Source organism: Phascolarctos cinereus, unplaced genomic scaffold (assembly GCF_003287225.1).
Source record: "Phascolarctos cinereus isolate Bilbo 61053 unplaced genomic scaffold, phaCin_HiC Scaffold_4;HRSCAF=312, whole genome shotgun sequence".
In the NCBI taxonomy this organism is placed as follows: Eukaryota; Metazoa; Chordata; class Mammalia; order Diprotodontia; family Phascolarctidae; genus Phascolarctos; species Phascolarctos cinereus.
This window is the reverse complement of record NW_027555847.1, coordinates 650,006,642-650,078,079: the sequence shown is the minus strand read 5'-3', so window position 1 is coordinate 650,078,079 and position 71,438 is coordinate 650,006,642. Positions and strand designations below refer to the sequence as shown.

Genomic DNA, 71,438 nt, shown 5'->3' with positions numbered 1-71,438 from the left:
AGTGAAGGGGTGGGAGGGTGGGCCTCTTCAGAGGCCTTCCTTCTGGGCTGTTGCCAGAGTGGCTTGCCTTGACCTGTGGTCCTGAACCTTTTAGCATCTGAGAGAAGTGTTACCGACCCACCTTCCACTCTCTCTCTGATGCTTGAGGGGACAGGACCCAGGAAAGGCTTTGAGGACTGAGGTTAGGATCTTTGGGGTCTAGACAAAGCCCCAAATGTATCTTTGTTGCTTGGTACTGGTGCACTGGAATTCGGCTTCTGATCAAAGTCTGGATTCCTCTTGAGTGAATCCAGCACAGATGTGTTTGTTTTGGTCCACAAGTCAAAGTAAGACAGCTGCTCCACCGGCTCTTTTGCAGCTGTCTGCAGGTGGTTTTCCCACAGCAGGCTGCCTTGACCTCTGGTCTCCTGACCCTTCAGGAGGAGGTGGCCCTGCTTATAGTTCCTGCCCATCTGGACTCACTTCAAGGTCTGCTTGTACTGTAGCAGCCTCCTTTCTGCCTCAGTTTCCCGTCCCTGAGGCCAAGTGACACCAGTTTGGGTAATTTCTGATGTGTCTGTCTCCTCTCTCTCTCTCTCTCTCTCTCTCTCTCTCTCTCTCTCTCTCTCTCTCTCTTCTCCCCTTCCATTGCTCCCTCTCCCTCCCTTTCTTTTCCTTTCTCCTTCTTTCCCTCTTCACCCCTTCCTCTTTCCTCCCACTCTGCCTTTTCCTCTCTCTATCTTTCCTACCTCTATGTTCCCTTTACATTCCCTCCTATCTCTCTTCCTCCCTTTATAGCTCTTCCCTCCTTCCCTCTTCTTCTCTCTCTCTCTGGCACATCAACTCAAGTTATTGAAAGACTACCCTGATAGGTGCCACAATAGGGGTGCAACAATAGGGTTTCCCCTTGGGTACTTGGGTCAGTCTGTAGTTGTTTATGTGCTCAACAGGCAGTGCTCCTGCAATCATCAGCTTCTGGAGCAACCTTGCCCAATGGAGCACAAAGTTAGAAGCTGCATTTCCCTCCTCTTGGAGGGAACTGAGGGACTGGACATCGAGTTCCTGTGAATTCTCTGCACCTCCAAATTATCCACACTCTGCAAGCACCACAAATCATAACCTTGGAACTCTGCATTTTGGGGGAGTGTAATTTAAAACAACAACAACAACTCACATTCACAACTCTACAGTCTATACAACCTGGTGGAAAGCTGGTTCCCTAATACAACAGTACAGGCAGGTTGACAACCTGCATTCCACAGAATTATTGCCACTGGGTTGGGGGCTGCTGAGGATGGAGTTTCCCTCCTCTGGAGAGTTTCTCTATGACTCTCAGACTCCCCTCTCACCATGTTGGCTTTATCCTTGTTCACTATTTCCCAGAGGGGAGGGGGGGAGGTAATAACTAATTCCAAAGTAACCCCAATAACACTTGTCTTTTTATTGATATTGGAATTTCCCAGTTTCAGGAAGTTCATGATAAAAGTTATCCCTTCTCCATTCCAATAAACCTTAGCCAGGACTCAACAACCCCTCCAAGTGCCCTAGGCAGGCTGTAAAGTCTTTGCAATACAATCACAATTATCCAAATAAGTACCCCCCAAAAAAAACCAAAAAAAAAATAACAAAAAAATAACAAAAAACAAAAACAATAGTCCTCGAACTGTCCAGTCCTGTTATGTGTCGGATTTTGAACACCTGAATAGCCCTGGTGACTGACTATTCAGCTCTGTTCTTCAGGTGTGTAATGTATGATGACAATTCAAAACTTAACTCACATCCACAACTCTACAGTCTACACAACCCGGTTCTACAATGTCACTACAACAACACACAATAAACAATAACTCCGGAAAAAAAAAGTTGTAGAGTGGTTATTTGGTTCAATTTATCTCTCATAATAAGTTATACTGAAACTCTTTGCTGTTAAATTTCAACCAAGAAAAAGGGAGGTACCTGCAAAATAGACAAGAATGGTGAGGAGGCTGCAAATGGAAGTTCTGTATACCTTGAGAGATCAGTTCCCAAGATGTGGGTATGCTAGGACAAGTAATAAGAACAGGGCACCCCCATCAGTCTAGGCAAGGACATTAAAGGCCTCAGGCCTCTTTATCCACCCAGTTGATAGCATGCCTTCCCTTGATCATGGCCAGAGAAGGAAAGAGAGCTGAGCCGTCTCCACTGGAGTCATGTGCACATCTAGCTCTGGCACAGAAGACTATGAAAAAGGCATTCCAAGTTGTTGGAATATCTGCATATTCTCTGAAGTCAGGAAAGTGGAGAGACGCTTTCCCTTACAGTCATCATGCTTTCAAGAACAAGATCACCAAGCTTGCCCTTGGGCAATCTAAACAAAGAATCTATATTCCCCACCCAAGCCTGAGAGAAGGGAGTTTCACCTTAGATTAGAAATCTGATCTAGTAGTAATACCCAGAATGAGGAAAAGGTTAATTCTATGTTCCATCAGCCCTGTCCTTGAGAGACTGAACAAGGAAATATGACAGGGAAAAAAACTTGGGTCTCCCCAATGTTAATAATTGGCTATTAATATGAGAAAGAAATAATCATTTCTCTCAATTTGAACTCAGGTCTTCCTGACTCCAGGCTCAGCGCTCTATCTACTAGCTGCCTCCTAATTGCACAACCTAGTTGCCCAGGTCTTCTGATTCCCAAAGAAGCCCTCTTTCCACTGCCTCCCTCAGTCTCGCATGTTTTTCTTCTGAGTTTCTGTGAGATAACCCAACCTACTATGTGTAAGGTATTGTGCTAGGCACTGAGAATTCAAAGAGAAAAATGAAAACAGCCCCTGCCTTCACATCTTCTTTTAGGGGAACAGGAGGGAAGATCCAGTGCATCCCCAGATAAGGAAATACAAAGTAGACCCTATGGGATTCCAGAAATGGGGAGAAGACTAATGATAGAAGGATCAGGAGGTAGAGCCTGAGCTAAGCCTTGAAGGGAAGGAGGGATCGAGGAGGAAGTGCATACCAGGAATTTGGGGATGTGCAATGCAAAGGTAGGGCATGCAATATTGTGTGCTGGGAAGGGTAGATAGTCCCATCTGGCTGGGAAAATGCACATGAGGGAGTTATGTGAAATGCATCTGGAAAAATAGACTGGAACCAGAGTGTGAAGGATTTGAAATAACAGAGAAGTTTGTGTTTTGTCCTAGGGAGCTAATGAAGATGTTCAAGCTCAAGAGAGTAATACATTCTGAGCTCTGCTTTAGGAATATCTGCTTGGCAGATGTAAAAAGTAAGGATTGGAGAGAGAAGAGATGTGAAACCAAGAGGTAGATTAAAAGGCCATTGAAACAGTCCAAGTGAGATGTGGTGAGGGCCTGAATTAGGGTCCATGGTCCTCTGAGTGAAAGTGACAGTGTGGATTTGACAAATGTGGAAATGGAATTTATAAGACCTAGAAATTGATTATATATGGTAAATGAGGAAGAGTGAATAGCCAAGGATAATTTCTAGATTGTAATCTATGTAATTAGAAGAATGGTAGTACCTTCAACAGAAATTGGGAAGTGAGGAGGAGTGGTGAGTTAGAAGGGAATGATAAAGCAATCCATTTTGGATGTATTAAGAAATGCCTATTAGACACACAGGTGGAGATAACCAGCAAGTGGTTGGTGATGCAGGATAGGAGAAAGATAAGGGACATATGTGGCTTGGGAAGTTACCCACATAGAGTTACTAATTGCACACTTGGAAACTGATGAGATCACTGAGAGAATGTAGAAAGAAAAGAGGACTGGGCCCAAGAAAGAGCTGTGGGGTACAACCCTACCCTACCTGGTTAATTATTATTTCTCCAACAATTCTAAGTACATAGATTTAGAAGTCATCTAGTCCCATCATATCATTTTACAGATAGGTAAACTGAGGCCCAAACAGGTGAAATGATTTATAGGGTCATAGTATCCTCAAAGGTCATCTCGTCCAACCCTCTGATTTTACAGATCAGAAAACTGAGGCTTAAAGAGATGAACACAGCTAGGAAGAGATAGAGCTGGGATTTGAATTCAGGTCCTCAGACTCTAAATCCAGATTTAGCCTTCTTTTCACTGTTTCACTCTCTTTAAGCTCATCTTCTGTCTTCCTTCTTAATCAGTTTTCTGAGCAGTGAATAAGTGGAAGACTAGCCCTGTTTCCAGACAGCAATCTAACATAATGATCCACCAATGAAGGTCACTTGAGCACTAAGTCATGGCTTGGTTCATGCACCCTGATATCACTGCACTGTCACTCATCTGAAGCACCATGGCTACCTTCTCTGTGTATCCAGAAACCTTTACCCGTGTTCTCAGGTGGTTCAGAATTCAGCATGAAGGTTCTCAGCACTGTCCATATGCCCAGAGTGATTACCCTGAGCCCTCCAGCATTCAGACACTTGCAGCAGATGGGTCTCCTATTTTTAGCACACACATCACCTCAAATCCAGGCCCCCAGAGGCTCTCAAGCAGCCATCATATCTGTATCATGCTTTTCTGTATCTAACAATCTTTACTCTCATCACATCTCAGTAGCATGCAGCAGCCGTGGTTTAGATTTCTCCTCTCCTTCTAGGGTGGGGCTTCTTAACTTGAGGTCCTTGCATCTGCAAATAGATTTCAGAGGATCTGTGAACTTGCTACCCTCTGGTTTCCTTTGCAAGGTTAAGTGACTTGCCCAAGGTCACAGTTAGTGAATATCTGAGGCCAAATTTGAACTTGGGTCTTCCTGACTCCAGGCCCAGCACTCTATCCACTGAGCCACCTAGCTGCCTCAGCCATCTTCCTCATCCTCCTTATCTTCCTTCCACTGGAACCTTGGACTTTGTTGCTAGATACTAGGTTCTAGGAAATCAGCTTTTTGCCTTATTCTGCCTAGAATAAGACCTCCATATAACTTCAGCTATTTCTAAACCATGTTGCCATGTGCTTACCTCTCCCCTCCTCCTGGTTCCCTCCTTTTAGCTCCCCTTATTATCTTCCCCCACTACAATTTAAGCTGCTTAAAGACAAGGATGATTTTGCTATTTTTACTCTCAGAACTTAGCATGATACCTGGCACATGTCAAGCACTTAATAAACGTTTTATCACTCATTCATTCACTTATTCATTCATTTATTCAACCATACTAGGTTACACAAAGTTTAGAAGAAAGCAGCTTGAGAGAGAGAGAGAGAGAGAGAGAGAGAGAGAGAGAGAGAGAGAGAGAGATGAAAAGTAAGGTATATGGTTTGTTCAGCAGGAAGGCCAAGTCTTTACTCCTGTAAAGCAAGAGTTTGAAGGAGAAGAAATTGGGGTTTGGGATGGAGATTGGGAGCAGAAAGAGATGAGACAGACAACTCCACAAAGTCTTTGGCAGGTTTCTGGAAGGGCACCTTAAAAATACGTGCTGACTGGGGACAGTTTAGCAGGAAATTGTAGGGATTTTCTGAACCTCTCAAACAATCATCATCTGGCAGAAACCTTGCTTGGTGTCCAGAAAATAGAACTTGAAACAAAACAAAGCAAAACAAAACACATTTGAGCCTGAAGATACTCATTAGCTCTCTTGTGTCTGAAAAGTTTGGTACCTAGGGCTGGAAATCCCCTTCTAGAAGGAAATGCCCATTTTAGCCAAGACTCAAGGAAACATACAGATCACTTTATGAGATAAAGCCACAGAGCAGTGATGTTGTTTTTGTTGTTGTTTCCCTAGTCTAATGAGTTGGTGTATTAAGACTTTGGACTCTCCTAAAAGAACCAAAGGAAGAAAAAAAACTAACTAAACTTCTGAACTTTAAAAAAAAAATTGGGCGAGGCCATTCTTCCTCCTATGAGAAAGAGGTGGTACCTCTCCTAAGGACTCTAGCTGAAATCACATAATGAGAGTAGAAAGAAGAACCCCAATGTCCTACTTCATGAAATTGTGCTTGGAAAGGACCATTGTAGTATGGGTTGCCCCTTCACTTAGATAGCATGGCTATATATGGTTTCCTATGTACATGCTTCTCCATTCATGTTCCCTCTTCCCTCTGAGAGTGTATGAATTTGTGGGAGAGTGTGTCCCAGGTTTATAGGGAAAATTATTTATTGCCACTTTTTTTTTAATAAAGCAATATTAGTTCATTAAAGGCCATGGCTTTGAATTGTGTCCTTTGACTGGTTAATGTGGGAGCTGGTGAGCTCCCCAAAACCCTAGTTTTGAGTGGATGTGTACCTACAAAGTAAATTCATCTTGGGGTAGCCTTGCTACCCCAAGTTGGTGAGGGTCCAAAGATACTTCCTAAAATACGTAGCAAATTACTCAAGAAAAAGTAAAATCATGACATTAACATAACCATAAATCTTATAACTTTACATAAAAAAAGTTTAATGTATGCCTTATTCTGCTACAATCACTTCTTTAATATGATTTGTCCTTGAGTTTGAAAATTTCAATATACATTCCTTAATTCTTCACCATGAAATCATACTGTCATCACTTTGGCTATTAAGCATACCTTTAACAAATAATTTACTTTCTCCAAGTCTAACCTCAATGATAACCCATGGCATGAATTCAATGAGTTTTCAGGCCAATGAAGCAAGTTTATCTCTATCTTTCAGATAAATTTCTTAATCTTCTGTGACATGTAGCATGCTGTGAGATCATGTTGCAGTATTCCATCTCCATGTGGGAATTTCTATCATTCTGGAATGAATCTACTTTTTGTTATATCAATATATTTATCAAAGTTTATCATTCCTTTAATGGAGACAAAACTTTCAGGACCATATGAAGCAAAAAAAAATTTTCCAAAAGACTGTCTTGAGTGGATGTTTTACAACCTAATAAGATCCTATAGTCTCACTTAGGTTTGCTTTTTTTTTTTAGCAAGAATTCTGGTATAACCTTCAATGAAAAAGTGAGTTTTATCAGTAAAAATTGCCTTTGTTTCAATCTCCAGTCTTTCCATTGTCTTGCCCATGGAGACTTTTTTTTTTCCGTCTTCATAGACATGTTTAGCAGCTGGGTTGTTTGGTTTGCTTTTGTACTAGTCTTCTCATTTTTCTTTTGACTTTAAGAAGCCTATGCTACATTGTGAAGAATCAATAGCAACCCTCCCAACTCCCAGGTCCCTCTGAAGGTCTATGCTTGTTTTCTATAGATAAATTAGGCTGTTATACTGCAATAGTTTGCCAGTTCTTGGTATTTTTGTTTATTTTCAACCACACTTTCCTTTGCACAATGGTGCAACTGATCCCAAGTTATTGAGGGTTTGAATGAAACACTTGACTTCTCCACACCAACAGTATCTGCAATATGCTAGTTCAATGAGATATGTTTTTAAAAACTACAACTTTCGTACATTTCTTTGGCATAATATCTGTTCTTTAAAGACACAGATTTAGAAACACAGCCAAGAAAGCAATGAAATGCATATGTTTGAATTAAATCCATCACTCAATTGACAGAGAACTAATTAAAGTGGGGAAACCAGTTCAATCTAATTTCATCTGGTCATGGTCAGATAGTCTGAATCATCCTAGTGCCTTTGGGAACACAGACTCATGCCACTGCTGTCACAAAATGAAATCATATCAAAATCATTTCTTGTCCAAAGTAATTCTCATACTACTGTAAATAAGGCCTGACCCTAGAGTTTAAAGTCTCATAGAGAAATCAGATTAAAACATTGACTACAAATGTGTGGAGGGGCAGCCAGGTGGCGCAGTGGATAGAGTGCCAGCCCTGAAGTCAGGAGGACCTGGGTTCAAATCCGGCTTCAGACCAAACACTTGACATTTACTAGCTGTGTGACCCTGGGCAAGTCACTTAACCCCAATTGTCTAAAACCAAAAAACAAAGAAACAAAAAAAAATGTGTGGAACATCAATGGTGTGCACAACACAGTGTTAGGTCCTAGGTAAGATACAACATTCAGGTAAACTATGTTCCCCCATATAAGCAGAGCAGTAATATATTATGTTTGTGCATATTTGTCACAAGGTTTTTGTTTTGTTCTTTTTTCTTTCAAGTGGGGAGGGTGGATGGAGAGAAGAGAGAGAAAATAGATGTGTAAGTTCATTGAAAAATGTAATATAATAAAAAAAAATTTAAGTATTCCCCAGTTCACAGAGCTCAAAGTTAGCTTTATGGTCCATTCAGACTAGAATTTTGCCCAGGGGCTTTTGAAGACCTACCCAAGAACTTCTCAAGAGACATACATATCATCAGTTTGTCCAAGGCAAAAGGCTAGGATTCCCCACTGTAGTTCTCCTCAGAGTTAATGAACTATATAAGCAAGTTCCTATGTACAAACAAAAAAAGATTCACTACTGGTACAGTAAAAGAAATCAAGGCTGACCCAGTGAAGAAGGTCAAGAGGCCCAGATTCAAATACTGACTCTGTGCCTAACCTGTCTTTTTTGCTCCTTGAAACAACACTGTGAGGTAGATAATACTCATTTTACAGGTTGGGAAACTAAGTCAGATGACTTAGTGCCCAAGGTCATAGGACTGATAAGCATTGGAGCTAGAATTCAAATCTAAATTTTCTGAATATGACTCCAAGATTGTTTCCTCTATATCAAAACTGCTTATAAAAATGGAGAAACTTGTGCAACCTACGAGCTAGATAGCACAGTAGATACAAGTCTGGGCTTGGAGTCAGGAAGACTTGAGTTCATAGTCAGCCTCAAACACTTACTAGCTGTGTGACCCTAGGCAAGTCACTTAACCTTTGATTGCATCAGTTTCCTCAACTGTAAAACAGGGATAATAACAATACCTACCTTGCAGGGTTGCCATGAGGATCAAATGAGATAATATTTATAAAGCTCTTGGTATAATGCCTGGTGTGTAGTAGGCACTCTATAAATGCTTATTCTCCCTTCCCCTACCTCATGGGGTTATTTTTAAGTAAGGATTAAATGAGATATCACATGTGAGAGTGTTGTGTGACCACAACATGCCATAAGGGGGAAAAATGAGTTGTCAGAATTATTCTTCCTCACATTCATTTTTCTGCCAACTCTTGACTTTTGCCAAAGTAGTCCGACTTAGAGAAGAACACAGGCATGCCTGGGCTTGAAATCAAGCAGGCAAAGATGGCAGAGGGCAGGAATAGGAACAGTGAGTAAAAATCACAGGGAGGTTGATTTCCTCTAGACAGAAGGAGGAATTTCCCAACAGAGCCATACGACCCATGGAATGGGCTCCCTCAAGAAGCAAAGAGAATATATATTGGTTCCCCTAATAGAACGTAAGCTACTAAGGGGGAAAGACTCCTTCAATTTTGCCTCTGTGTCCCCAGCACAAGGCAGGCAGTGTGCTAATGAGTGTTGTGTAAAAAGAAAAGATGTCAATGTAGTTAAGCTTTTTTGAAAAAAATCTCACAGACTATTTCAGTAGACCAGTAAAGTAGTGATGAGGAATAAATTATGGTAGTAGCCAGACAAGAGGAGGGGAGGGATGGATGTGAGAGAAGTTGCAGGGATAAAACTGACTAAATTGGGTAACTGATATAAAAGGTGCTAGAACCCAACACTGTGTCCTGCACACTGTTGGTACTGATGCAAGATTTAGATAAACTATGTTTCCCTGGATGGAAAGTGAGAGAGAAAGAAGAACCTAGACTGAGACCCGGTGGCAAATCTATCATCAACAGGGTGGGGGAGGCAAGTTTGGACAAAACATAGATTAAGGGGGAAGTACAAGTTCTACTTTGGCCATGTTTAGTTTGATATGGTGATGGGACATCTAAGTGGAGAGATCCACCTGGCAAATGGCAATGTGGGAACAGCATTCAAGAGAGGAATTAGGGCTAGATGTATAAATTTGAGAAGCACTGGCAGAGAAATAACAATTAAATATTTGGGAAGTGATGAGATCACCAAAAAAGAAAGTGCAGATCCAGAGAGCCCAGGACAGAACTTTGGGGATGGAGGGGGAGATGGATAGTTTCAAGAAAGAAAACTAAGGAGTGGTGCCCTCTGAGAGTACCTCCGAATTCTGACTCTATGATTCTGTGAGTCTATGAGTCACTTTCCCATTCTGGACTTCAGTTCACTCATCTGCAAAATGAGTAAGTTATTCTAAATGTTTTCTAAGGTTACGAATTAGTCATCAACTTTTGTGGTAAAATGAAGATTAGATTTGAGGTCAGAAACACCTTGACTCATATTCAAACTCTTCCACTTATCAAATGTGTGATTTTAGGTTAATATCCTGTTCTGATCTTCATTTTCCTCATCCATCTATTTTCCTGATTTCCCCCATTCCATTCATGAAAATAGTAATCTTTCCACTGCCTCCCTGATCAGATTGTGCAAATCAGTGCTTCTAAAACTAGGGGCTTTTATTATTATTAGTAGTAGTAGTAGTAGTATGTGTGTGTGTGTGTGTGTGTGTGTGTGTGTGTGAGTTCATACCTCTGTACATGAGTGTTCACATGTATGTTTGTGTGTGGGGGAACTCTTCAACAATGCACTGAACAAGTCAGGAAGTGACTGAAAGATTTTCAAATGTTTTCCTTGTGTTTGTCAGTTATGATGAGTGGTTATTTAGAGAGCCCACACAGTAGAAAAATTGACATATCAGGTTCATTTATTAATTGCTCCCACCCAAACATACTTGAAGGGTCTGGCACAGGGGTAGGGAACCTGTGGCCTTGAAGCCACATGTGGCCCTCTAGGTCCTCAAGTGCAGCCCTTTTTAAAAAATTTTATTAGTTTATTTTGATTTGTCAACAATCACTTCCATATGCTTTTGAGTTTAAAATTTTTCTCCCCCTTCCTCCCCACCACCCTCCCCAAGACGGCGCACAATCTGATATAGGCTATACATTTACATTCCTATTAAACATATTTTCACATTAGTGAAGTTGTAAGTAAAAATTAAAACCAATAGGAGGAACCATCAGAAAGATGAAACAAAACTCAACAGAAGGTAAAAATAAGTGATAGCAATCTGACTTTCATAGTTCTTTCTTTGGATGTGGACAGCATTTTCCATCACGAGGCCTCTGGAGATGTCTTAGATCCTTGTATTGCTGAGAAGGGTTAAGTTTATCAATATTAGTCATCATACAACGTGGCTGTTACTGTGTAACAACGTTCTCTTGGTTCTGCTCTCAAGTGCAGCCCTTTGACTGAATCCAAACTTCACAAAACAAATCCCCTTAATAAAAGGATTTGTTCTGTAAAACTTGGACTTAGTCAAAAGGCCACACCCAAGGACCTAAAAGGCTACATGGGGCCTCGAAGCCATAGGTTTGCTACCTCTGGTCTGGCAAATAACTTGGAGATGCTAGGGGCATATGAGCATCCTAGCAGACCCAAACTGGATCCCAGCAGTTTGAGAGACAAGTAGTTGGCCATGGGCATTTTTTCAAAGTAATCTGTGAAAGACTATAATCCTGCCAGGAGACATGGAAAGTCAGGACCTCATCTTGGGTCATAAGGATGTTTTTCCTGCTGCTACAGTCAGGAACTAGTTGTATACATGGAGATCAGAACACAATCTCCTGGAAGTTTTATATACCAGTCTGGGGGTCCAATTTCAGGAATGGCATTGGCAAGGGTGCCCAGAGGTAAGAGCCCAAGATAGCAAGGGGACTGGAAGCTAGGCTTTCCCTTGAAGTGAGGATGTTTAGAAAAGGTGACAAAATTAAAATAGTGACATTTATTTAGCGTTCTAAGGTCTTCAAAGGCCTGCATACATGCTGCCTCATTTCACCCTCCCAACAACGTAGTGAGAAGCAGCGCCTATTCTACACTGCCTCCATAATTCAGAAGGAGTGAACATAACAGCTATCTGCAAGGGAGTGAATGAAAGAGGCATCCTTTAAGCAATCACTACGCTGGTTCCAAGTAGGGAAGGGAATAGGCATAGTGACTACTGCGCTAAGCACTTTCTACATTTATTATCTTATTTGAGCTTCACAACAACCTTGTAGGGTAGGTGCTGTTATTATTCCCATTTTAAACATGAGAAAACTGAGGTTAAGTGACTTGCCCAGGGTTACCCATCAAGTAAGTATCTGAGGCTAGATTTGCACTCAGATCTTCCTGACTCCAGGCCCAGCGCTCTAATCACTGTGCCACGTAGCTGTTAGTACCATGTGTGTGTATGAGCATGAGCGTGAGCTTGAATGTGATTACTACCCCACATCCAGGTCTTCCGGATGCAGTGCTGTGGACCAGAACACTGGCGGAATTGGGAAGGCATGAGTTAATCTCTCCTTCCTCTCTCACCCTGCTGCACACTGGGACTGTTTTGAGCAAGAAGGTTTTGATGCAGACCTGAATCAGTTTGGGTTAACTTCGCCCTAGGTAGATGAATCTGCAACCCAACAACTGGCCTTTTGGGCAAGGAGAGCACAAAAAGTTTTTACAGTTTCGTTGGGGAGTCCTCAGACCCCAGGGAACCACCTTACCAAATGCTTTTAATTCCCTCCACAGAAGCCTTTTATCCTTTTATGCTTTTATCCTTCAGACTGATTTTATCTCCTTAAGAAACTGGTTCTTCTCCCCGGGACTATTTGAATATATGTATTTTGTCAATTGTATTGTTTGCTTGAACCCTCGGGCTCTGAGTAGTCCCTTGAACGACATGGGATCCCAAGGCAGACACAATGATGAACCCATTTCTATGTTCCGTGAAAGATACTGCAGTAAGGAAAAATGAATTCATTCAGCCTTATTATCCCATTGATCGTGGCATAAAACAGAGAGGTGCATACCTGTGCATATCCTTACCTAAGGTGCTTACTGGAGGACATCCCGCTCAGCCTCTAGATGGAGGAAAGGTTCTCTCTATATGGAAAGGTCTTCCAAATGTTTCTGTTTGCAAGTGACATTGTAGAGACTGCATCAAGCCCTAGAACACTACAGGGACTACTCAAACAGCTCTGTACCGACTTAAAATAAATCCCTTTGACAATCCACACTGAAGAAACCAAGCAATCGAAGAATGCCAACTTTTCACACTGACATGCAGGTAAATTGGCAGACCTTTGAGTTAGTCCATCAGCATATATATGAATGAATGATTGAATGGATGGATGGGTGGATGGGTGAGTGAATGGACAGATGAATGAATGAATGGAAAAAGCATTTATTAGGCTCTTACTATGTCAGGCACTGTGTTATGCACTGAAGACACAAATACAAACAAGCAAGACAATCTCTGACCTTGAGCTAATATTCTAGTTGCATATTATCTAATTAATAATACTACATAATAATACATAAGAGAGAGCTGGGAAAAGGGGAAGAGGATGGAAATGGTAATGTGGTTTCAGAATGACTGGGAATGGACATGGAGGACTGGTTTTAGGGCAAGATAAAAGCAAGAAGAGCTCACCTATTGGAGCCCAGGGTAATAGAGGCAAAGGCTAGGTTCTGGTGGGAGGGTAATGAAGAAAGATGGGTAGGTACTCCAATGAGCTATGATCAGAAAGGAGTAGATGGAAGAGAGTGGGTTGGATTGTTTTTGGAAAATTATGCAAAATTTTCAGCAGTCTCCAGCATCTCCCTGAAGTGAAAGCCCATAATTTGAATACCAGTATTCTCCTATGCTATGAATCATGAAACATCACATTCTCTGAGGAACCAAAATTGCCAGTGACCCAGAGGGCAATAAAGACACATGGTGGGTGTGAGTAGGCTGTGACATGTTCTCAACAATGGTTTGTGCATAAAAAATAGCATAAGAGAGAAAAACAATGGTAGCTGACATTTATATGACACTTTAAGTGCAACAGCTTTGAGACTCTTGTGGCTCATAGTGATTTACATTTTACAGATGAGGTGCTGAGGTTCAGAGAACTGAAAGGATTTGCCTCTGGTCACACAGCTGTTAAGAGGCAGAGGAAAGATTTGGACTTAAATCTCTCCTAATTTCAGGTCTCTTATTTTTTCCATTGTCGTGTTTCACGTTCTATCTTGCCATCTCTCCTGCATTGATTCACTTCTCCACAAGAATAGAACTTTAGGAACCAGCACACCAGAGATTGAGCCCCTGGTCTCAGAAGAAACTAATCCACTCAATTTTGAAACCCCCACCTTGGGGACGAATTGTCTTGACTGACGAGTGAGTGCAGATGCAATGAGGTTAGTATATCCAGCAGGCACCAGACTAGTCTACGTTTCTCATATCACATCCATCCAGATGTACTCTCCACCTTACTCACTTTCCACCTCTTGCTATGGGCTCTGTCATCAAATCAATGCTATCATTCTCTCTGGAAAGGGCATGTCTTTGGACTTCCCAGACCAAAACTCTCATCTGGCCACCATTCCCATTTATATGTTGTTTCTCTCTATTAGAACATAAGTTTCTTAAGGGTAGGGACCATCTTATTTTTATATATGCATCCTAAAACTTAATACAGTGCCTATTGCTCATTAAGTATTCAATATTTTTTGTGAATTAATGAATGAATAAAAGCAATAATTAATTAAATGCTTACTATGGGCCAAGCATTGTGCTAAACACTGGGAATAGAAATTGCTCTAAAAAAAAATTCATACTGGGCAGCTAGATGGCTCAGTGGATAGAGCATGGACCCTGGAGTCAGGAGGACCTGAGTTCAAATCCAGCCTCAGACACATGATACTTACTAGCTGTTGTGACCCTGGGCAAGTCATTTAACCTCAATTGCCTCACCCAAAAAAAAAAATCATACCCTAACTTGGGAGGAATTGTGCTACAAAACAGATGGGAAGGCCTGGATATCCTTAAGATGTAACTACAGGGCTAATGGCAAGGACCCAGAATCCTTAGTATGCATTGAAATATTTGCTTCACATGACTGGCTCACTACCATTGAGAAGGGGAGAGTGGGTCTAAGGACATAGAAGGGTCTAAGAGTATAGAAGAGATTCTGAGTTCCCTCTGGCAAGATAAAGTTTCAGTGTCCTATCATGAAGGGAGAAAGGAATGGGAGAATTGGTAGGAAGATTGAGGAGTGGGCTCTGGAGCAGATGGGAGAATGAAGTGGAGTCCATTTATGTAATGATTATGAAAAATAAGAATTGAATGGCCCAGTGGCTGCCCTGGATCTGTGGAATATTAAAAAACTTTGAGGAAGACTTTCAGCACTTTGGATAGCTCCTCAATAAAGGATTTATGGAAGTACATGGACAAGAATCATGCTGAATGTGAATTGTGTCCTGCATCTTTAGAGAAAGGCAGCTTGGCCCAATGGAGACTCAAAGGACCTGCTTTGAACTCCCATCTCTGATATTTCTTACCTGCATGACTTTGGGCAAGTCAATTAGCTTCCCTGGGCTTCAGTTTCCTCTGTGCAAAATAAGGAGGTTTATACAAAGTGGCCTTTACATTCCCTCCTAACTCTCACTCTCTAGTCCTACAAACCCCATATCAGTGAGATCATAGATCCATTTGAAGCACCGGAAGGATGAGGGCAGAACTTTAGATAGAGACAAGGACTCTGCCCTTGGGGAAGTCCCTGTTTAGAAAGGAGAGACATGGATCCTCCTTTGAGGGACCCTCTAGTCTTCCTTTCCCTGGATCCTGTTCATTCCTTCCCTCTTCTACAATATGTTCAAGACTGTTTTATACCAAAAAAATAAAAAATAAAAGCCTCCTTAAAACCCTGCCATTTTTTCAAGCTACCTCCCACCTTCCTCCTCCCTTTTACTTCTTAACTTTTATAATGATCTTTCTATACTTAAGACCTTCACTTCCTCCCTGCCCACTCCTTTACCAAATCCCTGTCATCTTGATTCTACCACTCTACTGAAACTACTTTCTCAGAGGTTACCAGTGACCTCCTAATTGACAAATTCAGTACCTTTTCCCCCTAATCTTCATTTGCCTTGTTTTTTTCTGCAGCATTTGAAGCAAACTACCACCCACTTCCTTTGGGCACTCTCTCCTGGTTCTTCTCTGATTACTCCTTAATCAATCATCTTTACTAGTTCCTCTTCATTCTATCTCTTTAACAAGGTGGGGTTCCATAAGATTCTGGGACTTTGACACTCTTTTCTTTCTAGGCCAGGAGTTCATACCTTTTTCCAAGTCATGGACCCCTATGTCTGGGAGGGGAGGTGGTGGTGCAGCCCTAGGGGAAAAGTGAAGAGAAAGGGAATGAGCATCTCTATATTGCCTGCTATGTGGCAGGCACTGTGCCAGGGGATTACAAATATTATCTCATTTGATCTTCACAACATCCTAGTGAGGTAGGCCCTATTATTATCCTCAATTTAGAGTTGAGGAAACTGAGGCAAACAGAGGTTAAATAACTTGCCCAGGGTCTTAGGCCAGATTTGAATTCAGAACTTCCTGATTTCAAGCCCAACACTCTATCTACTTTGATACTAAGCTGCCACTCAATAGGATCATCTATGAACTCCATAAAATAAGATTTTTAAGTGCACAAAATAATACACATAGGATCACAAAGGAAAAATCTATTGAAATACAGTTATCAAAATATTTTTTAAAACATTCATAGAGGGGATCCAAGATGGCAAAGTAAGCAGTAAATTGCCATAATTTTCCCATATTTACCTCCAAACAACCATGAAATAGTGCCCCCCAAACAAATCCTGGAACAGCAGAACCAGCAAAAAGATGGAGTGAAACAATCTTTGAGCTCAAGAAACTTGGAAGATTGGCAGGAAAGGTCTGTCCCACTCAGGCAAAAGGGGAGCACAGTTCAGGACAGGAAGCATCCCAGCAAGCCAGCAGAAAGCCCCACCTCAGCAAAACAGTGGGAGATCCTGAGACTCAATGTGGTGGAGCAGGCAAAAACCAATACCAGGACCTCCCACCCCCCCACATGCCTCAGCATAGCCAAGGGAACTGATAGACTCCACCTCTGAGAACTGCCACATGCTTCAATATAGCCTTGGGCTTCAGTGTATCCCTGAGAAATGCAGAAACAGCCCACCGGTCTCAGCACATGCCAGATACCACCACCCTGGCTCAGCACCAAGTAAGCTGCCAGACCCCAATGGCCTCCAGCAGCCCCAGCCACCTCCCACCCCACCTCCTCAGGACAGCACCAGATGCAAGGGTCCCCATGGGCATCAGTGCATCACCAAGTAAACAGCCAGAGCCTATGGGCACTGGCACAAGAAGTGTGAGACAGTGCCCCTTCCACCCCAGGAGCAGAGCTCAAATTTAAAAGAAGGGAAAAAGGTCAAAAAAATGAGCAAAGAACAACAAAAAAAAATGGCCATACAAAATTATTATGGTGACAGGGAAGATCAAGACACAAACTCAGAAGAGAATAACAATATCAAAACATTTATGGGCAAAACCTCAAAAAAAAATAGGAACTGAGCTCAAGCCCCAAAAGTACTCATGGAAGCACTCAAAAAGAAGCTTAAAATCATATAAGAATGGTAGAAGAAAAATTCGGAAAAGAAACGAGAGTGATGCAAGAGAATTATGGAAAAAAAAAAGTCAACAGCTTGAAAAAATAAAACTGCTTAAAAAGCAGAATTGGCCAAATGGAAAAGGAGATATAAAAATTCACTGAAGAAAACAACTCCTTAAAAAGTAAAATTGGCCTAATAGAAAAGAAAGTACAAAAGCTAATCAAAGAAAACAGCTCATTAAAAGTTAGAATTGGACAAGTTGAAGCTAATGACTCTATGAGACATCAAGAATCAATCAAACAAATTCAAAAGAATGAAAAATAGGAGAAAATGTAAAATATCTCATGGCAAAAACAAATGACCTGGAAAACATATACAGAGGAGACAATGTTAGAATCATTGAACTACCTGAAATCTGTAATCAAAAGAAAGACCTGGAGAGCATCTTTCAAGAAATTATCAAGGAAAACTGCCCTGATATCCTAGAACCAGAGGGCAAAATAGGCATTGAAAGAATCCACCAATCACTTCAGGAAAGAGATCCCAAAATAAAAACTCCAAATTTCAGAACTATCAGGTTAAGGAAAAAATATTGCAAGTGGCCAAAAAGAAATAATTCAAATATCAGGGAGCCACTATTAGAATTACACAGGACTTAGCAGCTGCAGCAATGAAAGATCAGAGGTCATAGAACATGATATTCTGTACCACAAAGGAGATAGGACTACATCCAAGAATCAACTACCCGGCAAAATCAAGCATAATAAATCAAAGGAAAAAATGGTCATCCAGTGAAGTAGAAGGATTTCCAGCTTTCATAAGGAGAAGACAAGAATTAAACCAAAAATTTGTTCTCCCATATCAAGATCCAAGAGAAGCATAAAGAGGTAAAAAGGGAAAAGAAAATATGAGAGATTCAATAGAGCTAAACTATTTACATACCTACATGGGAAGATGATACTTGTAATTCTTAAAAATTGTATCACTAGTAATACAGCTAGAAGAAATATAAATAGACAGAGGGTATGGTTGTAAAGCGGATTTGAGGGAATGACATAAAAAATTAATGGATAAGAAAGAGGAGTACACTGGGTGCAGAAGGAAGAGAAAGGTAGAATGGGGTAAATTACTTCACATGAAGAGGCACAAAAGACCTATTACATTGGAGGTAGCATCGCTTGAACCTTACTCTCATCAGTATTAGCTCAAAGGGGGAATAATATACACAATCAGCAGAATATAGAAATTTTTCTTACCCAACAGGGAAGTAGGAAGGGAGGAGATTAAGTAAAGGAGGGTGGGAGGGACTGACAGAAGGGAGGATAGATTGGGGAAGGCAGTAAAGAGAAGCAAAACACTGGTGAGGATGGAAAGGGTGAAAGAAGAGAGAGGACAAATAGGAAGAAAAATAGGATGGAGGGAAATACACAGCTAGTAATCATAACTGCGAATGTAAATGAGAAGAACTCTCTCAGTTTAGATAAAATAGAAGCAGAGAGAATGGATCAAAAACCAGAATCCTACAATATGCTGTTCACAAGAAACACACTTGAAGCAGAGAGACACACACAGAGGAAAGGTAAGGGGCTGAAGCAGAATCTATTATCCTTCAGCTGAAGTAAAAAAAAAAAAGCAGGGATAGCAATCCTGATCTCAGACAAAGTAAAAGCAAAAATATGCCCAATTAAAAGAGATAAGGAAGGAAACTATGTCTTGCTAAAAGGTACCATACACAATGAAGCAATATCAATGCTAAACATATATGCACCAAATGGTATAGCATCCAAATTCTTAAAGAAGTTAAGTGAGTTATAGGAAGAAATAGACAACAAAACTATACTAGTGGGGGACCTCAACTGCCCCCTCTCAGAATCAATAAATCCAATCAAAAATAAATAAGAAAGAAACTGAGGAGGTAAATAGGATATTAGAAAAGTTAGATATGACATACCTTTGGAGAAAACTTAATGGGAGCAGTAAGGAATATAACTTTTTCACAGCAGCACATGGCACCTACACAAAAATTGACCATGTATTATGGCATAAAACCCTCAAAATCAAATATAGAAAGGCTGAAATATTAAATGTATTCTTTTTGGACCATAATGTGAAAAAATTATATTCAACAAAGAGCAGTGGAAAGATAGACTAAAAGTTAATTGGAAACTAAATAATCTAATCCTAAAGAATAAGTGGGTCAAAGAACAAATCATAGAAACAATCAATAATTTCATTAAAGAAAATGACAGCAATGAGACAACATACCAAAATTTATGGGATGCAGCCAAAGCAGTACTTAGGGAAATTTTTATTTCTCTAAATTCTTACATCAACAAAATAGAAAAAGAATAGGGCATACAACTTAAAAAACATTGAAAAAGAACAAATTAAAAAATTAAAAATCCCCAATTAAGCACCAAGTTGGAAATACTGAAAATCAAAGGTGAGATTAACAAGACTGAGAGTAAAAAATCTATTGTGCTAATAAATAAATCTAGGAGCTGGTTTTATGGGGAAAAAACCAATAAGATATATAAGCCATTGGTTAACTTGATTTAAAAAAAAAAAAGAAAGAAGAAAACCAAATATCCAGTATCAAAAATGAAAAAGGTATGCATATAATACCTTTTAGTACTTAACTCACTTGGTTGCTATGTATTAAATGAATTAATGCATGTAACATGCTTGGCAAATCTGAAAGCACTGTACAAATACCAGTTGGTGTTATTATTACTGCTATTGTTATTACTGTATTTTGTTGTTAATGTTCAATAGTTTCAGTCACATCCAACTCTTTGTGATCTCATTTGGGGTTTTCTTGGCAAATACACTGGAATGGTTTGCCATTTCCTTCTCCAGCTCATTTTACAAATGTAGAACTGAGGCAAACAGGGTAAAATGACTTGCCCAGATCACACAACTAGGAAGTATCCGAGAACATGTTGAACTCAGGAAGATGAGTCTTCTTGACTCCAGGCCCAGTATTCTATCCACCGCTCCATTTAACTGCTCCATTATTATACTTTACTCTTATCAAATACTTATTTATATTTATATGTTTTTCTCTTAATTCTCATATCCAATCATTTACCAGGTCCTGTCAACTCTGTCCCTGCTACTTCTTTCAAAATCATTCTTCTACTCTCTATTCCCTCTGCCATTACCCTAGTATATGTAGGCCTTTATTTTCATCAGCCTGGACTACTATAAGAGTTTTTATTTTTAAATTTTATTTATTTGTTTCTAACGTCCTTTTAAAAAAATTTTAGAATTCCAAATTCTCTCCCTCCCTCCCATAATAGTCTCTTAGCCAACCTCTACTTCCAGTCTCTGCTCTCTCCCAACCATCTGTGCAGACTTATCTCCCATATTCTCATATGTTCAGTGACTCCCTAGTATCTTTGGGGATAAAAGCATGAAGTGGAGAGCCTGAGTGATATAGGCAGTCACTCAGTAAACATTTATTAAGCCCCTACTATATGCTAAGCAATGGGTTAAAAACTGGGGAATAGAAAGAAAGGTAAAAGACAGTCCCTACTCTCAAGGAGCTCACAATCTAATGGGGGAAGACAACATCCAAACAACTATGTGTAAGTAAGCTATATACAGGATAAATTGGAAATAATTGCCAGAGGGAAGGCACTATTAAGAGAGATTGGGAAGGTAGGATTTGAGCTGGCACTAGAAGGAATTCAGGGAAACCAGGAAGTGGAGATGAGGTCTGAGAGTCGTTCAGGTGCTTGGGTGGCTATCATGGGGGAGAGACATTAGGCTAGCTGTGCTTAGCCCCACAAGAAAAACCAGGAACAATAATTAGAAGTCCCGAAGATGAAGAACAAGCCCGGGGTGAATAAGAGTTTTGACTCGTTGGGGATGTAGTTGTTTAGAAGTATAGATCATAGTGGCTCTATTCTCTTCCACCCACTAAAGAGGCTGTTAAGGTCCATACCCAGATAGAAGACGAAAGATGGCACAGTGGACACTATGCTGAACTGGGAATCAGAAAGACTAGAATTAAAATCCTGTCCCAGACACTAGTTAGCTTTTTGACCCTGAGCAAATCACCTAACTTTTTAGTCTTAGCTTCCTCATATGAAAAATGGAGGATAAGAATAACACCTATCTCCCAGGTTTGTTGTGAAGATCAAATAAGATAACATACATAATGAACTTTTAAAACTTTAAAGAGCCATATAAATATAAACTATTATTATTTTTCTAGTGAAATAAGAATGAATGTTTCTAAAAAGCAAGATAAAACATTTTGTGCTTGTCTCTCTCTATTTCTTTCTCCCTTTCTCTTTTTCTTTGTCTCTCTTTTTCTTTCTCTATGTCTCTCTCTTTCTCCTTCTCTCTCTCTCTCTCTCTCTCTCTCTCTCTCTCTCTCTCTCTCTCTCTCTCTCTCTCTGTCTTCTCTTTGTGTCTATCTCCTTATGTCTTTATGGGTGTTTCTTTTTCTCTGCCTTTCTCCATGTCTATTTCTCTGTTTGCTTTATGTTTGTTTCTATCTCCCTCAGCACAATATAGAGGGAAAAGCATAGGATTTTGAGTGAGGAGAAATCGATTTGAATCCTACCTCAGACACGCAATAGATATGTGTCTGTAAGTCATTTAATTTTTCAGAGGATCGGTTTCCTCACCTGTAAAATGGGGACAATAATATCATCTGTCTTTGTGAGGTTCAAATGAGGTAATATACATAAATATACACATATATTATATATATTTACACACACATGTGCACACACACACATACATTACATATTTGTGTCTAACGGTAGCTATCTCTAGGGTGGGGGGAAGGAAGAAAAAAAAGGAAAAAAGGAAATTTACATGATAACCTATTACATATTTAAAAGGAATAGCAAGTTGTACATAATAGTTTTGCAATTTCATGTTCAATCATCTTTTTTGTTATTATGCTATGTTATGGTAATTTTTTGTTCCATAAATTAAAAATAAAATAAATAAATAAAATTTTAAAAGATGAAGAATGTTTACTGTTTTTACAATGATATGCAATTGGATGGATAAACCATAGAGCTGGTTCATTAGCATACATGTTGTAGTCAGTCACCGTTCATGGACAGAAAACTGGACCTAGAATTGAAGAGAAGGAAGAAAGCAGTCTATTCTGTATTTGGGATATTATGCAGTCCTTTCAGTGATCCTAAGCTTTTCCCCAAAATGAAAACCCATCTTTTTAAAAGCAGCAATGTTTTTCTGGTGATACCATATGACTGTGAGTCATGGAACATTATAATTAGCAAAGAATTTAAATTGAAGATCTCCAAAAAGGTAATCAATCGATAGAGGCTTGGTACGCATGAGTAGGCTGAAATACATTGCCAGCAAAGACTTTCACTGCAGAAGTGGCATAAAGGATGTCACGAGAGAAATGTCTGACCAGATTAAAAAGTGGGCCAATCATGTGACAACATATAGGGATCACCTCTGGATGGCCCTCCTCCTCCATTGGCTTCCAGGCAACATCAAGATAGCTCAAGGAAATCTCCCAGCATGTTGGGTAAACCCTCTTGGAGAATTTATAGGAGTACATGGACAAGAGTTACTTAAGATGAGAGGACAAGAATGACTTAGAGAGAATTCCAACCTCAATGACATCAACAAATCCACCAAAGCATAGAAGCAATGGAGAAAGATATGATGGATGTAAATAGGCTGCAGCATGTTGCCAACAATAAGCTACGCAGAAGAAGGGGCATAAGGGCTCATCTTGGAAACAGACAATCAGAAAAAGGAAGAGAATCAGTCATGTGTTATAGCAGGAGCAAAAGACAATGGAAAGAAGGAAGGGTAGAAGGAAGGGAGGGAGGGAGGGAGAAAGGAAGGAGAAGAGAAGAGGGAGGGAAGGATATTAGGGCAGGGAAGGGAAGAAAGCAAGCCTTTATTAAGCGCCCAGTATGTGCCAGGCACTGTACTAAGTTCTTTATGAATATGATCTCATTTGATCCACATAGCACCCCTGTGAAGTAAATGTTTTTATTATCTTTATTTTATGATTAAATAAACTGAGGCAGTTTACGGTTAAATGACTTGTCCAGGGACACATAGGCAGTAAGTTCCTGAGAAGTATTTGAAGTTGGGTCTTCCTAAGGTCCACTGTGCCATTGAGCAGCCTCCAGAAGGATAGTCCAAATTCTGCACAGGAAGTTCAAAGGGCTTCTAGAGTATTGAGTGGATCCCTTATGAAGATTTATGGAAGACAAGAATGATGAAGGATAACATAAAATAAATCACAATTGGCACAAATGCATATAAATAATTATTAAAAAAGGAAAATGGCAGTTGTTGGGAGAGGACTCTAAAAATGTGCACTAATGCTTTGTCAGCGGAACTTTGAACTGGTCCAACCACTCTGGAAAGCAGTTGGGAACTATACCCTCAAAGTTGCTGAACTGTGGATAACCTTTGACCCAGCAGCAACACTACTAGGCCTATATCCCAAAGAGATCAAAGAAAGCAGAAAAGGTACAAAAATGTACAAAAATATTGCTAGAAGTTTTTTTTTTTGAGGAATGGCTAGACAAATTTTGATATATGAATGTAATAGAATATTATGCACTATAAGAAACTACAAAAAAGAACGATGTTAAACCAACCTGGATTTTAAACAAATCTGGGAAAATTTGTTTGAACTGATGCTGAGTGAGCAGAACAGGAGAACAATTTCTATATTAACAACAATGTTGTAAAGAAAAACAATGGAGAGGCCAACCAGCATTCCAGGGGATAAATGATGAAACATGTCAACCATCTCCTTATAGGGAAGCGATAGACTCAAGGCTCAGAATAAGACATTTTTGGATGTGGCAAATATGGGAATTTGTTTTGCTTAGCAACGCATATTTGTTTACCTTTCTTTTCTCTCTTTTTTTTTTTTTAAGCACACAAAAGGAAACAGCCAGAAGGAAACACAGATTTGAAAATTATATATTGATATCTACTTAAAAGGAAGAGCAAGCTGTACACAAAAGAGATTCACAGTTTCATGTGCAATCTCCTTTTTCTGTCTTTTGTATATGGAAATGCTCATTTTTGATGGTGTTTGTTAAGCTCAGAACTTTTAAAATCCCATTAAAATTTTAAAAGATAGGAAAGAAGAGAAAAGATGATGTTAATGATGATGAAGGATTGGAGGTTCAATTATGGGGCTGGCCCAGAGAAAGGGGTGGAAGGGAGGGCATTTGGGAAGGAGAACTGGACACAGGCTGGGCAGGCAGACAAAGGCCTGCCTGGAGAGGAGTCCTCGGCAGATGGCAAGCAGGAGCCAGCATCAGTAGGAAGCTGAGCTGTGCTGGAAGGGTTACCAGGGTGCAGCTTAATAGCAGCTGGCTCGGCTCCATTTGACAGGGCTGGGAAATCTGAGAAGGGCAGCTCGAGGCCAGGCAGCCGAGGACAGCTAAGGACATCCTGAAAATGAGATGGAAGACTAAGAGAACCCCGGAGTCACCAGCAATTCCAAGATCCTGGACTGATAGCAGGCCCCAATACCAACTATGCTTCGAACACCTTCCTCCCAAGACCCCCGAGAGGCAGGTAGTACAACTGCTATTGTGCCCATTGTACAGAGGAAGAAACTGAGACCCAGAGAGGCCCACATGACAAGCCCTTTTCTCTCCATTTTTCCTATTAAGGTATTGTGACTCTGTCAAAGGCCTTGTGAAACCTCCCCATTCCCCAACAGCCTGTGAAGTAAGTAAGCAGACTTAAGCCTGGGGAAAATTAAGAGAACGAGGTGGGGTAGGAAGGGAGCACGGGGCATGGGAGGGGGGCATGGGAAGGGAGCACGGGGCATGGAACAAGGACCTAAAGGGAGTTTAAGGCTTTGGCGATATAGCAGCATAGAATTGGCAGGGAGTGAGGGGATGTGTAGCCCAAAGTGAGGGGAGGGAATATAGGACAATCCACTTTGGGTAGAAAGTAGCTGTCCTCTAGAAAGTCCTACAGAGCAGTTACTTAGCATGCCTGCAGGGGACCTGGACCAGTCTCCTTGGAGAGGAAGCAAGGAAACGTGTCCTCCCAGGGAGGAAGCCACCACACCATCATGGCAGAGTCTCATTCACCCCCATGGTGGTTCTGCTGTTGACGGCCACCAAGCAATAGTACCAGATCTTCCGCTTGGCAGTCTGGGCTGTGGTTGAACCAGGCCTGGTGGAGACTGTCAGTAGAGTGCTCCAGGAGTCAGTGTTTGACCCCATACTCTTTATGATTTTAATTAATAACACGGAAGGCATAGACAGCAGCTTTTTCTTTTTTAAAAAAATGATACAAATTGGGGAAGGATAGTTATAATATGAGATGATAAGGGCCAGGATCCAAAAAGATAAGTCTAGAAAACTATGTTAAATCTAATAAGGTTAAATTTTTAGGAATAAATGTGAGGTTTTACACTTGGGCTCCAAAAAACAAAACAAAACAAAACAAAACAAAACTCACAAGTATGATACTGGGGAGGCAGAGCTAGACAACAAGTCATTTGAAAATGATCTGGGGGTTCCAGTGGACTGCAAGCTCAATATGAGCCAGAAGTTCACTGATAGCTAAAAATGCTAATGCAATCCCGGGTCATGTTAAAATAGGCCCAGCGTCCAGAAAGAAAATTTCAAGAGTCCCTCTGTACTTTGCACTAATCAGATTACATCTGAAACAATGTTTTTAGTTCTGGGTACCATGATTTTAGAAGGATATTAATATGACATTTTTATAAAGGAATTTATACATAGATTGAGGACATCTTTGATGGGCAGCTCGGTAGCACAGGACAGAAAGTGCTCTTCCTGGAGTCAGTAAAGATGTGAGTTCAAAACTAGCCTCAGACACATACTGGCTGGCAAGTCACTTAACCTCAGTTTCCTCACCTACAAAATGGGGATGATAATAGCACCTATCTCTCAGGGTTGTTTCAAGGAACAAAAGAGATAATGATTGTAAAGTGCTTAGCACACAGTAGGTACTACATAAATGTTAGCTATCATTATTGTGGTTGAGGAGGAAATTCAAGGGAAACAGTAGGTTCCTGTGAGTGATATTCTACAGTAGGCCACATCATTACCATCACACAATAGACTGAACGATGTAGAGAACACATGATACTGTTGAGATTATTGGGTGGGTGGGGTGCTTCTGGTTTGTTCATTTTTAACTCTAAAAAAGGTGTTTGATTCAGTGCAGAAAAAGCCTACTTTAAAGGCTCTCTTCCAACAAGGCACACACTATCCCAGGCATCTGAATGAATGAATGAATCCATAAAAGAACATTTATTTTTATTTGTCTTTACTATGCAAAGCACTATGGATACAAATTAACAAGGAGAGATTGTCTCCGGCTCTCAAAGAGCTCGCTTTTTATTGGAGGAGACAGCAGATATGGGAGGTTTCAATTGCAAATCAGATGGAAAAGACCAGTGGCTATTACAGTGGGGGAGCAAAGCAGATAGATGTTAATGCATCTTCCTTAATGTCAATTCCACTGACAATTTTGTTGTTCTCTTTTTTTTTGGTCACGTTTGACTCTTTGTGACCCCAGTGGGGTTTTCTTGGCAAAGACACTGGAATGGTTTGCCATTTCCTTCTCCAGGGTACCCATTTTATAATTTAGGAAACTGGGGCAAACAGACGTTAAGAGATTTGCCCGGGGTCACACAGCTAGTAAGAGTCTGAGGCTGAATTTGAACTCAGTTGCTCCTGACTCTATCCACTGGGCCACCTAGCTGCCTTCCACTGATACAACTTCATTTCTGATGGTGAACAATATGATGGGGACTTATGTAGTGAGAACCTTTCCCCTAGGTCTTCAGTGGTTATGGCAATCCCTTCCAGGTCCGATCTGCACAAGAGCTGCTCCCCTAGAGGACGACTAGAAGCAGGGACAGTGGTCTTGGGATTATCTCCCTGTGGGAAGAAGCTGGCCAGCAGCTGCTGCTGGTGGTGGTGGGGAGGCTCCATTTTCTCTCATTATTGATGCTGGCGGCCACTCTGGAAGCAGCTTTGTTTTTTTCCCCCAAGTTCTACTTTCCTTCATTTAAATAACTGAAGCATTAGCCTTGGAAGGAAGCAGAAGGAAGCAGGCACTCCCAAGATAGTGAGGCCTGGGGAGCTGGAGCAGAGCTGGGCAGTGATTGGGGCTGGGATCAATACTCCTGAGTTCTCCTCACCCTCTTGGTCAGGCTGGTTTTCACTGCCACAAAGATTAAGGAGAGACAACGAATAAAAACATTTGTCTCTCTCCAAAATCAATCCTAGAGACAGATACAAGGGAAGTAGAGTCAACTTCATCCAGAGCCAAGGTTGGGGTACGCCAGCCAGGGAAGGGGATAAATAAGTGAGGAGGGGAGAATATTATGGGGCCCAGAAGGCATTGTGGGCATTAGCTACAGCTGTTCAGACTGTGGGGTTGGAGAAGACACCAGCAGCAAACTCCTGCTGGGCCTTCTGAAAACTGACACCTATGCCACGGTCCAGGTAGTGGATCTGCTTCAGCGTCTCAATGCCCAGCATGGCAATGCCAGTGAAAAACAAGGTGACTGGTAGCGTGAGTACGGCCGCAGCTGTGCTGATCTTTAGCACCATCAGGGCTGAGATCCAGCCACTGAAGCCTAATGATGGGATGCTGATAGCCACCAGCATGTACATCACATCCTGGATGAAGAAAATGAAGAAGAAAACAAAGAAACAGAAAGAACTGTCACTCCTAAAAGCCTTGTACATAAGGCAGTACTGGCAGACAAAGGAGCAGGGTGTGAAGACTAGGACCCAGAGGATGGAGAGTCCAAAACCAGAGCTGCTGGAAACAGGGGTCACACAGAAAGGGGCCAGGCAGTCAGGGAAGTTCAGAAGAAGGCCAAGGTACTCCATAGCCACACTGTCTTCTGGAACTCCTGGGGAATTTCCATGGGGATGTCTTGTAAGAAGCGGGGTTGGACAGGACACAATGAAGGCAGGGGGCCAGAGATTCTGTCGGGTGGCAGAGCCCCCCAGGGCTGCTGGTCCCACTCCTCTGCCATCCAGTTGAGCCCCTCCTGCCTTTTTAGAAGTTCTGCTGAGTCTGTTGCAGCTAAAGCCTGAGTGTCCTAGGAGCCATAATCTTGGCTTCTGTGGGGTTGAGTTTTCTGGAAGGCAGCTGGCGGGGCTGGGCTGTTGGGACAGGTGGCTTATAGACAATGGTGACTCACGGTTCTCAAAGGGGCTGTAGACATCAAGTGTGCATCCTAGGGGATGGGTCAGTGTGGGGTGATGGCTGGGTCCTGGAAGGGGTTAAACTCTTTGGGTTTGGTGAACAGGTTCCCATCGTTCCTGCTGCAGACCATGGGAGGTCTAGCCTTGGCCTTGGCTTCAGCCTCAGCCTCTTAGCAGGGCACTGCTATTCCTCCGGGTCCTGGGTTCTGGACACCAAGCTGTCTCCTTTGGAAGCTGAAGGGAGGTGGTGATCAAGGTGATAGCTGCAGTTTAATTTCTCCAGACCATGATGCCTTCTGTCTCCCCTTCAGATGTTTTGCTGTTTCTATGAGGCTGGCTTGCCCTAGCAATATTATTATTAGAGAAATATTATACTACTATTTTGACTTTTTTAAAATTATGATTCCTTAGCAGATATAACAATGATAATCTTGTTTGATTACCCTCTAATCATTACTATTGAACAAGGCATAAAATAAGGATACTCCCCAAAGGTGTCTGACACCAGCGTGAAGGAAATCCAACTCAGAGTCCAAGTCAAAAAGGCGCATCCCAAGGAGGGTGAAACTGCAAGATGCTATTGTTTACAGATGACACTGTGCTGATTGCATCAAGTCTGAGCATTATGGAATCTTCTAATTGGATCCATAATCACTCAAAGAACTCACTTTTATTATCCATTCAAGAAGAATCAAGTGGATGAAGAATGTATGTCGTCCAAACTGTGCCCTGCAGTGAGACTGACAACCTACACAGCTGATTTCATCAGTCTGCAGTGTATATCTTCTTGTGATGCAGCAAATGAAAAATGAGTTGGACCCAGAGTTGAACCAAAGGAAGAAAGAGGGATAAATTGTTTTTGGGACATCGTGAAGTTCTTTAAACAACCTTTTTCTTTGAAACAAAGATCCGTTTTTATTGCCAATATTCTTCTGGTAATGGTGAACGGCGGGGAGTCATAGAACACTATGGTCTCTGAGCAGGTGGCACTGAGGGCAGATAGGTGATACAGTGGATAGAGTGTCAAGCCTGGAGATAGAGTAGACCTGAGTTCAAATCCAGCCTCAGGAATATACAGGCTGTGTGACCCTGGGTAAGTGACTTAACCTGTGTTTGCCTCAGTTTCCTCCCCTGTAAAAATGAATAATAATATCGTTATTAACTACACCTACCTCCCAGTGTTGTTGTGAGGATCAACAGAGACAATATGTGTAAAGTGCTTAGCACAGTGCTTGGCACATAACAGATGCCGTAAAAATGTTAGTTAATATTATTACCATGATGGATCATGAAAAAGGCAGTGGAGAAGTACATGGTAGATAATAATAACCAATAACAAGGGTTTATATAGCACTTCCAGTTTGCAGAGCGCTCTGCCGTGCCACCCAGCTGCCTCATACGATACGAGCAGGCTGTATCATTGCAAACAAGGAATCACACAGGAAAAGAGGTATCATCAAAGAAATGTCCTGTCCAAAGAAAAGACAGGGTGATGATCGTGTAGTCAGAACGAAAGAGAGCCAATAATTAGCCCACATGTTCCGCTAGTGTCCTCATGAAGTCAAGAGCATTAGAGGAAAGCATGTACTGTATTGTGTACACCCCTTAAAGTGAATTTACGGGAGGGCATTGATGAGAATTGAATGGGATGGGCAGGAATAATGGTTTGCCACCTACAATATCGGAAGGAATATTCAAATTGATAAGATTAAAGATCCACTGGAAGACTGGAGTACTGATAAGCTACAGAATGTACAGAGCAGGGGTGGGGAACCTACAGTCTCAGAGCCACATTGTGGCCTTCTAGGTCCTCGGGTGTGGCCTTTTGACTAAGTCCAAGTTTTACAGAACAAATTCTTTTATCAAAGGGATTTGTTCTATGAAGTTTGGATTCAGTCAAAGGGCTGCACTTGAGGACCTAGAGGGCCACATGCGGCCTTGAGGCTGAAGGTTCTCTTCCCCTGGTCCAGAGGAAAGTGACCAGAATGGTGTGGACCTCGAAGCCATGCTGTAAGAAGATCAGTTGAAGGAACTGGAGATACTTAGCTGGAGAACAGAAGACTTGATGTGGGGGAGGGGAATGAGGAGGGGCACACTAGCTGTTTTCAAGCACTTGAAAGGATGTCTTATAAGAAGCAGGGTGGGACAGGGCACAATGAGGGCAGGGGGCCAGGTGTTCTGTCAGGTGGCAGAACCCCCCAGGGCTGCCAGTCCAGCTCCTCTGCCTTCTGATTGAGCCCCTCCTGCCTTTTCAGAAGTTCTGCTGTGGCTACTGCAGCAGAAGCCAGAGTGTGGTATGAGCCATAATGTTGGGTTTTGTGAGGCTGAGTTTTCTGGAAGGCAGCTGGTGGGGCTGGGCTGTTGGCACAGGCAGCGGGGCAGGTGGCTCATAGGATGGTGGTGGCTCACAGTTCTCAAAGGGGTTGTAGACATTGACTGTGGCATACTGGAAGAGAAACCAGACTTGTTCTGCCTGGTTCCAGAAATCATCATCATCATCATCATCACCACCACCATCATCATCATCTTCATCATCATCACTAGCATTTCTATACAGCTTTTTGTAAAAAAAAAAATTCTTTACATATGTTATCTTATTTGATCCTCACAACAACCACCCACAGAGGTAGATGGTATTATTACCCCCATTTTACAGATTAGGAAATTGTGACACAGAAAGGTTAAGTGACTTGTCCAGGGTCACACAGTTAGTATCTGACAAAGGCCAGATTTGAACTCATCATCCTGAGTCCTGACTCCTGACGTTCTTACCCTTTCCACCACACAGCTATCTCACCAAGAGGAGAAATGAGGGAAAGCTACAAAGAGGCTGATTTAGGCTCCATGCCCAAGGAAACTTCCAGAAAATAAAGGTGCCTATTTTTATGAATACTTGTTTTCACATCATGGATGTTTCTGGAAATCTTTCTCTTTCTTCCCATCCCTTGCAACAAATATATATGTACATATATGTATGTGCATATGTGTGTGTGCATGTGTATATATACATACATATGTATATACATATACATACACACACATATATATGTACACACACACACACACACACACACACACATATATATATATATATACATATGGGGGGGGGAGAAGGCAATGCAGTAAAACTAGACCAATTCAGTGATTGTGACTGACAATGTATGCAATATTCCACATCCCTGTGAAGAGAAGGAGGAGTACCCACCTCTGCAAAGAAAGAACAGAATTGCATTTTTTCCCAACTCTTCTTCAGGGCCAAACTGAGAGACTTACAGCTCAGAATCACAAAATGTTTGGTTCCTCTGTCTTGTTCTTTCTGTTTACATTGGTATAGTCTTTGTGCATATTGTTTTCCTGACTCGCTTCTCTCTGTATCTGTTCATGTGGCCTTCCATAGATCTCCGAATTTTTTATATTACTCATTTCTTAATATACAGTCATGTTCCCATTACACTCAAGCACAATAATTACTTTAGCCATTTGCCAATCAAGGAGCACCTGCTTTGTTTCCAGTTCTTTACTATTATATAAAGTGCTATGAATATTTTAGTGTACCTGGGACCTTTCAGTTTGTTATCTCCTTAAGGTATTTACCTGGTGGTAAATGAGATCTCTAAGTCAAAGAGTGTGTGTGTGGGGGGAGCCAGAAGGGGGAGAGACATCTTAGATACTTTTTTAAAAATTTTAATTGCAAATTGCTTTCTAGAAAAACTGGACCAATTTTCACAGCTACACAAACTATTAGTTGGTGCTATACTATAGTGGGCCTATCTTCCCACAGCCCTTCTAAAAGTGATTATTGCCATCTTTTGTAATACTTGACAATTTGTTGGCTGTGAGGTGAAACCCCATGTCATGTTTTCACATGAATTTCTCTATTACCTATTTGAAGCAATTTTTCTATGCTTCTCAATGGTTTTGAATCCTTTAGAAAACTGTTTGTTTATATCCTTTGGCCACTTGTACATTGAGGAATGGCTTTTGAGAATATGTATTTGCATTAATTTCCTCTCTATCTTGGATATTAGAACCTCACCAGAAACAATGTAAGTATTTGATGGTTTCCCTTCTTAGCTGCACTGATTTTGTTTGTGCAAAATTTTCAATTTCGTATTGTATCTATCTTATCCCTTGTGATTGCTATCCCTGGATCACTGTCTTGTCAGGGAGGACAGGCTTACACAGCTCAATGAAAAGCTACGTTGTGCAGGGTTACCAAAGGTAGACAGATCCTAGTGGAGAGTTCTGACAAAAGGTGACCCACTGGAGAAGGACATGGCGGACCATGAAAACCCCGAGGATACGAGTAAAATGCCTGCCATCGGAGGATGAGCCCCTCAGGTAGAGGGCCTGGTGCCCTCGGATCCACAGGATCACAAAGAGTCAACAACAACAAACACACTAACAACAATCCCTTGTTTGGTTAAGAATTCCATACGGATATTTTTTTTTGAGCATGAGTTGGACTCCACAACAAAATGGTAACAGGGGTCCTTCCCCGATCTGAAATTCCACAATTCTAATGGAGGGCCACAGGGCCCTGTCGACTTATATCCTGGATCTGAAGCCAGATTTGTCAGATTTGGGGGTTTGAATCCCATCTCCGCCCTACTTACTCCTTATGTGACTTTGGGCAAATCACTTGACCTCCCTGGGCCTCAGAAAAAAATGAGTGGATTAGAGTTGATTACCTCTAAGGTCTCTTCCAACTCTAAATCTAAGACTTGGGGGTTGAATTCTCTATGGTTCTCTAATCTCTAAGAGATTATCCTCTTTGGCAGAGAGAGCAAGCCAAGATGATGAGCCACTCTTAATAGCTTTCCAGTCTATCACTTGCTTTTCTTCATGCTAAAAGCTCATTTTGGTGCCTTTCTGATTGACTGCCAGGCTTAACCCATCCTGAGCTTCAGCTCCCCTGACGCTGTTCATAAAAGAACCACTACCGTTTGGCAGTCATCCATATTTAGCTTTTGCAAATCTAAGTTGGTCTATGCATTTCCTGGGCAACCTTTTCAGTCTCTTCAGACAACTCCTGGAGCCTGACACTCCTCCAATAAACTGATTTAGATCCCTGAGACTCAGTTTCCTCTGCTCAACACAATGAAGGATTGGTGTTAGATAGGTGGCCTGAAATCCCTTCCAGTTATAGAGCTCTGATTCTACAAGTCTTCATCACTGCTTTAATATCTCACCTCAATTGATGCCCTCCTCCACCTCACCCATAAGACTGAACCCTAAACCTGGCCCTGGGATGCCCTAACCTCAGCTTCAGGCCAATGACTGTGAAAGGCTGGGAGGGGTAGAAAGTCCAGGTTTCAGACAGGGATTAAGGGAGGAGGCCTTAGGCTGAGATTTAGTACTCAGTTCCCTTTCACCAGGTGTAGCCCAGAGCCCAGCTACATCCTCCACACCCAAGGCCAATAGGTGGAAAGCATCAGCTATGCCCCTGGAATGTGCAGATTTCAGGGAGGTAGAAAATGAGATTGTGTGCCTACTTGGGAGGGGAGTGTCTCGGAGGGCCAAAGCTTGTCAAATAAAGGTATCACCCATAGAAGGGATTGAGTAAGACTCAGGTAGACAATGGAACTGCAAATCTCTGCTCCTCCCCAGATCCCTGCTAAGGCCCCAACAGGCCCAGGAATAGGGAGAAGAGGGCACCCTATAAAGGTCCTCTTACCCAATGAACGTGAAGGTATAGAATATTCACCTTACAGTCAGCGGTCAGTCCACAAACATTTATTAAGTGCCGACTGTGCGCAAAGTACTGTACTAAGCAATGGGGTTACAAATAAAGGCCCAAATGCTTTAGATGTAGAGAAAGAAAGGGGAACCAGGCTGGCAACTAGGGAGGGTCTTGGGGGCCCTGGGCCAGCAGATAAAGGGACCTTCTATAAGAGACCTGAGGATTCTTGAAGTGAGTGTCTTGACTCCCAGATTTATTTCTTAAAGGAATCATCTGCCAGGCCAGGACACTCACTGCCATCTTATTTACTCTCCTACCCCCCCCATTCTAGTTGTTTTATGTCAGATGTCATCTCTCAGTGCACCTCCTCTTCTTCTGGAAAGCTTTCCCTTACAACTGCCCACCAAGGTCCAAGCCAACCCAATCCCTCTATGACAGGGGTTCTTAACCTTTTAGGTGTCATGGACCCCTTGGGCTGCCTGATAAAGCCTATGGACTTTTTCTCAGAATAGTGTTTTAAAATAACTGAAGAAATCCTAAATATCACTGAGAGGTCAGTTAAAATAAAGATGTCATTTTTCCCTCCCTGAAATCCCTCCATGGACCCCTTGAATCCCTACTCTAATGCTAAATACATTGAAACATTTTCTAGTTAAATCCCTTTTTCCTTTGTGTTTGTGCCTTGTGGGATCCTAATTAGGCAGGGGTTCCCCGATGAGAAGAATCCCCTTTGAGTCTGGCCTTCTGGGATGGCCCTCCTCCATCCCCAAAGCCAACCCGGCTCCCAGAGTCAACCTTAGCATGTGGTTTGGAGGACAGCAGAGAGGCCAGAGAGAGAGTAAGATGGAAACAAAAGAGGAGAAACCACTTGATCAACAAGCATTTATTCATCACCTGCTATGTGCCAAGCACTGTTCCAGGTGCTAAGGATATAAAGACAAAAGTGAAAGACTTCCTATCCTTAACAGGCTTATGATCCATCAAAGGAGGAAATACACACACATAGATATATACAAAGTACACCTGGGACAGATCACCTAGGGTACCTTGGTGCCTGGAATGTTAAACAAGAAAATACCAGAGAGAGAACATAGGTTGGGTGAGGAGCCATCTCATCTAGTCATATATTCTTATCAACATTCTCCCTTCAGTGTCATGGCAACCTGGGCATTTTGGGTAGTCCAAGGTCAAGTCTAGATCAAGTCCAAGATCACTGGGACTTAGGGGAAATGCTAAATAAGCCACCCAGCCAACAGGTAGGTCCCTGCTCCCTCACCCTCAGTGGCCATACTTGTCACGGGCATGGCAAAAGTAAGGTATTCTTGTATCATAGAATCACCAAATCAGAGAACACCTAGGCCAACCCATATCTGAACATAAATTCCTAAATATAATATCCCTAAAATATATACAACACCCCAAATAGTCAATCAGGCTCAATTTATCAATCAACAAGCGTCTATTAAGCTTCTATTATACGTGCCAGATGCTAAGGATACTAAGGTTAAAATGAAAGAGATCCTGCCCTCAGGGAACTTACATTCTGTAGGATTTATACAGATGAGTATATTAAAAAGTGAACAAAAGAAATGCAAGCTAATTTTGCTGGGGAGAACTAGCAGCTGGGGTGGGGGGAATCCAGAAAAGGCCCCTTACAAAAGGTGGCATTTGAACTGAGCTTGAAAGAAAACTAGGGACTCAAAGGTAGAGCTGAAGGAAGAGCACGTTCCTGCCATAGGGTAGAGTTTGTGCAAAAGTACAAAGATAAGAGAGGTCTCAGTTCAAGCCTTTCCAGGGACAAGGAACTCACTGCCTTCCAAGACAGACAACTGTCCTTTTAGATAACTCTATTGTAATTGTAAGGACATTTTCCCTTACACAGACAAAATGGGCTTCTTTGGAATTTCCCCTAAGTTTAGTTAAGCCATCTCAGCCACAAAATAATAGGAAGAGAAAAAGAGAAATAGAAGAAGGAAGGAAGGAAAGAAGGAAGGAAAGAAGAAAGGGAGGGAGGGGAAGGAAGGAAGGAAGGAAGGAAGGAAGGAAGGAAGGAAGGAAGGAAGGACGGAAGGACGGAAGGAAGGAAAGAAGGAAGGAAGGAAGGAAGGAAGGAAGGAAGGAAGGAAGGAAGGAAGGGAGGGAGGGAGGGAGGGAGGGAAGGGAGGGAGGGAGGGAGGGAGGGAAGGGAGGGAGGGAGGGAGGGAGGGAAGGAAGGAAGGGAGGGAGGGAGGAGGAAGGAAGGAAGGAAGGAAGGAAGGAAGGAAGGAAGGAAGGAAGGAAAGAAAGATGGGAGGGAGGGAGGAAAGAAGGAAGAAGGAAGAGAAAAAGAAAGAAAAAAGAGAGATGAAGAGAAAGACAACAAAAATACTTACAATAACCCAACACAAGGAAAACAGCTCCTCACTACTCAGCTTAATAATACCAAGAATAATAAAGATAATAACAGCAATAATAATTAACCTTGCAATAGCTGACACTTACATAACAGCTTAAGGCTTGCAAAGCACTTTGCCTTCATTATCTCATTTGCCCTCATAAATCCCCATGAGGCAGACACCACAGTTACTTTCCCAATTTCATTGACATTGAGACTTGGGAAGTCGTGACCTCTAAGGATCACAGAGCTAATGGGGAGAGGTCACCAGTCCAACCCCCACATTTGGTCACACAGCTAATAATCGTCAGAGGCAGAGTTTGAACTCAGGTCTTCCTGACTCTGAATCCAATGTTGTTTTCTGTTTGTTTGTTTCCATTATACCACCCACCTTATCCTAGTATCCCCTCAATAGAATGGAAACTCAGAAGCCACTGAGTGTAAGAGCTGGAAGGGACCTCTGAAGCCATCTAGACCGAGGCCCTGACTAAGAATTCCTCCCCTCTGCAGTATCCCTGACCAGTGGGCATTCATCCTCTGCTTGAAGACCCCCCAGTGAAGGGGAACCTACCACTTTTTGAGGCAGCACATTCTATCTGGACCTTGTGGGCAGGGACCACTTCATTTTTGCCTTTGTATGCCAGGAACCCACACAACAATTCATGCAAAGTTGCCCTTAATAAATCTTTACTGAACTCCCTTGAGCTATAGACAGAACAGCTTCAGGAATGCAGTTACCAGTGCTGGACCTCTTAGATGAGGTAAGTGGTCACCATTTTGGCAAGATGCCAAGCCCAAAGGGTCTGGCCGCCAGCCTTCAGCCCAGCCCAACTCGAGCAGCCCCTTGAATAAAAAGAGAGATAGAGGAAGGGAAAGAGGGAGGTCCTAGAAATTAGATGAGGCTAATCCTCTTATAGAACAGGTTCCTCTACTCCACTCTCCTCCTTCTCCTCCACCTCCTCCTCCTCCTCTCCCTGGATAAGCCAAAATTACAGGTGCCTGGGAGATGCTGGGCACAACAAAGGAGACTATGTGGGCATCAAGGCTGGTACTACTGGCTGTGACTACTGCTGCATTCGGGGAGCTTGGTGAGATGGGGATGGGGGCTAAGATTGAATGAAAAGGGGAGAGGGGAGAATGAGGAGGGCTCAAAAGCAAATGGGAGGCCAAGGAGTGGAGTCCAGAATAGGTTTAAATGAAAGATTCTTTTCATTCACAAGGACCTCCCCAACAAGACCTGGGCAAGCTAAGAAAGTGAGAGAGAGACACAGAGAGAGACAGAGAGAGTAAGAGAGTAATAGGAAGACCTTACTCATTTATCTGCCATTCTCTCTCTTCCAGCACTCACGATATCCTTAGCCCACCTGTCTCCTACAGAGCTGGAGACAAAGACAGAGACAGAGACCTAGCAGAGGCAAAGGGATAAAGGATAGTTATTTTAAAAATGGAGGTATAGAGAGATATGGAGATGATAGAGGTAAATAAAAAAGATGAAATGGGGACAAGAATGAAAAAGGAAGGGAGAGAGGGAGGGAAAGACTGCAGTGCTGTATGCCTCCTATCAGATGAAGATATAAAAAGATAAAGAAAGATGAAGATAAATTTATACTTACTGAGCCTAGAACTTATGCTAGACACAGAGAAATGTGGAGAGAGAAAGGGGAGGCTCACGAGAATCACATCCTGTGTGAGGGGGAGCAGGGTGAGATGAAGTGAAAGGTAGGTTGAGATCAGACAAGGGAGAGGCTGATTAGTTTTAACTTTAGCCCAAAAGGTAATAGGGAGCTATTGATGGCATTTGAGAAGAAGAGACTGACTAGTAGTGTACATCATGGCTTGGAGGGGAGAACGTGGGGAGTCGGGTCAGGAGAATCCAATAGTTCAAGTAAGAGGTGACAAAGAAGCCTTTACTAGGTGGTAGAAGTGGGAGTGGAGAATATGGGACAGTTACCAAAAACACTGCAATACAGAATTAACAAAGCTGGGCAACTTATTAAATAGGACAGTGGGGGAGAGTCAAAGATGAGTGCAAGGTCCCTCTGGCTGCCTCTGACTCACTCTGTGACCAAAGGCAAGTCCTTTTCCCTTTCTGGGTCTCTATTTTCTCATTTGTAAAATGGAGTTGGATTAGTTCCCTTCAGAGATCCCTCCTAGGTCTAACTATCTGCACCAGAGGGATGGCGAGAGAAGGGAGGTGCATCGGGACTGGGTCCAGAACCAAAAAAATTTCCCTTTCCCTGGGAAAAAAAGGGGTTAACCAGAGAGAATAGTGACTCACACAGGTCATACATGAGGTGGGCAGGAGATCTGGTTGGGTCTCTAAGCCTGATGGTTGGTTAGAGGGGATGTACTGAGGCTGGATCAGGTTTGAAGGAGGTAAGGGGAGGGAATGTACGGAGAGAAGGGTACAGGCTATTCTTGGAATGTTACCTTCAACCTGTTTACACAATACAGCTCCACTTCAGAGTCCTTGCCCCCAAAGACAAAGGACAGCTGTCTCATTTCCCTCTTTCTATAACTCCCCCCTTCTCCTTAACCTCACCCCAACTCCGGCATCCAGGAGCCCTGTGTTCTAGATGGTTGTTAGGAGGGGTCTTAGAAAGCATCTGGCTCCACACCTTCCCCCTCCCCATTTCTTGCAGGGGAATTCTTAGGCTTATAGAGATGAAAGGACCCATCCCCAGATGACAAAAGGAACCAGTGACAGAACCAGGACTAGAACCCTGGTTCCTGGATTGCCAGTGTGGACACAACCTAATGTTGGCTGGGGGTCCTTTCCAAAGGAATGGGTGGCTCCCAGAGAGCAGGGGTGGGGGGCTCCCAGAGGATAAGAGGCATATCACTCTCCAAAGTCTGGGAGGTCTCCGAGGGCAGGGGCCTCATCCTTATCCCACCCCCTTCCTCCTTTAGGTCAAGGGCTCTCTGTGGGCAGGGAGCATATCAACCCCATCAGGCTTGGGTCTGAGAGGAAGATCCAGAGGGTTGAGAAGCCACTGCCTAACCATTCTTCTTTCTTCCTTCCCCCCAAGTAGCCTGGGCCCTGAAATGTTACAGCTGCCAGCAGCCCACCAACGTCTCTGAGTGCACCACCATTGCGGACTGTGCCCCCGATGAGACCATGTGCAAGACAACAATGTATTCTCTGGAGGAAGGTGAGGGAAGAGGTCGGGTTCCAAGGGTTCCAGGAGGGGGACCTCACGTGACGTACCTGGGGCAAGGCCAGTAAAACAGTGCAGGAAGGAAAATTTCCATAGAGTAATTTCAGCCCTTCCATAAAGGTCAATGGGGTTAGTAGAGAGAAACCTGTACTTGGAGTCATAATGTATGACTTGGAATTCTAGCTTCACCATTTTATTAACTTTTTTTTCTTTTTCCTTTTTTTTGGAGGCAATCCAAGTGATTTTCCCAGGGTCACACAGCTAATAAGTGTCTGAGGCTGGATTTGAGCTCAGGTCCCCCTGACTCCAGGACCGGTGTTCTACCCACTGTGCCACCTAACTGCCCCAAGCCATGTGCTTTTGAAAAAAGACATAGAGCCTTGGGTCCTCAGTTACCTCATCTATAAAAATGGAAACTCAACAAATATTTATTAAGTGCTATAACAGACTTGAGATCAGAGGACCTGTGCCTGAATTCTAGCTCTATTTCTTACTACCCATGTGACTTAGGGCAAGTCCTTTCATGTCCCTGGGCCTCAGTTTCTCCACCTGTAAAATGGAAAGATTAGACCAAATGGTCTCTAAAATCCCTTTCCAGTTCTAAATCCCATGACCTTAAAAAAAAGTATAGTCTCTGGCTTACTAGGGGTTCTGGGTTGCAGGCATTAAGGTGAGAAGAGAGAAAAAACAAAAATAAGGATATCACTTAGCCTGTCTGGTCTCAGTTTCATAGACTTAGAGCTGGGACCTTAAAGTGGACCAGCGCCTTCACTTTACAGGTGAGGAATGGAGGCTCAGAGAATAACTTGCCCAAGGTCACACTGGAAGGAAATGATGGAGCCAGAATCTGAATCCAGGTCCTGTGACTTCAAATCCACCACCCTTTCCGTGAAGTGATGCTGTTAAAATGATGGCATTAAACTGCATGACTTCTAAGGTCCCTTCTTTCTAAAACTAGGATCCTATGACTGTGGAACAGAACCAGGGCAGAAAAGAAACACAGGACCCTGGGGAAATCTAAGGATGGAGAAATATCTTCCCTCAGGGGGAGGGCTCAGGGAAGCTTTCCTAGAGATGGTGTCACGTGGAGGCAGATGTCTGCCGGCAGTGATAAAGAGAGAAGTCTAGGAATGAGCGGAAACAAGAGAAGACAGGAGAAGATGAGGAAATAGCTATAGTTACAGCTTTGCTATAAAACAGAGTGCATGAACAGAACTAAACATGAAATAAAACCTGAAATCCAGATTGGAGTCAAAATGTAGTCTTAAATGACAAGATGAATAATTTTTAGTTTATCCTATAAGTCATAGGGAGCCACAGAAGGTTATTGAGAGAGCTGGTCAATTTCATTATTATCTTCAGATACAAAATGGGAATACTATTACTTACGCTGTCTAGCTACACGTAAAAAAGCCTATATGGGACTTGGAGATCACCTAGTGCAGTGGTTCTCAAATTTTTTTTTAATCTCAGGTCCTCTTTACATGATTAAAATTTGAGAATCTTCCAAAGAGCTTTTGTTTACATAGTTTATATCTATCAATATTTACTGAATTTATAATTAAAATGTCTCAGCATTGTAATGAAAATAGTTTTGACCTCACAGAAAGGGTCACTGAAAGGGGGTCCCCAGAACCCACTTTAAGAACTATTAATAGTTCAACCCGCTATTTTCCAGAGATGGGAAATGGATCAGAGAGGAGAGACTTATTTACCTCACAAAGTTCTCATGAGGAAAATACTTTTTAAAAATTTAATGCTATAGAAATATGAATTCTTCTTGTCACAGACTTCTATTATAAAATTTAAAATGCATTTCCATTTTTAAAAATTTCCAATCTAACAAGCTAAATAGGGAGAGGGCTGGTGGCCAAAAGAGAGGAGATGCCAGCTTTAAACATAACTACTATTGAAAACCCAACATGTTGAGACCACTGGCTTGTTCCCAGAGTACTTTTCTTACAACATTGGGAGTTTAGGTAGTTGAAGAACTACTACCCATGTTTTACAGATGAAACTGAAACTTGGAGAGAGGATGGAACTTGCCCAGGATCACACAGCTAGTAAGGGTCAAGGTCAAGGTCAGGATCTGAACCCAGGTCTGTTGACTCTAGGCTTACCATCTTTAAGGGCCATTCTTCTATGGAGCTACTGATACACCCAGGGGCCAAGCCCCATTATAATTCAAATATTTTCAAGTTATTTCACTAAATATCAGTGTTATATGTAAGGAAAGCAGGATTTGGAGTCCAAGGACCAGGGTTTGAATCCAGGCTCTGCTACTTACTCTATGTTTGACCTTGGGCAAGTCAATTTCTTCCCTAAGCCTCAGTTTCCTTATCTGTAAAATGAGAGGTTTGGACTAGCCACCTATAAGGTCCCTCTCCAGCTCTAAATCTTATAAGATTATTTGAGGAAAAAGGCAGCCTAGGTGGCACAGCAGATAGGCCTGGTGTCAGGAAGCCCTGAGTTCAAATCCAGCCACAGACACTTATTAGCTATGTGACTCTAGTCAAGTCATTTAACCCTGTTTGCCTCAGTTTCCTCATCTGTAAAATGAGCTAGAGAAGGAAATGACAAACCACTTCAGTGTCTCTGCCAAGAAAACCCTAAATGGGGTCACAAAAAGTAGGATATAACTGAGCAACATTTGAATAAAAACACATCTCTAATTTTACCATGGGAAGTCAAAGAGAAGGTTCAGCTCACTAGATAGAATTTTGTTTTCCCTCCCCTTTGTTTTTTTTTTTCCTTTCTTTTTTTTTTAGGCAATTGGGGTTAAGTGACTTCCTGGAGAAGGGGGGTTTTTGAGCTGGGGTTTGGTGGTCACAGCCTTGTATGAGCAGAGGGGAATACATTAGGGAATGGGCCTTTGATGTTTGGGCTGGGGGGCCTCCTGACTTGCCTGTTATTCTCTGCCCCCATTGCAGTGTACCCGTTCTTGGGAGATGCTACAGTCACAAAGGCATGTGCCCAGAAGTGTGTACCCTCAGATGTGGATGGCATCGGTCTGACTCGGCCTGTCTCATGCTGTAACCAAGACCTATGCAACACAGGAGGGGCTGCTGCCCTGGGGAGCTTTGGGGGCGTGGTCTTCACCCTCCTCTTCTTCACCTTCCTCCTCCTATACACTAGAATCTAGAGGGACAAGGCTGGACAAGTGTTCCCCTCTCCCTTCTTCCCACTCTGATTGTTCCCCTCTTATCTGCTTTTCACTATCCAGAGGTGTGATACCTCCCCAACCCTAGCTCTCCCCTGTCTTTATGCTATAGATTATGGGAGAGAATGGTGTCACCAGCCTGAGGGAAAAATGGAATTTCTGCCCTCAAGAATCCCCAGCCTGAGAGGGAGACTCAGCCCTGTGCCTCAAGGAGTTCTGGTCTGAGCCAAGTAGATACAGTCCTTGTTTCCTTTCCTCCCTTTCTATCACTGGCCTCAGCTTGCACATCTATAAAATGGGGATTATAGCACCTACCTCAAAAGGTTGTTATAAGGATCAACAAAGACATGTAAAGCCTTATAAACTATAAACTGGTATATAAATCTTAACATTAGCTATCATTATTATTAATCTTCACTCGGTCTTTTTTTTCTCTCCCTTTCTGTTTCTCACTCTGTCTCCTTTCGACCTGTCTCTGTCTCCTCTTTCTCTCCTGTTTTTGCTGTCTGTTTTCCTCTTTTTTCTGGGTGTCCACTCACAAGTTTGTCTCCTCTCTCCCGACAATTAAAAATGCCCTTCCACAGCCTGGGTGACCTCACCCATCATCCAGTGCAGTGGAGCAGTTCAAGAAGGGACTGAATGGCCACTTCTCAGGGGCATTTCAGAGGGAATGTTTACTCTTCTAAGAAGGAGCAGATTTTCATCTCTAAGGTTCAAGTTTCTCACCCGTAAAAAGGAAATATAAATAACTTCACTACCTACCTCAAAGGTTGTTTTGAAGAAAAAGGGTTTTGTGAACCTAAAAGCCCTACAGAAATGCAAACTCTTATATACACACAGACACAGGAGCACATGTCTCAGCCCCAAAGACACACAGATTCACACATGCACAATCACAGATGCACAAAGAATAACACTTCGCATTTATATATTGGTAAAAGGTTTGCATGGGCAACTGGGTGGTGCAGTGGATAGAATGCCAAGCCTGGAGTCAGGAAGGCTCATCTTCCTGAGTTCAAACCTAGCTTCAGACACTTAGCTCTGTGACCCTGGGCAAGTCCCCTAACCCTGTTTGTCTCAGTTTCTTCTTCTGTAAAAATGAACTGCAGAAGGAAATGACAAACCACTCCTGTGTCTCTGCCAAGAAAACTCCAAATGGGGTCACAAAAAGTCAGACACGACTAGAAAACAACTAAACAACAAAAAAGCTTTGCAGGGCACTTTACACATATCATCTCTTTGCTACTCCCATTTTACAGATGAGTAATTTAGGCTCAGAAAAGTTAAACCATTTGACCTTGGTCACACAATTACTAAATGTTGAATGCAGAATTTGAACTCAGAACTATCTTGACTCCAAGCCCAACACTCTATCCACTATTGCTAAACTGCCTTCCCAACAAAGTTCCCCAGATCTGCCAATCACTTGACCTTGGACATACAATATTCATTCAGTGCAGATATGTAGACAGACACAGTCACAAATATTTATATAAGAAAACATTCGAGACATGTACATCCCAAGATAGAAGGGACACAGTGGGAAGAGGGGTATGAGAGAGACAGGAGGGGGGGCATGGAGAAACGCCTCCAGAATCTCCTCTTCATCTCCTGCCTCACAGTCCGTCCAGTGAGCTGGTCCAGTAGGCCATGAGCAAAGGAGCTGCTGACCCCAAGAATGATTCAGGCAAGAAAGGAGGGTTTAATCTCAGTATTGACTATTCTAGGTTTATGTAAATTTGAATTATGAAAATTCTACTTTACATTAAGAATTCTGAAAGAAACCTACATTCCAAAAAAACCACCAATGTGGTTTACTTAACTGTAATTTACTGCACAGTACTATTCTCTCTCTTTGTTTCTCTGTCTATCTCTGTTTCTCTTCACCTCTCCTCTCCTTCCCTCACTCTCCACTCCTGCCCCTCCACTGGGTTCTCCCTGACCTCCCACCCCCCACCACAAAAATAAAAAAAAATCCTCCAAGTGAAAGAAGAATAACGGAAGTACAGAGACATGGTAGGCCATGGACATCTTCAATAGGAATCATAGGAGAGATCTTTGCCAGCTCCAACCATGCTAGTAACCTACCCTCTCCTGTCTGTGTCTGTGTTTGTCCCCCATTCTTCCACTAGCCCCTACATGTGACTGGCCAAGGCCCCCATGTTTCCTCATGCTGCTCTTGCTTCTTTGTATCTGGCCCCCCCATGTGTCCTTGAACTGTATTCTCCCTCCACCTATACGTGCCCCCCCTCTTCCTGCTCCCTCCCTCCCTTCCCCAGGCCCTGGCAAATTCGAATTAAGTTTTTACGTAGAGGTCTGCTGAATGGTCCACTTAGGGAAAGCAAGAATTGTCTGTACGTATGTCAATTATGTTGATTCCATTCCAATGAGGAGGTGGCTTAGACCTGGCTTCCAGTCCCAGCTCTGCCCCTAACAGACCCCTTGGATCCTAGGACAAGTGCCTTTCCTGAGCTGGATTTCACTTTCCTCACCTGTAACTGAGGAAGTTGGATCCCACGGTTTCTAAGAGCCTCTAGGCCTGATCCCTGCTGCTCCTCCAGAGCTGCTGATCCCCAGGCAGTCACCAGGACCAGTGGGTGAGCAGAGGAATCTGGCAGACCTGGTCAGTATGCTGATGCTTCCTGTCCCACCTCTGACCCTCTAAGAAGTATAATGTGGCCCCACATCTCCCAGACCCCAGAGTTCACACAAACTTGTCTCCAGCCTATAATCACTCCTGTTCATCTCCTTTGAACATTGCATCATACTGGTCCACGAACTGCCCTTACCCCATGTTCTCCTCTGCCCCCTTAGATCTCCCCCATGAGGACAGCAGTTCCCAGGCCCGCACCTGCTCTGCTGCCCTTCACCTCACATTTTTCTGACCATGTATCCTCACCTGTCCCAACCAGTCTTCCCTAGGGCCACGCAGAAGCGGGCCCAACCTGATCTGGCAGCCTGCTGCCCCACCGCATACCTAAGGTCACGCCCATGCAGCGGGAGGAGAGCTGGGCCAGGGGAGGGGGAGGTGTCAGTCCAGCAGTAATACGTAGCTATGTGACCCTGAGCAATTCACTTTGGGCCTCAATTTCCTTCTCTGTGGAATGAGGAGGGTGGGATTAAATGACTGCTTTAGTCCATTCTGGCTTTCAGTGAATGATCCCAGGAGATCAGGAAGTACAGAATATACTCTCTCACCCTCCCTTTCTTTCCCCAGTGATCCCCAATCTCATCCGCCCCTCCTCCCCACCCCCACCCCTTCCTGCTCCCTAAGCTCCCCAACCCCATCCCTTCTGCCTTCTTGTGCCTCTTCCCTCACCACCTCTGCTCCCCGCCCCCCCCCCCGCAGCCCCCTCCCCACCTCTGAGGCTTCTCCATGCTTGACTGCTCATCTTACGGGTCTGCGCTCCCTGCACCCTCCTAGCACTCGAGTCCCCGCCCAGCCCACACCCCACTGGGCTACTTACCTGTGCCCTCCCAGTAACCCACCCAAGCTTCCCAGAGCATCGTGCTCGCTCTCCCCTTCTCTCCCGCCAGCTCCTCGTTCCCCGAGAGTTCTGCCTTTCCAGTCCCTGCCCTCCCACCTAGCAGGCTTTCCCTCTTTACCCACACAAACTCCTTCCCCGAGGACCCTCTGGACCCCTCATCCCCACCCCAGCTTCCTTGTGCACCATGCCTAGGCGTGTCCTGGCTGTCCTTCTGCTGGCTGCGGCCGCCCTGCCCCTAGGTGAGTAGCTACTCACCTCCGCAAGGAGATGTGGGGAGGGGCGACCATCAGGAGTGACTGGGAGCCCTTAGAAACTCCACCTAATCCTCTTCAGCCGTGTGCCAGCTCCAAGGAGGTGGGGAGGGAAGGGTTTTTGCTTCCTGAGATCCTGGCACTGACCTGCCTAAGGATGGGGTGGGGTGGGGAGATGACCTTCCTGGGCAGGAGCAGCTAAATTCCCTCAATCTAATTAGTTTTCTCCAAATCCTCCGGGAGCCCGTTTTGTTTGTTTGTTTGTTTTCAGGAAGGATTTTCTAACAATCTGAGCTGTCCCACTGTGGAGTAGGCTGTTTGGAAAGGAAATGAGCTTCCAGCCACTGGGTGATAAGCAGACTCTATGGCCAGCCAGGAGTGGGGGTGGGGGCGGTGTCCAGCGGAGAGCTTAAAGTTCTACTGGTAGTGATCTGTACCCTGCTATCCACTCTGCAATACTGGGGTTCTTGGAGCCTAAGATTCTCAACCTCTGTGATTCCAAGAGTCTAAGGTTCAGCTATTCTATCCCCAGCCTTGATAACCCCTGCCCCTTTCCACTAGGTTGAAAGGAGCTGAGCAGAGAAGATGGGCACAACAGTCCTTCAAGGTAACTTCTCCTTAGGGGAAGAATGACAGGCTGAGGACTGAGGATTAAACCTTCCTTTGGCAGAGTTCCTATATTGGATGGAGAGCCTTCACTGGTTTTCTCCAGCCCTGACCCTCCTGCCACCAAGCATGTCTAGACCCTGGGCATGTATGTGTAACAAATATGCAACTTACATACTGTTTTTTTATTTTAATTGCTCTGTCTAAAGATTGTGTCCTCTAAGTTATCCTCATTCAGGCTGGAAGCCCTTTGAGGCCCTGAGGAATAGGTCACAGTATAGATGGACAGCAGGAAGTGACCCTAGAGTTCAGGCAATCCAATCGCTTACCCTACAAATTAGTGGTTTAGCAGGATTCCTGTGTCAACAAGGTCAAAAATTTTTCCCACTTAGGAGCAGGGACAGGGACAGTGTGATAGCATGTACTGACCCATCCACATTCGCAGTAGTGATTCAGAGCAAGTTTGTATGTGTAGTTATTTTAAAAAGCGCAGTCCCTAATGGGGGTGGGGTAGGATAGGGGAACAGGGACAGGCTGCCAAATATTGGTGTCAGGACTCAAGGTCCTTCTGGGGTGGGGTTGGTTTTAGACCCAGTACCATCTAGGAGAAAGATTAGATTCATCTGTGATCTGATGCCTTCATCTAAGACCCTCACCCCCTTAGGACTCACCCCTGGGAATTCTCCTAATTGTTACTTTCTTGAGGTCCTTGGAGTTGAAAGAAAGACCCCTGGACTCAGGAATCAGTACACCTAGATAATCTCTAACGTTCCTTCCAGTTCATTTTGTGTTCTAGGTTTCCTTCCAGTTCTATGTCCTAACTTGCCTTCCAGCTCTGACATTCAGTGTTCCAAACGTCCTTCACACTCTGATACTCGATGTCCTAAGTGAGAACCCTTCCAGCGCTATTACTCTGTGTTCTAAGGCATTTCCACCTCTAATATTTTATGTCTAATACCCCTTCCAACTCAGATGTTCAATGTTCTTTATTCTACGGTGCTTCTCAGGTCTAATGTTCTAATACATCTTCCGTCCCTTACAGATTATGTTAAGGGTTCTTAATCTTTTTAGTGTCATGAATTTCTTTGGCAGTCCAATGAAATGTATGGACTCCTCAGAATGATGCTTTTAAATTCACAAAATACAGGGGATTGCAAACAAATTAGATTGAATTATGGTTATCAAAATATTAAAAAAAAAAAAAAGAGTTCACAGACTCCAGGGTAAGAACCCCTGGCTATGATATACTGTGATTCTAATGATTCTAAGTGGATAAATGAAGGCTCTGTGGTGTGTGTGTGTGTGTGTGTGTGTGTGTGTGTGTGTGTATGTGTGTGTTCTGGGGTCAGGGATGGGGTAGAAGGGCATAGCAGTGAGGGAAGCAAAGGCACTCTTTGTGGTTGGGGAGGAAGGATGTCTGGAGTATAGGAGAGCAAAGGGGCAGCAGTCCCAGGATCACCCTGGTATAGACAAAACTTGGCAGAGCAAACCACTGATATCATAGGTCAATTCATCTAGTCTTCCTCTACCTTCCTCTACTTTCCCATATCCGTTCCCCCTTTTCCTATTTGTCCCCACTGTGGGAGAGAGGCTTGGTCTGGATTGGAGAGATGATTCACAAACAGGAAACCGAAAGCAAGGCATTACAGAGTATTAGTGAACTGCCAAAGTGAAGGTAAGGTCTTTAGGACTCAGAGAGATGGGAAATTAGGGAAGACTTCCTGGTGACAGTATGTTTTGAGCGGGTCCTTTGTAAGGGGATCGAATTTTAGAGTTGAAAAAGAGATAATCTTGCCCAGCCAACCCCTCTCCATTACACAAATGGCTTGTCCCACACCAACACACAGGCAAGTAAGTCACAAAGCCACACTGGAGCCCAGGTCTTTGAATTCCAAGCCCAGGCCCCTTCTTCTATGTCACATGGCCCTTCCTCCAACTGGGATTCTAGGGAACATCAGGCCCAGAACAAGCCAGGAAGAGAAAAACCAGGACTAGGGATGGACTCCTGGCCAAAGCCTTCCCAGTCTCTATCCTCTGTTTACCAAGACTTGAGCAAAAAAACCCAAGCACTCATAGGAACTCAGCAACTCGTGGGCAGAACAGCTAAGCCCATGTTACCAAGAGTTATCTTTGGCACGTACCCAGGGGCAGCTGGGTGGCTTAGTGGATAGAGCACTGGGCCTAGAGTCAGGAAGACCTGAGTTTAAATCTGGCCTCCGACGCTTACTCAGACAAATTACTTCAGTCTCTTTGGAGGATGGACAGTATGGTCCACAGGGCCATGAAGAATTGGGCATGACTCAACAACAAAAGCAAAGTCCCTGGCATATATCCAGACTTTTCTTATAACCATTAACTTCTGTCCTCCATGTTTATCCCAATCCTTTTTTGGAACAAGACCAGTACTGGGTGGTAAACAGTACAGAGAGTACCAGACTTGGAGTCAGGAAGACCTGAAGAGTTCAGATTTTGCCTCAGACACTTACTGGTGTGTGACCCTGGAAAAGTCACTTAACCTCCTTCAACTTCAGTTTCCTCATGTGTAAAATGGGGATGATAATAGCACCTACTTCCCAGGACTGTTATGAAGATAAAATAAGGTCAAATTTTTAGTTACTGCAAACTTTAGAGGCAGCTAGGTGGCACAGTGGATTGAGCACCAAGCCTGACATCAGGAAGACTCATCTTCGTGAGTTCAAATCTGGCCTCAGACCTTATTAGCTATATGACCCTGGCAAGTCACTGAACCCTGTTTGCCTTAGTTGCTTCTCTGTAAAATTATCTGGAGAAGGAAATGGCAAGCCACTCTAGTATCTTTGCCAAGAAAACCCAAATGGGGTCACGAAGAGTCAGACACAACTGAAAAAACTTTAAAGTCCTATATAAATGCCATTTTTATTATTATTACTGAAACTCTTTCAACCAATGAAGTTCTGGGTAAGTCCTAGAGAGCTGCCTGGGGCACTGAGAAGTTAAATTCTTTTATCCAAGGTCACATAATTAAGATGTATCAGAGAGGGAATTTGAATTCAGGTCTTCCAGACTCCAAGCCAACTCTATCCATTGCCCATTACCAAATCTGTCCATTACAGACTGCCTTCAGTCCTGTCCCTCCTTAAATGATAATAGTTATAATAACTACAATTTTATAGCACCTTGGTGTATAAAAAGTACTTTCCCTACAGCCTTATAAGGGAGATGGTACAGGCATTGTGCTCATTTTGCAGATGAGGAAACTGAGGCTCTGAAAGACTTGTTATCTTTAGTTACATGGCCATTAACTAGGAAAGCTGACATTGGAACCCAGGTCTCATGATTCTGTCACCTCCTTCAGAAAGCCTTTCCAAATCATGCCAATAGAGGTCACTTATTTTCTTTTCTCTACTGACTACCTGAAGCTGAGGACTCAGAGGTATCATAATCAGTCTTCTTGGGTGATTTTGTTTTCTACAGCCAGACCAAGAATTCTTGGACGGCTAGCCTCAGGTTCCTTTTTCCATGTATCTTCCCCACATCTTGCTGAGCAAAGGACCCAACACACACTGGGGAATGCTAATTACATAAATTTTTAATGAATGAGAGGCCACAGCTCCTGACCAGCTCAATCCCATTCAGAAAAGGTCAAGCAACGGTGATGAAAGGAGGAGACCGTGTCATGTGAGAATCAATTGAAAAAAGTGGGGGGCAGCTAGGTGGTGCGGTGGATAGAGCACTGGCCCTGCATTCTGGAAGACCTGAGTTCAAATCTGGCCTCAGACACATAACTCTTATTAGCTGTGTGACCCTGAGGAAGTCACTTAACCCCATTGCCTAGCCCCCCCCCAAAAAAAAAGTGGGAAGAGAAGACCTTGGAAGAGAAGACTTGGGCATGAAAGCTGACCACAGATATCAGAAGGACTGTCACAGAACAGAGAGATTAGATTTGTTCAGCTTGGACCCAGGTGACGGCCAATGATGGATGAAGGCCAATGGGATGAAATTACAGGCAGGAACTTTTGGTTCAATGGGAGGAAAAACTTTCTAATAAGTAAAGCTGTCCCACAATAGAACAGACTGGCTGAGAGACAGCAGTCCTCGTCACTGGAAGGTAAATTCCTTGCTAATAAGGACTGTTTCGTTTATTATTTTGTATGCTTAGTACATAACCCAGTGCCTGGTAATTTATTTGTGGTTGTTCTTTCGTTTCAGTCATGTCACACTCTTCATGACCCTATTTGGGGTTTTCTTGGCAGAGATACTGGAGTGGTTTTCTATTTCCTTCTCCAGCTCATTTTACAGATGAGGAAACTGAGACAAACAGGGTTAAGTGACTTGCCCAGAGTCACACACCTAGTAAGTGTCTGAGGCTGGATTTGAACGCATGAACACAAATTCCAAGCCCAGTGCTCCATCCACTGTGCCATCTAGCTGCCCTGTGTGGCTACTTGTAGGGGCTTAATATGTTTTCTGGTTGATTGATTGATTGAAGCTAAAGCTATATGACCTGGTATAGTTGAAGTATTGCAGAAAGGATTCTTGCTCAGGGACTGATTTACGTAATGCTCTAGGTCCCTTCTTGGAAGTTAACACAATTGCTATTCTCTTTGATGCATGAATCCTTTAGGAATCAAGAGAAGGGAAAGTATAGGGATAAGAATATCCAGTATAGTATACGCATTCATTAAATGTATAAGGGATGCATATTTTAAAAAACTCTCTAAAGTAGACCTTTTCTTTATTGTTAAAAGAAGAAGCATCTTTGGCTTTTTCATGTTGTAATATCTTTTTAATATAACTTTTAGCATGAAAATTAGAAGGGGTAGGCTGAAACTAACTGGGACTGCTTGTTAAATTTTGAGTATGAGCATTCACACCTCAGGAATTGGGAAAGCTGGAAATCAGCCCTTGATATGCTGTTGTATCGATTGTCTATCAGGGGTAGGGAACCTTTGGCCTCCAGGCCAAATGTGGCCCTCTAGGTCCTCAAGTTCAGCCCTTTGACTGAATCCAAACATCACAGAACAAATCCCCTTAATAAAAAGATTTGTTCTATAAAACTTGGACTAGGTCAAAAGGCTGCACAGAAGATCTAGAAGTCCACATGTGGCCTCAAGGCTGCAGGTTCCTCACCCACCCCTGGTCTAGACTTAAGAAGGTCATGGGAAAAATGTTAATAATGCAGATAATACTTAAAAGTATGTTGTACATGCTTTCTTTCTCTCCCCAGAGAACAACTTGTTAAACATTTACCACTATACTCCTGCTTCTAGTTAAGATTCTTTTGTTCTTTCAAGGCCTTGGTTTCTTGTCTGTTCAAGGTAGACTAAATGATCTCAGAGGTCCCATTCAGCTCTGACTGCGGGGAAAAAGAATTTACTTTTGTCAGAGCTGGAGCATCTGGTCAGGCATAAAAGAGCTTGGCCAGAAGGGGGCAGACAGGCCTGCCAGGTGGCTGGATCGGATAAGCAAATTACATATATGGAACAACAGGTTTTAATTTGATAGTCAGCACCTACTCTGTGTACATTACTGAGTAAGGCCCTGGGCATACACTGAAAAAATAAAAGAAATAACCCCCACCCTCAAAGGCATTATAATGGAGGGATTGGGGTGAGAAGAGGAGGAAAGGGAATTCTGTAGTCTAGAAAAGGTCTTCCTTCAGGTCTCTCTTCCTCTGGACCGGCATCATGGCACCAGGCAAAGTCCAGAAGAGGCTGGAGAAACTTTCTGTCCTTCTTGGCCTTATGCTCAAGGCTTTACAGACCTCTTAGACCGAAGGTATCTTAGAACATACAATGCTAGAGCCAGAAATGGCCTTGAAGACCATCTATTCCTAGAAAAGAAGTGACTTACATGAGGTTACAGGGAGCCAATGACTAGAATTCTAATTTCTTCTTTCCCTTGCTCCTAACATGCACCCTCCACTCTACTTAGATTTGTTTGAAAAGAGAACCGGATTTGGAGTATTTGTGACCTTGGGCCACCATGTTCTTCTCTCTGGGCCTCAGTTTCCTCCTCTGTGTAATGAGTTGGTTGTACTAGATGGTTTCTAAGGTCTCATCCAACCCTAAATCCTAAGATCCTCATACATGCACCACTGCCCAGACTGTTCCCTTGCCTGAAAGCCTTTCCCCCTTTTCTTTCTCTGACCCAAATCTCCCTATCCTTCAAGGTTCAGCTCCGGTCTCACTCCATGTTTTTCTCATCTTCCCCAGCTGTCTCTAGTCTAAGCTGATCTCTCCCTTTATTAGCACCTGAACTACACAATTTCTTGTGTATTAAGTGTATTAAGTCCTGCCTCCCTCGTGGAGTTCTCCCCAGGTACAGGGACTTTTCCTCCTCCTGTCTCCCGTACCGTGCATCAGAACTCAGGGCAAACAAGACAGATGCTTCAGTTCAGTTTAGCCAACATAGAGATCAAATGGGAATCATTCTTGTGAGGATAGACTAAAAAAGTAAGCCTGCCCTTTCTGAAGAGATGGGGGCTGAGAAGGGTCAGAATCAAAGCCTATAAGTTCATGGAGAAGACAGGTAGAGTCTGGACATGTCCAGTACCTTAGAAACTACCCCTTGGGGAGTCTTAGGGAGATGGAAGAAAATGGTTCATAACCCAATCTCAAGTTAGAAATGAGACTAAAGAAGATTAATTCTGGGAAGACTGGAAAGCAATCTGGCTGAAGCTAGGTATAGACCAAGACAAGGTCAAAATGGATACATGACCCAGACATAAAGGGAGTAATTATAAGTAAATTAAAAAATATGGAACATATTGCCTATCAGATGTATGGATAGGAAGAAGAATTTATGAATAAATAAGAGATAGCACCATGGAATGTAAAATGAGTAATTTTGATTATATCAAATTAAAAAGGATTTGTACAAATAAAATCAATGTAGCCAAGAGATTAGAAGGAAAACAAAATTGAGAAAAAACAGCAATTTATAAACAGTTTCTCAGATAAAAATTTCACATCTCAAATATATAGAGAACTGAGTCAAATTTATAAGAATATGAATCATTTCCCTAATTGATAAATGGTCAAAGGATATGAATAAGCAGCTTTTGGAAGAAAAATTCAAAGCTATATATAGTCATATGAAAAAGTGCTGAAGGGATTACAAGTGGAAAAAGTTTAAGATGCCCTGTTGTAAATCATTATTGATGAGAGAAATGCAAATTAAAACAACCTTGAGGTACCATCTCACACCTATCAGATATGCTGAAATGACAGAAAGAGAAAATGACAAATGCTGGAGAGAATGTGGAAAAATTGGGATACCAATACATTGTTGGTGGAACTATGAACTCATCCAACCATTTTGGAGAGCAATATGGAACTATGCCCAATGAGTTATAAAGCTGTGTATTTCCTTTGACCCAGAAATACCACTAGTAGGTCTATTTCCCAAGGTGATCAGGGGAAAAAGGAAAAGAACATATATGTTCTAAAATACTTATAGCAGCTCTTTGTTATGGTGGCAAAGAACTAGAAATTGAGGAGATGCCCATCAATTGGGGCATGTCTGTCTATGATTGTGATGGAATACCACTGTGCTGTAAGAAATGATAAGCAGGTTGATTTTAGAAAAACATGGAAAAACTTGATGAAATAATGAAGAGTGAAATGAGCAGAACCAAGAAAATGTTGTATACAGTAAAGGCAATAATGTTCCAAGAGTAACTGTGAATGACTAAGGTATTCTGAGTAATATGAATATTCTAATCAACTACAAAGGACCTATGAAGGAAGATGCTATCCACCTCAAGAGAAGGAACTGACATATGTACTATAGGGTTTCATAGTGTGTGTGTGTGTGTGTGTGTGTGTGTGTTTCAAATGCTGGCCTACTTTTGGGTGGGGGGTTGGGAGGTGGGAGGGTAACAACTTGGAACTCAAAATATAGCCAAAAAATAAATAAAATAAATGTTAAATTAAAAAGTAGATGTACTATCATCTTTACTGCTCACCCTAAGGATCACTGGATCTTTCCATCCTATAGGTATTGTCTCCCTCCATTAAAATATGAGCTCCTTTAGATAATAACATCTAACATTTCTATAGTACATACTATGTGCTTGGCACTGTGCTAAGTGCTTTATAGTTATTATCTCATTTTATCCTCACAACCACCCTTGAGAGGCAGGTGGTATTATTCTCCCCATTTTACAGATGAAGAAACTGAGGCTGAGGGAGGTTAAGTGACTTGCCTGGTCACATAGCTAGTAAGCATCTGAGGCTGGATTTGGACTCAGGTCTTCCCACCTGTAGGCACTGGTTTTGAAATCTCCACTACTTAGCATTACAATAAGTGCTTTTACATTCAGGGATATTAGAGCTTTAAGGGACCTAAAACAGTAATCTAATCTTATTCCTTCTTTAATAGATAAGTAAGTTAAAACCCAGAAAGGTTAACCATCTTGCCCCAGGTTATTAGGATAATAGGTAAAAGACCTTGGATTCAAAATCAGTTCTTCTGTAGGGGGTCCTCTGCCACACTAGACAAGGAGACCTTCTGGGAAGGAGGGAAATCCCTGGAAGTTGGTATGGAATTGAAGAGAACTCAAGGGTCTGAAGTCTGTTCCTATCCTGGGAGGGCTAGTACAGTCTCTTTCATGTAAGACTCTGTTAGTGCTGGGATCCCAAGCAGGAGTTACTAAGGGGCTTAGCTCCAGAGGCATCCCTGGTGTTAAGTCTACCCCTTCTGTCCTTCATGAATGGGAGTTAATCGAACAAAGCAGCAGTCACACACATCTACCATCAGCATCAATTGTGTATGTATTTGTGTGGTTTCATGATTACGTGTCTGTTGGTATATTTGTGTCTATCTTTCTGTGCCATAGGTGTATGTATAAATGCATGTATGTATGTGTAAGCACATGTCAGTGTGACTCTGTGTATATGTCTGCATACGTCACTGTTTGTCTGAATGTGACTGAACCAGTACCATAGAATGGTGGAAAGGAGCCTGGAGAGTCAGAAAACCAGGGTTCAAGCTAAATACTTGTCATTTCCCCTCTCTAGACCTCAACACCTTTTGTGTAATGAGGGTGTTGGATTCTATGACCTCTGAGACCATTCAGTTCTGAGTCTGTGGTCCAAGGATGTGTTTTAGGATTATAGATTTAGGACCCGGAGGGCTTTTAGAGGCCATTGAGTCTAACCAGGTTGTTTTACCATTGAGAAATCTGAGGGCACAGAGAGGTTAAGAGTGTTCTTCAAGATCACATAGCTATTTAGTGCCTGTGGTGGGATTCGAACCCATATTGAGCACAGTGTCCACACTACCTATTCTTATCTCTGTGTCTGAGACTGGGGTTCTGGGCCTCTTTCGGTGCCTATATCTATGTTTATTTCTCTCTCTCTCAGGGTTTATACTTTGTGTATCTGTCCGTGTAGGTCTATGTGTGCCTCTGTGTGTGTGTGTGTGTGTGTGTGTGTGTGTGTGTGTATTGAGAATGCCTCTGCATTGCAGGTGGTTCCCTGAGCTGCTTCTCCTGCTCCAAGCCCACAGCCTTGTCTCTCTGTACTAATGTAACCAACTGTTCAGCCACAGAGGGATGGTGTAAAACTACACTGCTGTCTCTGCAAACAGGTAAGGCCAGGAGGTAGCTGGGAAGATCCCAGGGCCTCTGAAAGCAAAGGAAGATTAAAGCACGGGGTCAGAGGGACCTTACTCTGGGGGACAGAGCAGCCAGTGATGGGGCCCCCTGGTTACCTTGTAAACAGCCAGCTCCCAGGTGTCTGTTTGCAAATGCACCAACCAAATCTCTGAGCATTTGTGAGCAGGAACTGTTTCATTATATTTGGGCACCTGGTACCTGTGTAGTGCCCAGCACATAGTAATTGCTTAATAAATACCTGCTGATTGATTGATCTCTAAGGAGATTTCCAGGTCTAAATCTGTGACTCCAAGCTATGTTAGGTCATAGGTTTAAACCTGTAGTGGACCTCAAGAGAGGGAGAGTGAAGATAAATGGGGCCAAATTTCAGCTCATATGTTCACAGAATGGTAGTCATTCAATGACTTATTTTATTGATGGAGGGGCCTAGAGACCTAGAGAGGGGCCATGACCTGAACAAGGTCACACAGCAAGACAGGGATGTCTTTGAGAATAGAACCCCAGATCTCCTAAATCCTAGTCCTAATTCCTAGCTTTCTTCTATTTTCTCCCCACCCCCACTTCAATATAAGAAAGAACTTTTCAACAATGAGAGCTGTTCCGCCATGGGATAGACTGCCTCAGAAAGTAGTAAGCTCCATGTCACTGCAGGTATTCTGGCAGAAGCTGGCTGCCTCCTCATCAAGTATATATGCCCTGCTAAGGAAGACAAGATTTGATTTCTGAAGTCCATTCTAAAACTGAGATCCAGAATTCTCTGTGTTAGCGTGAATGGCTATGAGAAAGCAAGGAAGGGGGGCAGCTAGGTGGCGCAGTGGATAGAGCACTGGCTCTGAATTCAGGAGGACCTGAGTTCAAATCCAGCCTCAGACACATAACACTTACTAGCTGTGTGATCCTGGGCAAGTCACTTAACCCCATTGCCTAGCCAAAAAAAAAAAAAAAAAGGAAAGAAAGAAAGAAAGGGCTGAGCTGGAGGACCATGATTTGAATCCCAGCTCTATTCTTACCACCTGTGTGACCATGGACAAATCACTTCCTCTCTCTGTGTCTCAGTTTTCTTATTTGTAAAATGAGGAAGTTGGATTAAATGACCTCGGAGGTCCCTTCCTCTGTGTGTGTGTGTGTGTGTGTGTGTGTGTGTGTGTGTGTGTGTGTGTGTGTGTGAATCTAGGATTTTTTGATTATTATGGCTCGGAATATCTCTGGTGTTATTCATGCCACAGAAGATAGGAATATGAAAGTCCAGATGAAAGCAGCAAAGGATGGACTGGGACCTTATCTCACTCTTCTCCCCTGTGGGATTTTTCAGGTTATCCCTTCATGGAGGAGAAGACGGTTCAGCGAGAGTGTGTGGCCTCCTGTGTCCCCACAGATCCTGATGCCATTGGAGAATATCAGCCCATACTCTGTTGCAACACTGACCGCTGTGTTGGCAATGGTGCCCCTGTGCCCCAAGGGTCTGGTCTTATCCTGACTGGATTCCTGTCTGTCCTGCTCAGTGCTGGCTGATGAGGGTAGAGGAGGTCAGGGTCAGACTGCTACTCACTTTAAATAATCCCTGTCCATCCCTGAAAGCCTGAACCTAGGGATTTATACCAGCTGCCAGAGATGAAGGCACTAGATCATGGTGGGGGGAGGGAAGGAAGGGATGGAAGAAAAAGATCTGGCCATTTCCTGGATGCTCCGGATTGCTCTGCCAGGAAATCATGGCCCTTTTCCTCAAAGGGAGCCTAGTCAAGAAGCAGCCAATCTGAGGGGAAGACAAGGTTTTTTGTCCTGGGGGAACCTCTGGTCTGAGAGAGAAACATTGCTTGTGTTGTCAGGAAAGAATGCTAGAGAGAAAGGAAATCAATGAGAAACCTGACACCCGAAACTACTGCATTTTCACAAATATGTTTGAATTTCATACCTTTTACATTTGTCACCAGGGAGAAAAACAAGGCCAACCCTATCATATAGAAATATCTGGAATTCTGAAACCAAGGTGGCTCACAATAATCCTAGTTAGCCTTTGAAATCTGAGAGCAAACAGAAGCCCAATTCAATGAGCTTGCTAGTTATTCTTTCTGGTTCATGACATTGGCCATGGCTAGGGATTGCAAGCATCTCCAGGACAGGGAAAATGCTTTTCTTTTCTGCTTCACACCCAACAGAGGATCCAAGAGCTGAGAAATTAAGCAGGTGGGAACTGAAGATTAATTAATCAGGGGCTTGCATAGAAATCTGAATATAGGAGCCTAGGAAAAGTATTAAAACTCTTTTCACACACAATCCACTCTTGTTTGTTAGGGTTTCTTTTAAGATTAGTCAAAACATAATGACCTCTTTGAACTCAGACTTAGTGATTTGAGTGGCCTAGATAGAGAAGCCTGCCTGCCCCCAGTCCCCACCCTAGAGCTTCTCCCCCAGCCACAGTGCCTGAGATCCGCCATCAGTGCATTTTTACTTTGAACCCATGATCTGTTAGAAAGAGCACTTAGATAGCAAATGGAATAGCCAAGCTCCCATGACTGGTAACTGACAGAACCAAGATTCAGAACATAGGAACACAAGCTCTTGAAGGCACAGACTCTTGCTTTTGTCTTTTTTTCCCCAGCATCTGAAAAATAGTAGGCAATCAATAAATACCGATTGAATTGAACTGAACTCGAATCCAGGTCCTCAGGCTCAAAATGCACTCTTTCCACTGTATAGCAACTGCTCCCAAGGTATATAAGAGGAACTCTCCATTACAGAGGCAGTGCAGGGTGGTGTCGAGAAGATCCGGTAGCTTTTTTTTTCTCTTTCCATTACATTCTTATAATCATTGTGTATATTGTTTTCCGGGTTCTGCTGACTTCATTCTACATCAGTTCATATAAGTCTTCTAATGCTTCCTTGTACTCTTCCTAGTCATCTTTTCTTACATCACAATAATAGCCCTTTGTGTTCACGTGCCACAAGTTGTTTAGCTACTCCCCAGTTGAAGGAAATTTACTTTGTTTCCAGTTCTTTGTTAACACAAAAGTAAGTGAAAATAAGTTTCTGTTTTGGACATGTTGAGTTTGAGATGTCCATAGGACATCAAGTTAAAAATGTCCATCACATATTTTTAACAGGTCATGCATAATTGGAGATCAAGAGAGAAGAAAAGGGCTGGCTATAGAGATCTAGGAGTCATCAGCTTTAAAATGATAATTGGATTCATGGGAGTTGATAAGACAAAAAAGCATAAAGAGAAAGGCTGAGAAGAAAGTCCAAGGCATCTATTAACCTGCTTATGCCACAATCAAAGGCAATTACTCCAGATTCATAAGTCACATGTAGATATGGAGTATGTATGTTAAATTAGTCTTGTATTCAGTAGGCCAAACATAAGAGTCACAGGCAGAAACATACTACATATAACATCATATAACAGCATCACATACAGAAGATATATACTATGAAGGTTACACAAAAATAGAGTACATCGCACATTGAGATTTCATACAAAGTCTACCTTACATACACAAAATATACTTTATGGTGATACGTATAACACCTCAGTCACTCAGTCAGTAAGCATTTGTTAGGTGCCTAGAATGTCTCAGAAACTGAGCTAAGTGCTGGGGATACAAAGAAAAGCAAAAACATTACCTCCTGTCGGGGAGCTTACAATCTAACGGGGGAGACCACCTGCAAACAACTACATGCAAAGAAGATATACACAAGGAAAAGGGAGTAACCTCAGAGGGAAGGAATTGGGGCAGGGGAGGAAAGGCTACTTGCAGAATGTAGAACTTTTCAAACATTCAAATGCAAATTTTTCAAATTTCAAATTAAAGGAAGCCAAGGAAACCAGGGATAGATGAGGAGGGAGAGAAATACAAACATGAGAGACAGCCAGTAAAAATGCATGGAGTCCAAAGATGCAGTGTTTCCTTTGAAGAACATCAAAGAGGTCTGTGTCATTGGTTTGTAGAGAGGGAGTAAAGTGTAAGAAGACTAGAAAGGTAAAAAGGGAACAGGTTATGGAGGGCTTTGAAAGGCAAATAGGATTTTATATTTCATCCTGGAGATAATAGGAAGCCTGCAGTTTATTGAATTTAGGGGTGGGGCTAATATAGGAAGATCACTTTGGTAGCTAAGTGGAAAATGAACTGGAACGGGGAGAGACTTGAGGCAGGGAAACCAACCAGAATCTTTTGCAATTGTCCATATTTGAGGGGATAAGGATCTGTGCCAAGGGGGTGGCAATGTCAAGGGAAAGTGGGAGACCACGTGAGATATAGTGCAGAGGTAGAATTGACAAGACTTGACAGTAACAAATGACAAAGACTTAGACATGAGGGATGAGAGAGATTGAGGAGTCCTTCATGACACCTGGTTAGTCAGCCTAGGTAACTGAAAGGATGGTGGTTTCTCCAAAGTACAAGGGAAGTTTGGAGAAATGGGAGTGGTTTAGCAGAAAGATGATTAGTTATGTTTTGGAAATGTTGAACTTAAAATGTCTGTGGTCATCCTGTTTGAGATGGCCAATAGGCAATTGGAGACATGAGACTGGAAGTCAGGAAAGTGATTACAGCAGGATAAATGAGTTGAGGAATATCTACACAGAGGTGTTCATTGAATCCATGGGGGCTGATGAGATCACCAAGTAAAAGGGTAGAGAGGGAGAGATATAGAAGACACAGGACAGTGTCTTAAGGGACACCCATAGTTAAAACATCATATGTTGACCTGGTCAATGGCCACATGTGATCCATTTCTATCTACTCACACTGTTGCCTATTCTGGGAATATCCTCCCCACCCCCTCTTCATCTGTTTATCTTTGAATTCCAACCTATCCTTAAGTGAGAAGGTGGGCTAAAAGTCTTCAGCTCCTCCTGCTGAGAACATGACTTGATCATGGGACTCCCACCTCCAGCAATCTGGATAAGAGTCCATCTTTACCCGACCACTCTGGTTTGTTTTCTCCTTCATAAGCTGGGTCACCCTAACTTCTAAAGAAGGTTCCAAGGACAGGGGCTTATTTTCTAAAGGCAAGAACTCACCTAGACTGAATTCTGTTTGTAAGGTCTTCAAGTTGAGTGGGGTCCCCCCAAGATCTAGAAACATGTAGCTAGAGGATTTAGGCAATCTCATCTATCAGCAATGTCCTTCAGAGACTGGCTAAATGACCTACATAGGGGCTGGTCCCTGAATGAGGAAATAGAAAGGAAAAACCTTAATCCTAATTTAAGAATTGGTTAGTAATATAAGAAAAAGGTGATCATTTCTCTCACCTGGAATGCTTGCTCCCCTCACCTTTTCCTCCTATTCCTTGGCTTCTTTAAGATTCAGCTCAAATCCCACCTTCTGCTCTTAAGAGGCCCTTCCTAGTATGTCCCCCCACCTTAGCCTCCCCACTTCCTAGTGCCTTTATTATGACCTTCTATCTACTCTGTATATATCTTGTATAAAAATAGGTGTTTTTTGTTGTCTCTCCCATTAGAATGTGAACTTCTTGAGGGTAGAGACCAACATAGTAAGTTCAATTCAATTTAATACAGATCAATTAAGCACCTACCATGTGCTAAGCCCTGGGGATACAAAAAGAGGCAAAAAAACAGTCCTTGCCTTCAAGGAGTTTACAACCTAATGTGGGAGACAACATGCAAACAAATAAACACAAAGCAAGCTACGTACAGGATAAATAGGAAATGATTGGATTGTTGTCCTTTGTTCTCCAAGAGGACCAAAATGACATCACCATGTTAAGAGTCAAGGTACAGTGTGTCTGACTGTGGCTGATCAATCGTACAAATCATATTTTCATATTATCATCTTGTGAAAAAAGACACAGCAAAGAAAAAAAAACAAAAATTTTTTTAAAAATGGTATGCTTCAATCTTCATTCAGACTCCATCAGTTCTTTCTCTAGAGATGAACAGCATCTTTCATGATGAGTCCTTTGGAATTGTCTTGGGTCATTGTATTGCTGAGAATAGCTAAGTCATTCACAGTAGATTAGCATACAACATTGCTGTCACTGTGTAGAATGTTTTCCCGGTTTTGTTCGCTTCACTTTGCATCAGTTCATGTAAGTCTTTCCAGGTTTTTCTGAAATCCATCAGCTCATCATTTCTTATAGCACAATATTATTCTATTACAATCATATGCCACAACATGTTCAACCATTCATCATCCAATTCCTTGCCACTACCAAAAAGAGCTGCTATAAATATTTTTGTGCAGATAGATCCTTTTCCCTTTCTTTAAAAATCTCTTTGGGTTACAGACCTAGTAGTGGTATTGCTGAATCAAAGGGTATGCACAGTTTTATAGCCCTTTGGGCATGGTTCCTAATTGCTCTTGAAAATGATTGGATCGGTTCATATACCACCAACAGTGTATTTATTAGTGTCCCAATTTTCCCACATCCCCTCCAACTTTTATCATTTTGCTTTTCTGTTATATAGTCAATCTGATAGGTGGGAGGTGGTACCTTAGAATTGTTTTAATTTGCATTTCTTTAATCAGTAATAATTTAGATAGCTTTAATGTCTTCCTCTGAAAACTGTCTGTTCATATGCTTTGACCATTCATCATTTGGGGAACGACTTGAGTTCTTATAAATTTGACTCAGCTCTCTATATATGTGACAAATGAGGCCTTTATCATACACACTTGTTCTAAATATTGTTTCTCAGCTTTCTGGCTTCCCTTTTAATCTTGGTTGCACTGCTTTATTTGTGCAAACCCTTTTTAATTTAATATAGTCAAAATTATATATACTTCACATCTAGTAATGTTCCCTATCTCTTACTTGGTCATAAAATTTACCCTTCTCTATAGATCTGACAGGTAAACTATTCCTCGCTGTCCTAATTTACTTATGGTGTCACCCTTTACGTCTAAATCATACACCCATTTTGACCATGTCTTGGTATGTGGTGTGAGATGCTGGTCTATACCTAGTTTCTGTCATACTATTTTCCAGTTTTCCCAGCAGTTTTTGTCAAATAGTGAATTTTTGTCCCGAAAACTGGGGTCACTGGGTTTATCAAACACTAGATTACTATAGTAATTTACTACTGTGTCTTGTAGGAAGTGGGATTTTAGTTGAAACTTTAAGAAAGCTAGGGAGGTTGATAGTTGGAGTGGAGGAAGATGTTATTAATAAATGCCTTTTGACTGATTAGCACAGTAGTACAGACACGGGTTGCCCTGGATAGAGTACAAAGGTTCAACTCCTCTCTGCCTCTGGAGTTTGTATCTTGTTGATACTTTGATGCTTGAGTATGGCTTTGTCCTTCCCTCCAAGAAATGCTTAGCACTATAAGGACAAGCACATGCCATTGAGGGTTTTGAAAGGAGTCGGGGAAAAAGACAAGAGAGAAAGGGGGTGAGTAGTGGACATGAAAGGAAGCTCCCCAGGTGACCCCCCCTTCCCACCATGGTTTGACAATATCCAGAAGAGTTTTGTTTTCCTCTGCAAGTGAGGCAGATGACTGAGAGTTACCTTGGCTGGTCCATTCCCCTAAAGCTTTCAGACCTCAGAGAGAGTCTTAACATGATGCCTCATTCAGTTCCAGTGAGAGAAACTGCAGGTGATTCCTGATCTCTCATCAATCTGCTAAAGTGTCCTTGCATGAATCTTGACCTCTCACAGGAATCCCTAGATGGAACATCCCAAAGATTAGATATCTGTGAGAAATTTTTTCTTGCATGCTTATTTCTATAAAATTTCCCATCCTTTTTCTGTCAGCTGCCTGGCACCCACAGTGAGGTTTCTGGGTTTGATGTGGTGATGCAATGTAGGGTTCCTTGTGTTTGAAGCTTGTTATAAACATTCTTGTCTTAATCCAATTAAGCTGTTTTGCTTTACTAAACTTGATGTCTTCATTATTTGTCAATAGCAGCAGCTGGATCTAAGAGAGAACAGTTGCAAAAGGAACCAGCCAATATGGAGTAACTTGAATCTAGAACCCCAAGGTAAATTTGGGGAGAGAGGATTAACAGAAAGGTAGCCCTAAAGAGACCCCAAGACATACTTATTATGCTTGACTCAATAGGGAGTAGAATTAATAGGGAGGGTCCTCTTTTGAGGCCTTTTCCACTCCCAGCAAATAGTTTCAGGGCAAATAATATAGGGAGAGGAATGAGGAGGAGAATTGGGCCTGGTTACCTAAGGGTCTTCTCAGCCTCGTCTACATGGAGGGCAAACTGAGTCTCTCATTCCAGGCTTTACCTGAGGAAGTAGGATAGAGTGGAGTTGTCAGGATGGGGAACACAATACAGAAACCCTTTCTTAGGTGACCTCTACCTGCCCCTCTGGGGAAAAAAAAATTGCTGAGAGTAATGAGAAAAGCCCTAATTAGGCCTTAGTTCCTTTCTTCCCTCCCTTCCTCTGGGTTTTGCCACCAAGATCAGAATGTACAACCTGTCAGAAATGGGTGGGTTTGCCTCAATTACTGAATCAATCTTCATTGGGCAAGAAGTCTTAGGAGGAAGAATGATGAGTGTGGGGAATGGGCTAACAAAGAGAGAGGACTGAGAACTCATTGGCAAAAGCTGAACTATTAGCACGCTGAGTCCACCATTGTAAAATTTCTTCCAGTTCTGACATTTTATTTTCTAAGGTCCCGACATTCCATGTTTAGTGACTCTTCGTATTAGTTGGCTAAGTGGTCAGGCCCTCGTGCCAATGAGGTCATGTGTTCAGTCTCGTACAAGTCTACATGACCGCATGGACTTTTGTCTTTGGCAAGATACTGGAGTGGTTTGCCATTTCCTTCTCCAGTGTGTCCCTGTTTTACATATTAGAAATTGAAGCAAGTATGGGTTAAGTGACATGCCCAGAGTCACACAGCTAGTAAGTGTCTAAGGCCAGATTTAAACTCAGATATTCCTGATTCCAAACCCAGTGCTCTATCCACTGCACCACCTAGCTGCCCCTTAAAGATAAGTAAAGGAGTTAATACTGTATCTTAGAGGCAATAGCAAGCTACAGGATTTAATTGAGTAGGAGGGTCACAAAGTCAGGTCTATGCTTCAGGAAAATTACTTTGGCAGCTGGGTGTAGAATGGACTGGAGTAGAAACCCAATCAGAAGGCTGCTACAGCAACTGAGCCCCAATCCAGTGCCCAGACTGGGCCCTATCTCTGCCTTGTCTTAGGGAAGAGCCCCTCAACTGTGGTCTCCTTGCCTAAACTCACCTTTGTTTCTTCCCTCTCCCCCTTTCCCTCCTCTGAATGTTTTAGTGCTGGAAAAAGGAATCTCCTGCAGTGACACCCTCTTCTTTCTATCTTTCCCTTCCTCCTTGCTTATCCCCTTGAGAGATGGGACTTGTGCTGTGAAAGATTTACAATCCAGACACAGGCTAGAGATTAAAGAGTATATTGGATCAATTGGTCACACTCTCAGCCTCTCCACCCAAGCATCTCCCAGACCACCTAATTCCACCACCCAGTGAAGTACCCACTCTCAAACTTATCCCTGACTAGCTCTATTGGGAGGAGGGAAAAGAGAAAATGGAAGAAGGAGAAAAAGAAGAGGACAGAGGCAATGGGAGAGGGGAGAAAGAAAGGGATTGGGGAAAGAGAGAAGGAAGGAGGGGAAAAGGGAAGGAATTGGGGGAAAAGGGGGAAAGAGGGAATGGAGAGAGTGCAAAGGAAGGTGAGATAAAGTGGTAGAAGAGGAAGAGAAGAATGGAGGAAGAATAAAAAGAAGAGAAGAAGCAATGGTAATAATGCGGAGGGATGGGGAGCAGGCTTGTTCAACCACTCCCATTTATTTACTCCTCTCATCCCATGACTGACCCATTCCCAGTACCGATGTTCCTTCTATGCTCTGGGAATTTATATCAAAGTTCTCTAATTCCAAGCCTTCAGTCAAAGACAGTGCTCTAGCAAAAAAAAAAAAAAAAGAAAAAGAAAAAAACAGTTTAGTGTTAAATGTATTTTCCACTCTTCTCTGGGGAGGATCCCTTCCTCAACATATTTCTGATAACTACACCCAGATTGAGCAGCTAGGTGGCTCAGTGGATAAAGCACAGACCCTGGAGTCAGGAAGACCTGAGTTCATATGTGACCCCAGACACTTATTAGCTGTATGACCCTGGACAAGTCATTTAACACTGTTTGCCTCAGTTTCCTCATCTGTAAAATGAGTTGGAGAAGGAAATGGCAAATCCCTTCAGTATCTTTTCCAAGAATTCCCCCCCCCAAAAAAAAGGGGGTCCTGAGGAGTCAGACACACAACAACAATCACTGAATAACACCACCACCATCCAGACCAGCAAAGGCTTGTGGTTAGCCCTGTTATAAAAACAAAATAAATATTTAAACAAAGAAAAGTAAACTGTCTTCCCACCCCACTCCCATTCCCCCAGGAAAAGGTTCAGACTTCCACAGGGAGTCCAAGGGGAGAAGAGGGGATACAGGATTATTGCCTGTAGTGGAATGGGAGGGGGAAGGGTCTAGCCAACCTAGCATCTGTCCTCATCCTCCTCCTGCCCCAATCCCCTGCCTTGTAGTGGTCTCTTTCTCCGTGCCTTTCTGCATTTCTATATCTGCAGGGCTCCTCTTCATCCCTCCAGGAGCTGGATTTGCCTCCAACGTCCTAGACACCCTGAAGTGGCTGTGAAAGGTCAAGCAGAAAGCATGGCCAATCATTTTTCATCCAATGGCATTTCTTCCTTAGCAATTCAATCAAAGAATTTATTCACAGGAAATGGCTGAACAAATTGTGATAAATGTAATGAAGTATGACATTCTGAATGACAAAAGATAGAGAAGCCCTTATGACTTACATGAGCCAACGCAAAGTGATGTAAGGAAAAGCCAAGAAAACAGTGTACATAATGCATTATGGAAATGGAGAGAATCACCAGCAGATGATCAAAAATGAATGTTGCAAAATTAAGAAGAGCAAGCTTAGCCCCAAAGAAAAGCTAGACAAAGATACCTCCTCCCACTCCTCTGCAGAGTTGGGGGGCCCCACAAGTGTATAACTGCATAGAATGTCTGATGTTTTCAGTATATTGATTCATTTTGTTGAATTTTGTTTCCTTTTCTTTTTTCTCTTTTAAATCCTTTGTTATAAAGGATGGCTCTCTGGAAAGGGAAGGGAGGAAATCTAGGTGATATCAAAATGAAAGATATAAAAAATCTATTTTAAAAAATTTTTAAAGGATTTACTCATAAAGGATCATCTAGGTGACCATAATTTTACAGTTAGTTTCACACCTTATAATCAGCTACTTTTCTGTAATTAAATCCTGGGCTTTCTAGATCAATTCCTTTATATAGAAAGAGAAAGAGGGAGGAGAGAAATGAAGAAAGGGAAGGAGGAGAAAGGGGGCAATGAAGGACTAGAAGGTAAGAATAGAGAGAAGGAAGGAGGAAAGGAAGAAATGAGTAAGGAAGAGAAGAAGGGAGAATGGGAGAGAAGACAGGAATTCTCCCTCTAGACTGATTCTATGGCTTCTGAAGTTTGGGAAAGTGGGAAATGGTCTGGGAAAGATACTCTCAGATGCCCCAGGGAAAGGGATGGATAAGGAGCCTTTGTTTTAAAGAAAAAAATGAAACAAAATGAAAAACAAAACAAAACACAAAAAAACCAACGTCTGGGGAAGTAAGGAGAGTCATGCACATTTCCCAAGTCTCTCTCCTAAGGGATCTTTCTCACATTCCTACTGGGAAACCTAACAGGAGGAAGAGGAATGCAAAAGCCAGAGATGGAGAGCAGACATTTCCAAAGCCTGTATAGGACCTCAGAATGACAAAGACCTTAGAATAGAGCTAGCCCAACCTCTCATCTAACCGATGAGGAAATAGACCCAGAGAGGTAGAAAGAGTGACCTCAGATCACACAGTTTATAAATGGCAGTCTCAAACTTGGATTTCATTGATGCTACGCCTAACACTCTTTTCACTATATCCCAGTGGCCTCCATTTACCAATGTTTGGGGTGAGAGTTATAAGTATTAGGTATTTCCTCAAAATATAAGGAATAATAGGGTCATGTCTTCTGGAAGAGACAACTCTACCAAGCACCCCAGGCATCTGTCCTTGTCCTAGTGGCATTCAATGAGACTAGATGTTTAATGTTCAGGTTAGCATAGTCTTAGGCCTACTACACTCTGCCCAGTCAGACACATCCACAGCACTGTGCTTAGTGATGGGAGCCACATTTTAGGGGGGACATTGGAGAGCTAGAGAGAGTCCAGAGGTGGGAGGACCAGCTAGTGATGCATATGGAGACCATGCCATATGCATATCAGTTACAGAAACTAGGGATGTTCAGCCTAGGCTTTGGGGGAATATGATAGCTGTCTTCAAATATTTGAAGTCTGTCACAGGGAAAAGAGATTAGATTTGCTCTGCTCAGCCTTAGGAAATAAAAATAAGAGCAAACTGTAGGGAGGCAGAATTTGGCTCAGAATGACATAATCACAGAACCTAGCATCATCCAACCTCTATTTGAAGACCTCCAAGGAAGGGGAACTTACCATCTCTCGAGGCAGTCCACTCCACTTTGGGATAACTCTGTTATGAAGGTTTTCCTAAAACAAGCTTTGATTTACCTCTTTGCAATATCTACCCATCATTCCTGGATTTGCCCTCTGGGGGCCAAGCAGAACAAATCTATCCCCCCTCCATATGAGAGACCTTCAAATATTTGAAGAAAGCTTTCACGTTGCTCTTCCCTTGACCCCCACCAGTCTTCTCTACTACAGGCTAAGTATTCCTAGTTCCTTCCCTGATTGTCATATGAAATGGATGCAAGGTCCTTCACCACCCTGCTTTCTCTCCTCTGGACAATATTCTTTTTATATTGTGACACCCAAACTGAACCCAGTACTCCAGTTAGGGTGTGGGGAGAGCAGTGTACAATAGTACTACCACCTTGTTATTTCTGCTAAACTATGCCCCTGTTAATGCAGCTCAAGTTCATAGTAGCTTTGGGCTGCCATAGCACACTGCTGATCCCTACTGAATTTTCCATCCATTGAAATCCCTACATCTTTTTTAGAACAATTGCTGTCCAACCATGCCTCTCCTATCTTGTACTTGTGAAGCTGATTTTCATACCCAAATGTAAGACTTTCTGTTTATCCCTATTGAATTTAACTGTATTAGATTTAGCTCAGTGCTCTAGCCTATAGAGATCATTTTGAATCCTGAATCTATCATCCCCTGTATCAGTGTTCCTCTCAGTTTTGCATCATCTGCAGATCTGATGAGTATGCCATCCATGCCTTCATCTGAGTCACTGATAAAAAATGTCAATCATACAGATCCCTGGCATACTCTACTACAGACCTCCTGCCACGATGACATTGAACTAGTAGAAACTACTTCTTGGAGCCAGTCATCCAGCCAGTTCCAAATCCATCTGATTGTATTATTGTTCAATCCATATCTCTCCATCTTCTCCACAGGAAGGGTGAGATACTTTGTCAAAAGATTTGCTAAAATCCATATGAATTATAGCCACCCTTTATCCAATAGTTTACTGATCATTTCCACAAAGGGGAACTTCAAGTCCAGCCTCAGACACTTGACACCTTACTAGCTGTGTGACCCTGGGCAAGTCACTTAACCTCGATTGCCTCACCAAAAAGCAGGAAAAAAAAAGAACGAAGGGTGAACAACAACAATCCCTTTCTAGACATCCACCAACCATTTCTTTCATAATCCATTCTAGAACTTTCCCAGGAATCCAAGCCAAGTATACTGACCTATGCTTGGCAGATTCTATTCTATTCTTTTTTTTTTTTAAATTGGGACATTTTCTCTTCTCTTATCTTCCATTTTCAATGATCTTTCAAATGCTACTGATAGTATATGTAGAATAAATACAAAGGATAGGGAATGGACCTACAGTTTAAGAAATTCCTGAATGAGGAAACTCCCTCTACTAATGTAGGTTGGCACCTTCTCTGCAATTCATAGTCTTAGAATATTACCTAGAGTACTGAGATTAAGTGACTTGACTGGAATCACTCTTCTATGAATGTGTCAGAGGCAGGACTTGAACCCATATCTTCCTCATTTCAAGGCCAGTTGTCTATCCACTGTCATATTGTCTCTTATGATAAATATAAACAGAACAAACACAAAATAAATACAAGTGGTATAAGTGAAGGAGGGCACTAACAATTGGGATCAGGAAGGGTTCTATGTAGAGGGTAGATTTTAAGGAAGAGAGGCAGAGGTGAGGATGGAGTATATTCCAGGCCCCAGGGGGCAGCCAGTGGAAAGGCTTAGAAATGGGAAATAAAGCATTGAATGTAGGCCAGAATGGATGGAATATGAAGCATATATAATGTACAACGAGATTGGAAAGGTACGATGGAGCCAGGTTGTGAAGAGCTATAAAAGCTAAACAGGAGTTCATGTTTTATTCTGGGGGTAGTAGGGAGCCATTGGAATTTATAGAGGAGGGGAGTGACATAATCAGATTTGCACTTTTAAAAAAATCGCTTTGTAGCTCTATGTGTGCGGTGGGTTGGAACTGGGACAGACTTATGGCAGGACAACCAATTAGCAACAGTCTAGGCAAGAAAAAATGAGGACATGAACAAGGAGGTAGTTCAATGAATGGGGAGAAGGAGTTGGAGGTGAGGGACATGGAGGCAGAAATGACAATATTTGGCAACGTTGAATCTA

The 71,438-nt window shown here is 42.6% G+C and overlaps 3 protein-coding genes and 1 pseudogene across 3 annotated transcripts in view; 3 read left to right on the top strand and 1 right to left on the bottom strand.

Moving 5' to 3' along the window:
* Window positions 1-1,842, top strand: part of LYNX1 (Ly6/neurotoxin 1) — an 8,924-nt gene extending 7,082 nt beyond the window's left edge. The window contains exon 4 of the mRNA XM_020995000.2: window positions 1-1,842. This exon is cut by the window's left edge and continues 2,604 nt beyond it. The gene's annotated coding sequence lies outside the window, so the exon portion shown is untranslated.
* A 24,722-nt stretch (window positions 1,843-26,564) lies between these two features.
* Window positions 26,565-28,999, bottom strand: LOC110214201 (secretory carrier-associated membrane protein 3 pseudogene; annotated as a pseudogene).
* Window positions 29,000-37,529: 8,530 nt separating this feature from the next.
* LOC110214203 (ly6/PLAUR domain-containing protein 2-like) lies at window positions 37,530-43,254 on the top strand. Its single transcript, XM_020994991.2, has 3 exons — window positions 37,530-37,635; window positions 39,580-39,699; window positions 42,636-43,254. Exons 1-3 carry the CDS (start codon window positions 37,554-37,556, stop codon window positions 42,845-42,847), a joined length of 414 nt encoding a protein of 137 aa, XP_020850650.1. The 5' UTR covers window positions 37,530-37,553; the 3' UTR covers window positions 42,848-43,254.
* Window positions 43,255-46,269: 3,015 nt separating this feature from the next.
* On the top strand, window positions 46,270-59,460 carry LOC110214208 (secreted Ly-6/uPAR-related protein 1-like). Its single transcript, XM_020994998.2, has 3 exons — window positions 46,270-46,592; window positions 56,664-56,783; window positions 58,124-59,460. Exons 1-3 carry the CDS (start codon window positions 46,538-46,540, stop codon window positions 58,321-58,323), a joined length of 375 nt encoding a protein of 124 aa, XP_020850657.1. The 5' UTR covers window positions 46,270-46,537; the 3' UTR covers window positions 58,324-59,460.
* The last annotated feature ends 11,978 nt before the right edge of the window (window positions 59,461-71,438 follow it).

What these genes read in the sequence shown, in the direction of transcription:
- LOC110214203 (XM_020994991.2), top strand. Translation starts at nt 37,554, where the DNA reads ATGCTGGGCACAACAAAGGAGACTATGTGGGCATCAAGGCTGGTACTA. An exon ending in TGCTGCATTCGGGGAGCTTG is followed by an intron (nt 37,636 to 39,579) that starts GTGAGATGGGGA and finishes CCCCCCAAGTAG; the next exon opens with CCTGGGCCCTGAAATGTTAC. An exon ending in AATGTATTCTCTGGAGGAAG is followed by an intron (nt 39,700 to 42,635) that starts GTGAGGGAAGAG and finishes CCCCCATTGCAG; the next exon opens with TGTACCCGTTCTTGGGAGAT.
- LOC110214208 (XM_020994998.2), top strand. Translation starts at nt 46,538, where the DNA reads ATGCCTAGGCGTGTCCTGGCTGTCCTTCTGCTGGCTGCGGCCGCCCTG. An exon ending in TGCGGCCGCCCTGCCCCTAG is followed by an intron (nt 46,593 to 56,663) that starts GTGAGTAGCTAC and finishes TCTGCATTGCAG; the next exon opens with GTGGTTCCCTGAGCTGCTTC. An exon ending in ACTGCTGTCTCTGCAAACAG is followed by an intron (nt 56,784 to 58,123) that starts GTAAGGCCAGGA and finishes GGGATTTTTCAG; the next exon opens with GTTATCCCTTCATGGAGGAG.